At 34.4% G+C, this 68,501-nt stretch overlaps 7 protein-coding genes and 1 long non-coding RNA gene across 9 annotated transcripts; 2 read left to right on the top strand and 6 right to left on the bottom strand.

Moving 5' to 3' along the window:
• Positions 1–14,359: 14,359 nt before the first annotated feature.
• On the bottom strand, positions 14,360–15,431 carry LOC107057691 (MATH domain and coiled-coil domain-containing protein At3g58200-like). The gene is made up of 4 exons (XM_015313686.1): positions 15,088–15,431; positions 14,815–14,981; positions 14,539–14,640; positions 14,360–14,454 (listed from the first exon to the last, which is right to left on the bottom strand). Exons 1-4 carry the CDS (start codon positions 15,381–15,383, stop codon positions 14,360–14,362), a joined length of 660 nt encoding a protein of 219 aa, XP_015169172.1. The 5' UTR covers positions 15,384–15,431.
• LOC102588938 (uncharacterized) lies at positions 15,431–19,719 on the bottom strand. Its single transcript, XM_015313685.1, has 4 exons — positions 19,601–19,719; positions 16,549–16,667; positions 15,883–16,012; positions 15,431–15,697 (listed from the first exon to the last, which is right to left on the bottom strand). Exons 1-4 carry the CDS (start codon positions 19,717–19,719, stop codon positions 15,445–15,447), a joined length of 621 nt encoding a protein of 206 aa, XP_015169171.1. The 3' UTR covers positions 15,431–15,444.
• On the top strand, positions 19,453–35,581 carry LOC102583338 (protein argonaute 16-like). Of its 2 annotated transcripts, XM_015313697.1 has the most exons (24): positions 19,453–19,668; positions 20,894–20,904; positions 21,430–21,665; positions 21,751–21,956; positions 22,049–22,264; positions 22,342–22,478; positions 22,558–22,655; positions 22,735–22,832; positions 22,915–23,086; positions 23,186–23,302; positions 23,375–23,482; positions 23,570–23,632; positions 23,984–24,097; positions 24,184–24,349; positions 24,424–24,536; positions 24,631–24,768; positions 24,858–24,988; positions 25,079–25,144; positions 33,971–34,034; positions 34,295–34,406; positions 34,495–34,568; positions 34,779–34,873; positions 34,955–34,986; positions 35,072–35,581. In XM_015313697.1, exons 3-24 carry the CDS (start codon positions 21,450–21,452, stop codon positions 35,245–35,247), a joined length of 2,712 nt encoding a protein of 903 aa, XP_015169183.1. In that variant the 5' UTR covers positions 19,453–19,668; positions 20,894–20,904; positions 21,430–21,449; the 3' UTR covers positions 35,248–35,581. The 2 variants fall into 2 exon arrangements, with proteins under 2 accessions (XP_015169183.1, XP_006357979.1); XM_006357917.2 differs by lacking the exon at positions 20,894–20,904.
• Positions 35,582–35,783: 202 nt separating this feature from the next.
• LOC107062732 (uncharacterized) lies at positions 35,784–40,916 on the bottom strand. Its single transcript, XR_001474806.1, has 2 exons — positions 38,504–40,916; positions 35,784–36,062 (listed from the first exon to the last, which is right to left on the bottom strand). It is a non-coding gene; the product is annotated as an uncharacterized lncRNA (long non-coding RNA).
• A 680-nt stretch (positions 40,917–41,596) lies between these two features.
• Positions 41,597–42,789, bottom strand: LOC102583010 (ethylene-responsive transcription factor 3-like). The gene has a single exon (XM_006357916.2). The coding sequence runs from the start codon at positions 42,570–42,572 to the stop codon at positions 41,988–41,990; it is 585 nt and encodes a 194-aa protein (XP_006357978.1). The 5' UTR covers positions 42,573–42,789; the 3' UTR covers positions 41,597–41,987.
• Positions 42,790–43,828: 1,039 nt separating this feature from the next.
• On the bottom strand, positions 43,829–52,588 carry LOC102582676 (cleavage and polyadenylation specificity factor subunit 3-I). The gene is made up of 6 exons (XM_006357915.2): positions 52,480–52,588; positions 51,223–51,376; positions 51,023–51,120; positions 49,368–49,413; positions 49,136–49,285; positions 43,829–45,618 (listed from the first exon to the last, which is right to left on the bottom strand). Exons 2-6 carry the CDS (start codon positions 51,373–51,375, stop codon positions 43,978–43,980), a joined length of 2,088 nt encoding a protein of 695 aa, XP_006357977.1. The 5' UTR covers position 51,376; positions 52,480–52,588; the 3' UTR covers positions 43,829–43,977.
• A 1,622-nt stretch (positions 52,589–54,210) lies between these two features.
• Positions 54,211–60,869, top strand: LOC102582333 (uncharacterized). The gene is made up of 5 exons (XM_006357914.2): positions 54,211–54,591; positions 54,762–54,834; positions 57,775–57,839; positions 59,911–60,017; positions 60,477–60,869. Exons 1-5 carry the CDS (start codon positions 54,457–54,459, stop codon positions 60,676–60,678), a joined length of 582 nt encoding a protein of 193 aa, XP_006357976.1. The 5' UTR covers positions 54,211–54,456; the 3' UTR covers positions 60,679–60,869.
• Positions 60,870–61,983: 1,114 nt separating this feature from the next.
• On the bottom strand, positions 61,984–66,502 carry LOC102582004 (laccase-7-like). Its single transcript, XM_006357913.1, has 6 exons — positions 66,377–66,502; positions 65,345–65,496; positions 64,460–64,704; positions 63,645–63,773; positions 62,583–63,542; positions 61,984–62,351 (listed from the first exon to the last, which is right to left on the bottom strand). Exons 1-6 carry the CDS (start codon positions 66,476–66,478, stop codon positions 62,221–62,223), a joined length of 1,719 nt encoding a protein of 572 aa, XP_006357975.1. The 5' UTR covers positions 66,479–66,502; the 3' UTR covers positions 61,984–62,220.
• Between the last annotated feature and the right edge of the window lie 1,999 nt (positions 66,503–68,501).

Genomic DNA, 68,501 nt, shown 5'->3' with positions numbered 1-68,501 from the left:
TGATTAATTTATATTGTGGAGGGTGAAAATTGGGTGTCAACAAATATATACGTGCATATTTGATACTCTAGTTGATTTTTACTTTGTCACATTTGAATTTACATATTCATTATGAAAATAATAAGTGATATAATTACTTTATCCCACAATCCTTATTAATTGGTATTTGATATTAAGTTTTAAAAATGATTTGGAGAATAAGTAATTAATTAATGCTAAGAGTAAAACATGGAAAAAAATAAATGTTTTTGTTGATATGAGAAAAACTATTTTGAAATAGTGGACCAGTAAAATTGATCGGAGGAAGTAATTAATACTATCTTATTATTTGATGAATTATCCATACATTATACTTGCACTACATATTACTCCCTCCATTTCAAAATAATTGAATTGTTGAAACATTTTTCATAATTCAAATTAACTTAATTGTTCAATCTTCAAGACTACTTATATAATATTCTTCCATTTTACCCCTCAAGCCCCCCTTTTGTACTTATTCTCATGATATATAACACTCATGTTAACTAAGTGAAAGGGTCAAAAATACCCCTCAACTTTGTTTTATTGGTTGACTATGCCCTTACCGTTAAACTAAAGTTATTTTTACCCTTGCCGTTATTAATTTCACCATTTATACCCCCGTATTGACGGAAAGACCCAAATTGACCAAAATATACCCGATTTTAATTAAAATTACCCGATTTTAATTAAAATTACCCGATTATCTATTTTAACCCAAACCCGACCCAACAAACTTAACCCAAACCTTCTTCAACTCCTGTCTCTAAAGCAAAAGCTCAAGAACTTGTCCACCTTCAAATTAAAGGTCCATACTTGCCCAACAAATCAACAAAACACCCATCATCTTCTCCCAAAACCCATCTCATTTGAGAACCCAAGTTGGCAAGAACTCATATCGGAAAGCAAAAATGATGCACATGACCTTTTATTGAGGTAAAAAAGTGACCTTTTTGTTTGATTTCTGGAGAACTGAACTCTGCCGCCGCCGCTAGTGTCGCGGTAAATGCTCCTCTTCTTTACACTTTCCGACCGTCGGTGGTAAATGAAACTCGGCGAGATTCGCTACGGTGATCGCTTTTGGGATCAATTCGGCATTGGTTATATGCTTATGTTGGTTGCTCGGCGTTTTTGTGGCTATCGTTCTGGGCTTGGCAATCAGATATTTTCTATTTAGGATCGGTGAGGATGATGTCAACGTTGATAATCCATGTGCTTGTGCTTGATTTATGATATTAGTTAATGGATTTGGTTGTTGTATTTACGAATACTGAGGCCTTTTTTGCATTAAAAAAAGTTTGAAATCTTGTTTTTCAAAGAGAACACTAAGCTTGAAAAAACAAATTGAAACAATTTTGATCTTGTGAATTTGCTTCGTTATTTTGGGAGGGTAGATTCTAATGAAGATCAATTATGTTAAAGTAAAAAGAATTGAATCGGCAAGCTAATGATCCACAAGAATATATGTTGTTGCAAATGTATGAAGTTTTTATGGCGTAAAGAGATGAAAATATTTTTCTTATTCAGGGAGGAAGAAGAAATTGATTTTGGGATTTAATTTGGGTGAGTTTTGTTTTGTGGGTTGGATTCGAATTTGGGTCAAAAAGATGAAATCAGGTAATTTCAATTGAAATTGGATAATTTTGGTCAATTTGGGTTTTCCATCCAATTGAGGGGTATAAATGGTGAAATAAGTAACAGCAGGGGTAAAAATAACTTTAGTTTAACGATAAGGGTATAGTCAACCAATAAAATAAAGTTTAGGGATATTTTTGACCCTTTTCCCTTTAAAAAATTATGTGATGAGTTCAAGAAACTTTAATTGCTTTGAATTATTCTAAAAGTTAATTTGACAATAATTAAAAAGGATAAAAATGAAAAATAATGTCTAATTTATGTCTTAATGATCTTCTTTTTCTTAAAAGGTATGAAACACCCCCCAATAATTTAATTAATTTGAAATGGAAGAAGTACCGTATTTTATGAATAAAAGGCAGGTAATTTTTCTTCTATGATAAGCACCAAGCCTATAAGTGTTGGTAGAGAACATATAATTGTATTTGCAACACATATTATATATTGTGACTTGTAAGCAACTTTCAATTGAGAGTTGAAACATTATATTATATTTGTAGATTTGATAAAAGGGGGAAAAACTGGGCAGTTGTTAACTATAAAAATAGCACTACTAGCTACCAAATCCTCTTCATAACAAACTAGTTAGATAATAAAACGGGCATTGACAACTTCTCCATTAACATAGAGGGGCAAAAGGAGGAGGGTAAAATTTATCGGCATCGAGTGTTTACCTCTGATTAATGAATAAAAGACATGTGTCTATTGTAAACCAAGTTAACATAAGCTCTTTATTCTATGCTTAAACGCAATAACTTCTAGCTCAACCTCCACTATAATACAATCTTTGACAAGATAACCTTTTTTCCGATCACGCAACTGAGTTAAAGGCATAAAATTTGGATAACCCAAACTTGACGTAGTATTTGAATACCAACTACAATCTGTAGAAAGTAAAACACAAATTCAAAAAGGTGAAATAAGAAACTATTATTAAACATGCAAAAGGGAATATAATATTTTGAAAAAGAGAACTAGCTATTGAATTATAATGGTAATCAGCCAAGAATTCCATATAAAAATTTGCTATAGATACAAATAGAAAAAAAAACATTTGGCTTACAAGATCGATTTTTGCCTCCACCATTTATCTGATCTTTGAGGTTTAGGCTGCATTTTACATCCACTTTTTTATGTTGATTAAAGTCCTTTGCATCAACACAGTTTAGGTATATTGAAATATTACCTCCATTACTGGTTACACTACCTTGTGGATACACCAAGAGCTTCCTATAAAAGAATTAACACAAAGATTATAAATTCAAAATGAATTATGATGGTACACGTACAATTATGTATCAAGGGAGATGAAATACCATTTGTAATCTCCCACGGTAAATTCTTCAGAAAGCCAATTTTCGTTAAGATTGGAGAAATTACATATTTTCAATTCACGCTTAAATGAGCTACTAGATTTCACCATAGACAAACATTCACCAATTGCTTGTCTTTGGACGACGAATATCTCTGCTCCAACCACACATTTATTGTCAACAAGGTATCCATTAGAGGCCTCTTTGAATGTGTCGTGAGAAAGAAATTTGGCAAGTCCCCATAAAGACTTGAAAGGTTGAAAACGTCGCATTTTTCCTAAACCAAGGCATTGTAGAATCACAAGTGAGAAATGTATATGCTAAAGAAAGGAAATAAGATATTTAATATTGTACCTCGCACTGAAAGATAATTGTCACGAAGTTGATTGAACATAAAGAAGGTAAAAATAGCATTGACCTCCCAACCAGCAGGTAGAGAAGTTGTTTCTGAAATAGCCAAGTAAACAGAAATATGTCCACTTCCATTTTCATCTGTGTTCCCATTAGGATAAATGACCATTTTCCTGTATCAATTTAGGAAAAACTTTGTATTAGTTCATAATTAATACCACCAAAACATAAATTATTTTGCTTGGTATTTCATAAAATGTACAACTAGTGAAGATTAACATACGAGTCTTACCATTTATAACCAGCAGCCTCAAATTCATTTGATTCAAACTTGTCAATGCCATTCTCTGAAAGTAGAGAGAAAGACTCAATTTTCAACAAATAGTGTCCTGGCGGCGCATCTCTAACTTCCACGGTCACCTCTGTCCATATTGCACATCAAACAAAAAGATAAGTTATCTTTAACCGCTAAAACTTTTAGATAAAATAACACAACTCATACTCAACACAATATCGAAATAGGGTTCCAAAATTTCACCTAGAATCGATAAATTTATAACTTGGTAGAAATTTAATCCCAATTTTAATTCTGGATATCCTATCTTATCAGTTATCTCATCCAACTTGATATTATTTTATCCCACCTTCCATCGGAATTATATAATCTTGGGATATCGGGAAACCAAACGACCTCTTATATAAGATGATACGATAAGTAAAACGTTCTGATTTCAAATCTCACAACCACACAAAAAATCAACAAATATTTTCACTTATTTGAGCCATGAGAAAAAGGATATATATAAAAGAGCAGTCAAGTAAAGTTAAGAGTTTTATTTCACAATTTAAACAAGAAAAGTATAAGACCTTCATCGTCTGGAGCAATCGATCCCATGTTAATAGTGTTATGTAAAACCTTTATGCTCTTTTGTTTTAATATACTCTTATAAGCATTTATAGAGTTCTAAAAGGATTTGAATTTAACCACAAAAAAAAAATGGAGTTAATTAAATGTTGGATTTATTTTCATATATTCTGCCCATACATAGGAGATATGGAGATATTCATTTTTCTTTTATAATTTTGTCATGTAAATATTCTTTTGATATTTTTTCCTTTTTCATTTGATCTTGAGAATATTCTATTCTCTTAGAATTTACCATTAGATGTCATCTTACTTGTATATTCATTCAGAAATATAAAAAGAAAATACTCTATATTGTTCTTTATTTATTCTTTCATTAAAAAGGGTGTGAAACATTATTAGTCTTACATGAATGTTTTTAACAGTTATTTATGATTAAATGATATGCATTTCAAATATTTTTATTTTTCTTTGTTGATTTTAAAAGTTAATCATTTAATTAAATGTTAAACCCCTATGCAAGTAAGGATTTATCGTGTTTGTTTGTGATTAGAGTTTTGTGTTATATCTATTCCCAAAAAATAATAGTTTAATTCAGATATATTCAATTAGGTTGAAGATAAAGTTAAAAGATTGGGAAACTAGGACTCTATATGTAGTGTATATATAAAGACACTCTTATGCATATCGTATTTCAAGTTCCATTTTTTGTTAAACTTCTTGTTGAAGTATTTATCTCTTATTAATCCACATTGCATCTAGATTTTATCTATAGTTGATATATAATTTATTTATAAAAAGTAAATAATAAATCCGACCGATGATATCATCTTGAACACAACACAATATTTTGTGCAATAAAAACCCAATATGTATCCATGTGACCTTCACATTAGCTCACTATTTCATCACTCTTTAAGTCTTTAACAATGTAGCTAACCTGTTTTTTTTCAAATTTACTCCAAATATTTACTATTTTAAAAGAAAATGTTATTTGAAACTATAGTTAAAATCCTAACATTTCAGACTTTAAAACCAAAAAATTTGGATAAATCTTACATAAATTATGGTAAGCAAAATAAATAAATAAATAAATATTAATGAAAAAGGTTCACAATTTTTTAAATAATATTTAACCTTTCCTATATGAAATTGTTATCATTCAGATAGATATAATATTTGAAACTTGGGTCTAAAATAATACTTAGATATTTATGTGGTTGTAAATCATTTCATTAGTGATAAAAAGAGAATTTTAAAGTTGAATTATTCCTAATTATAATAAGGCAACATCAGTGGTGTAGCCACATGGTGGTGAGGGCTTCGTCGGAAAAAAATACCGTATATACAAGTAAAAATGATATACAAAATGATTAAATAACATATTTTGAACACCCTTAATATGACAAAGTTGTTACAGTTTCACCTCCTTGGAATGAGGAAGTGCACGTGTGTTCGAATCTCATTAGTTTGGAATGAGGACAGCAATTTCACCTCCTTGAAATGAGGAAGTGCTCGTGTGTTCGAATCTCACTAGTTTGGAATGACGACATCAATTTCACCTCCTTGGAATGAGGAAGTGCTCGTGTGTTCGAATCTCACTAGTTCTACTTTTTGAAAAGAGCTTTTTTTGTGTTATTTCTACACACCCTTTATGAAATTCTAGGCTCCGTCATTGGGCAACATACTTTTTAGAAAAGACTAAAAATAATAGGCTATCGTATACTGACTCCGCCATTGGGCAACATACTTTTTAGAAAAGACTAAAAGTAATAGGTTATCGTATAAAATGAGACGGAGAGATTATAATTGAGTGCAACTATGACTAAAGAGTTGCAGCATACGGTTGTACAAATGACAAAAGAGGAAAACAGGGCATTCATACTACTAAATGATATTCATAACAAATTAGTTGAATATAAAGTGTGCATTGACAATTTCCCCAAAAACATAGTGGGCCATGGTAGAAAGCCAAAATATATCCGCATCAAGTGTTTACATCAAATCAAGAGGGCAAGACATGTTTTTGTGTCTATTACTGTGCAGAGAGACTCACAGCTACTAATAAAATGTAAAACAAATTAAGATAAGCTAGTTACGCTATGCTTAAACTCAACTTTTAGCTCAACCTTCACCACAATACAATCATTGACAAAATAGCCGTTTTTGGGATCGCGCAACTGAGTTAAAGGCATAAAAGCAATATAACCCCAATCTTCGCTGGTATTTGGAAACCAAACACGATCTGTAAAAAGCATAATTTTAAAAAAAATCAAAAAAAAAAAGAAAAAGAAAAATAGGAACTATAAGACATGCAAGAAAAGAAAAAAAAAAAACATTTGGCTTACAAGATAGCTTTTTGCCTTCACCATTTATCTGCTTTTTGAGGTTCATGCTGCAATTTACCCCACTTTTTTATGTTGATCAAAGTACTTAGCATCAACAAATTTTAAGAATATTGAGATATTGCATCCCTTACTGTTTGCAACGCCATTTGGATACAACAAGAGCTTCCTACACAAGTATTGAGTAGTAAATTAAAAATGAGTGATGGTATGGTAGAACAATTATGTGTGAAGTAAGTACCATTTGTGATCTCCCACGGTAAATTCTTCAGACAGCCAATTTTCACCAAGCTTGGAGAACTTACAGATGTTCCATTCACGCTTAAATGAGTCAGTAGATTTCACCATAGACAAACATTCACCAATTGCTTGCCTTTGGACGACGAATATCTCTGCTCCAAGCACACATTTGTCGTTAATTGAACAGAAAGAAGGTAAATATAGCATAGACTCCCCAATTAGCAGGCAGGGAAGTTGTCCCTGAAATGGCCAAGTAAACTGAAATATGTCCACTTCCATTTTCATCTGTGTTCCCATCTGGATAAACAATCATTCTCCTGTATCCATTTTATATAATTCGGATCAAAATGATTATTAGTGAGGATTGACATACGAGTCTTACCATTTATGACCACCAGCTTCAAACTCATTTGATTCAAACTTGTCAATGCCACTCTCTGAAAGTAGAGAAAAAGACTCAATTTTCAACAAATAGTGTGCTGGTGAAGCATCTCTAACTTCCATTGCCACTTCTGTCCATATGTACGTGCATATCAAACAAAATGGATAAATTCTTCTAATAAATTGAGTCAAGTCAATGTAAGTTCCATCGTAGACAACATATACTTCAATAGAATAAAACTTTAAGATAAAATAACACAACTCAGCACAAGGTAATTAAGTTATTGTCGCTAATTAAATGCTACTAAAAATTATTTTTGATATATAGTATTGAGATAAGATGTACACAATCAAACATATAATATTTTAGAACAAACAAAAGGTTCTGATTTCAAATCTCACTACCACACAAAAAAAAATCAATAAATATTTTCACTTATTTGAGTCATGAAAAAAAAAAGATATATATATTGTGTATACTCTCTAAAAGCTTAAATAAGATGGTTACATAATTTAACAAAAATAAGAGCAATGAAGTAACATTAATCTTAGAGTTTTATTTGACAATTATAAACAAGAAAAAATATAAGACCTTCATCTTCTGGAGCAATCGATCCCATCTTAATAGTGTTATGCAAAACCTTAGTGCTCCTTTGTTTTAATATGCTCTTCTAAGCAGTTGGAGTTCTAAAAGGATTTGAATTCAAGAAAAGTTTAGATAATACTAATAAGTAGGAAGTAATTATAAATTGAATTATCTATATTTTTCAATTATAACTACATTAATCATTTATTTTAAATAGCATAAACTTAAAAAAATGTGAGCGTAATGCTGGTAAATTAGTGGCTTTAGGTTCAACCGTTCAAGTCATCCCGTAGACAACCTAGCTATATAATTACGCACCATTGATAAAATTTAATTTAATCAGGTGTTTATATTAAGTCAATAAATAAAATATAATTAGTTTTGCATGAATGTTTTTAACACTAATTCATGTTTAAATGATATATATTTTTATTTTTATTTGTTACGTTGATTTTAAAAATTGATTATTTTGTAAAATATTAATACTCGATGCAAGTATGTATTTATCGTATTTGTTTGTGATTGGATTTCGGTAGATGTGATAGAGTTTTATGTTATATCTAGGACTCTATAGGTAGTGTTTTATGTATATCGTATCAATATCAACAAGAAGTTAATATTTTTCAAGTTCCATTTTTAGTTAAATTTCTTGTTGAAATATTGGGTAACCACTCCTAATGTTTTCTATTTAAAAACGGCAAAAGGGATAAATATATCCCGAACTTTTGAAAATGGTATGTCAATACCCTCCGTCATACTTTTCGTCCATCAGAGCCCCCGCCATCCAATAATCCGTGCACATTTGCCCCTACCACTAACGAAAGAATAATTAGTGACACGTGGCGCAATCCTACGGCTCAACCCGATTTGACCCATTAATAAACCCAAAATTTAAATACCCGCCCAATGACCCGTACTTAACCCACCTAATACCCCATTACCCACACAAATACTAACCTATTACTCATATAAATTACTCATATTCGCCACATAATTCCATGGAATTTTTCCTGTAACCCACTGTTATTTGCATAAAAATGGGTTAACTCAGTGAGTGAAGATACATCAGGAAAAGACCTAGTAAATTCATTATTACCAACATCCAAGTAATTCAACACTTGTTCAAATCATCAATAACTTGCCCAGAAAATGAATTGTAACCCAGAGAGAGCTTTTCCAATGAGTTAAGTGAACATATTTTATCAAAAGGAACAAACTCAAAAATTCTTTGACTCGAAAGCTCGATTTCTTTGACTGACCCATCGGAATTACAAGTGATGCCAGTGAACTTACAGAGAGGAGTATTGGGTTCCCAATTTTTGAATACATTGCTGGTGGGTTTGATAAAGAGGATTTGATGGATAGAAGTGTTTGAAGCTCGTCGGAAAAAGCGACCGGGAAGAGAAGGAAGAAAGAGAAAATAGAGAAGAAGAAGATAATGGGCGGGTTTTTAGGATTTAGGTTAAAAGATTGGTCAAATTGGGTTGAGCCATAGGATTGTGCCACGTGTCACTAATTATTCTTCCGTTAGTGGGAGGGGCAAATATGCACCAATTATTGGACGGCAGGAGCTCTGATGGACGAAAAGTATGACGAAGGTTATTGACGTGCTATTTTTGAAAGTTTGGGATATATTTATCCCTTTTCCCTTTAAAAACTAACTAAAATTTTCCTTATTTGAAAAATATCTAAAATCCTAACATTTTAAACTTTAAAATTACTATTCTTGTATAAATCTTAAATAAATCATGGTACAAAAGAATAGTTAAGAAATATGTTCACATTTTTTAAATTAACTTTCTAAAGCTTCTTATATGAAAATGTTATCATTTAAACAAATTTAACATTTATTTTAACGCCAATTACTAATTTATTAATAATTTTGTTTTTCTAGTATATAATTTTCTTAATTAATGTTAGACGCAGTATAAAGTACATACACTAAACTAGTATATGGAATTATGTGTATTAGGGCTACCGTAATTGCTCAACAAATTCAATTGAGACATAAGAAATTGCAGCCTACGGTTTGTATAATTGAGAGAAGGGGGAAATGGCATTCATCGGATAATTAATACCAGTTACTAATAAGAAAAATGGCACTAGTACTGCTAAATGATATTCATAACAAAATACAAAATTAGCATTGACAAATTCTCCAAATACATGGAGGAACCATGCAAATTATACCCGCACTGAGTGTTTACATCCAACTAAGAAGGCAAGGCACGTGCCTATTACTGTGCAGAGAGACTCACAGCTACTAATAAACTGTAAAACAAGTTAAGATATATTTTTTACGCTATGCTTAAAATCAACTTTCAGCTCAACCTCCACCACAAGACAATCATTGACAATATAACCTTTATTCTGATCATGCAACTGAGTTAAAGGCATAAAACCTGGAAACCCCAAACTCGGTGTGGTAGTTGAAAACCAACTACAATCTGTAAAAAGTATACTTAAAAGATTGAAACTATTAGACATCCAAAAAGAAATATAATATTATGAAAAAGAGAAGTAGCTATTGAATCACAGTGATATTCATCTTGCAAGAATTCCATATAAAAAATTAATAATGAGCAAATAGAAAAAAAAAAAACATTTGGCTTACAAGATAGCTTTTTGCATCCACCATTTATCTGATCTTTAAGGCTTATGCTACAATTTGCCTTGACTTTTTGATGGTGATCAAAGTCCTTAGCATCAACAGATTTTAGAAATATTGAGATATCACATCCCTCACTGTTTCCATTGCCCTTTGGAAACAACCAGAGCTTCCTACAAAAGAAATTATGCACCACAATGCACGTACTATCCTACTTAATAATGTGTCTAATTTTATAATATATCCACTTTCTGGCACACCATACCTACTTATCTACTTTATGACACACCTACTTATCTACTTTATGACACATCATACCTACTTATCTACTTTATGACATACCATAACTACTTTACATCTTTTAACTATTCCTACTATTCCTACTTTACACCATACCATAACAACCTATACAACATACAATTATGTCACAATGAGATGAAGCAAGTACCATTTATAATCATCCACATTAAATTCTTCAGAAAACCACTCTTCGCCAAGATTGGAGAAACTACAGATCTTCCATTCACGCTTAAATGAGTCAGTAGATTTCACCATAGACAAACATTCACCAATTCCTTGCCCTTGGACAACGAATATCTCTGCTCCAACCACACATTTGTCATCAACAAAGTATCCATTAGAGGTCTCTTTGAATGTGTTGTGAGAAATAAATTTGGCAAGTCCCCAAAAAGACTTGATAGATTGAAAGCGCCGCATTTTTCCTAAATCATCAAGGCATTGTTGCATCATAGTTTAGCCGATAATTGAAAAATAAATAAAAAGTTACTCTGGTGATCAGATATCATATATGCTATTTCTTCAAGATAACCAAAAAGCCTAGATGAGATACATTAGAGGGAAATGTATATGCTAAGAAAGGAAATAATATGTATAACAAATTGATATTGTACCTCGTGCTGAAAGATAATTGTCACGGAGCTGATTGAACACAAAGAAGGTAAATATAGCATTGACCGCGCGCCCAACCAGAAGGCAGGGAATTTGTTCCACAAATAGCCAAGTAAACTGAAATATGTCCACTTCCATTTTCATGTGTGTTCCCATCTGGATAAACGATCATTTTCCTGTATCAAGTGTGAAAAATGATAAAGTTGATTTTTGGAATATCATAGATTTTTCTAGTATAGTTTCTAGAATGGTCTAGTGTCGTACCTAGAATAATTATCTTGAAGATATATCTAGATATTCTAGAGAAAGTGCTAGAAGATAAGTTCACTAGAACTTTCTTGTAGATATTCTAGAAAGATATTTTTGTAATAAATGATAGGATAGTCTAGAGCTTGTAACATCTAGAACCATCCCTACATAAGTATAAATAGGAGTGGCCATTGTCATTTGTATACAACCCAAGAAAACCCAAGAACAACCCAAATAAAAGAGTTTCTTCCATAAACAAGTTCTCCTTTCTATATTCCTCTTCCTTAGTTGAATCTTTCGATCTTAGTTAACGATCATGGGCTAGCAGAAGGATTCTCCTATTATACTTTTCTTCTGCTATTCTCTACATCAAGTCCATAAATCCATTATAATTCATATCATTTAGGACAAACTTCTGTTAAAGTGATCAGCTTGGTACTTCATAAAATGTCCAATAGAAAAATAATGCATTGACATACGAGTCTTACCATCTATGACCACACGCCTCAAATTCATTTGATTCGAACTTGTCAATGCCACTCTCTGAAAGTAGGGAGAAAGACTCAATTTTCAACAAATAGTGTGCTGGTGAAGCATCTCTAACTTCCATTGCCATTTCTATCCCTATGTGCACATCAAACAAAAAGGGTAAACTATCTTGTAATTGTTCTTTTAATAACAACAGTAGACAAAATATACTTCAACAAATAAAGTGTTCTCTAACCGCTAAATTTTTTAGATAAAATAAACACAACTCTACACAATATCAAAACAGACAAAAGGTTCCAAATTAAAATTTGAAATTTAATTTTGACCCATAAAAAAGAGGATATTGTGTACACCGCTTAAAGCTTAAAGAAGTCGGTTACAAAATAAGACAAATCAAGTAATGTTAAGCGTGCCATTTCACAATTACAAACAAGAAACAATAAATATGCTCTATCTATGTATTATGCAGATTTTGTATGAATTTTTAAAAGGATCAGCTAACATGGACTTCACAAACACACATTTCATATGTAATTAATTTCATTCATACTTATTAAGAGGCAAATAGAATATGCATGCAGAGACTAAATTAAACCTTCATCTTCAGGAGCAATTGATCCCATGTGACTTCCCAATGCTTGTGCTCTTCTTTTGTATTGATACACTCCCTGGTCTGTGCAATTTGGAGTTCTAATAAAAGGATTTGAAATTTTCTTGCTTTTGGAATCTAGAGAGTCATGCGTCCTTTTAGCTTTTCAATGCAGCTTCGGAATTAAAATCAATGGTTGAGAATCACCTTATTATTTTCTCTTTTCTAATTTATTCCCTCCATATTAGAGTCCATCCCCTATTTGAATTCAAATATTGTACATTTTACATTCAATTGTAGTAGCTTATTCTTTGTAACAAAGGATTACTTTTCCTTTAGAATAGGTATTAGATTAGGACTCTTATACTTATCGTCAAGTAATGATATGGCAGAACAACCATGTGCTCTTATTTTCTCATTCTCAAAAGCTTCTTATTCTTATTCTTTATACTCCATTTCAAATTAATTGAATTGTTGAGACATTTTTTTATTTTTCAAATTAACTTAATTGTTCAATCTTTAAGACTACTTTTAAAATATTCTTACAATTTTACCCTTCATTAGTTAGTATTGAAATTAGTTATTATAATTAATGTTAAGTTATTTTAATCATAAATTTGACAATAATTAATAAGGGTAAAAATGGAAAGTTATGTCTAATTTATGTCTTAATCTTCTTTTCTTAAAGGGTGTGAAAAGAAGTAAAAATAATAATTGAAATTTGTGTGTGTAAATCATTTCGTTAAGGATAAAATAAACATTTTAAAATTAAATTATTACTAATTATAAAAAAAAGTCTTCATCATTGATTTCCTTGCATTGCCGTGGACGAAGCACCACTAGCATACTCTTTATTAAAATGTACATAACTTCTTGTATAGAGCTCAAATTGACAAACGATTCGATGTGTTGGGAACTAGACTCAAAAAACTTTAATTGGATATATAATTCACCACACAACACTTACTAATCCTATGATTGTTTGAAGTTGCAACTTAGACGGGCTCAATTTAAAATTTTGGTTAGTAGCTTCCAATTCAACTTTGTGCTAGAGCTCTTTTTAAAACCTTAAATAGTTAATATGACTGTATCCCCTTGGTTCAGGTCGAGTTACTCATAAAATGCATCATTTGGGGTTCAAATACATTTCTACACCACACAGGCTATGTTTTTTTATTTATTTAAACTATTTATAAAAACTGGAGGTTGGCTTTTTAAGAAAGAAAATATTTGCAAAAATTGTTTTTTGCAAAAAGAAATAATAATATTAATCTAAAACCGACCTCCAAAGGCCAGGTTTTGCTGCATTTTTTCAAATTTTTACGCTAAAGATACCTACCTCTGAGGTCGATTTTTCTATTAAAAAAAACTAAAAAATATTTTTTTTTTAAATGGACCTCATGAGATTGATTTTTTACCGACGTCTTTTAGTAGTGTATTAGTCTCCTCATAAATTTGCGTGAAATAAAAGCATTTTTTTGTCCAATTATAAACCAATGATATATTTGATTAACTTCACACAATTTAAACACATCCTTAGTTTTTTTTCCAAATATAAATGTTAGCTTAAGATTAGATGATATCACAACTGCAAATTCACTCGTCAGTTGGTACAGCTTAAGCATCAAAGCAATTAGATTGAGTTGACATTTCAACAGCAGGATATGCTATATATGATCTAATAAAAGCTTCAACTCATAGCCTTATAAGACTGAAGTGTTTCATCACAATTAAATAATCAGCTGAAATAGTCATTCATCCAATCGCAGAAATAGATACTAATTGGATACAAAATGGGCATTGACAACTTCTCCAATAACATTGAGCCGCGCTGAGTGTTCACCTCTAACTAATGAATGCAAGACAGCCAAACCTATTAATAACAGTAAATCAAGTTAAGATAAGCTCTTTACGCTATGCTTAAACTCTACTTTTAGCTCAACCTCCACCATGATACAGTCATTGACAAAATAGCCTTTTTTCTGATCACACAACTGAGTTAAAGGCATAAAACCTGGAAAACCCCAACTCTGTGTGGTAGTTGAAAACCAAATACAATCTGTAAAAAGTATAATTAAAAAATATATATTAGAAATTATTAGACATGCAAAAAGGAGTTTAATATTATGAAAAAGAGAACTAGCGATTGAATCGTAGTGATATTCATCTCGCAAGAATTCCATATAAAAATTTGCTACTGATACAAATTGAAAAAAGTAAATATGTGCCTTACAAGATAGCTTTTTGCATCCACCATTTGTCTGATCTTTGAGGTTTATGCTGCCATTTACCTTCACTTTTTCATGGTGATCAAAGTCCTTAGCATCAACAGATTTTAGAAATATTGAAATATCACATCCCTTATTGTTTGCATTGCCTTTTGGATACAACGAGAGCTTCCTACACAAGAAATTAACACAAGGATTCAGAAGCAAATAGATTCAAAATGATTGGTGGTACACAATATACAATTACTATGTCCCAAGGAGATGAAGGAATTAAGTACCATTTGTAACCTCCCACAGTAAATTCTTCAGAAACCCAATTTTCACCAAGCTTGGAGAAATTACAGATCTTCCATTCTCGCTTAAATGAGTCAGTAGATTTCACCATAGACAAACATTCACCAATTGCTTGCCTTTGGACGATGAATATCTCTGCTCCAAGCACGCATTTGTCGTCAACAAGGTATCCGTTAGAGGCCTCTTTGAATGTGTTGTGAGAAATAAATTTTGCAAGTCCCCATATAGACTTGATAGGTTGAAAGTGCCGCATTTTTCCTAAACCAAAGCATTGTTGCATCACAGTTTAGCTTATAATTGGAAAAATAAAATTGAAAGTCACTCTGTTGATCAATGCTATTTCACGATAACCATATAACCAAAAAACTTAGATGAGATAGACTAAAGGGAAATGTATATGCTAAGAAGGAACATAATATTATATCTCGCACTGAAAGATAATTGTCACGAAGTTGATTGAACAGAAAGAAGGTACATATAGCATTGACTTCCCAATTAGCAGGCAGGGAAGTTGTCCCTGAAATGGCCAAGTAAACTGAAATATGTCCACTTCCATTTTCATGTGTGTTCCCATCGGGATAAATGATCATTTTCCTGTATCAAATCCATAAATCCATTTATATCTGCTAAACAACATTTACCCCTTCTCTTATCAAAGACTAGAAATACCTTATGGCTCCCAAATACATACAAATCTCAAGAAATAGTCAATAGGACAATATCAAACCTTAAAAACTCATTCAATAATGCATTAGTGAAGATTGACATACGAGTCTTACCATTTATAACCACCAGCCTCAAATTCATTTGATTCAAACTTGTCAATGCCACTCTCTGAAAGTAGAGAAAAAGACTCAATTTTCAACAAATAGTGTCCTGGCGAAGCATCTCTAACTTCCACGGTCACTTCTGTCCATATTGCACAACAAACAAAAAGGATAAGCTTTTTCGCAATTATTCAATTCCATCTAATAACCACAGTAGACAAAAAATACTTCAATTGATTAAGTGTTTTCTCTAAAGGCTAAAACTTTAAGATAAAATGGCACTATTCAGCTTTATATCAAACCGTTCCGAGTGTAAATCTCACCACCACCCAAAATTTGACGCACGAAAAAGGATATGGCGTACGTTACAAAATCCAACAAAATAAGACCAGACAAGTAATGTTAGAGTGCCATTTCACAATTATAAACAAGAAAATCATAAATATACTGACATTTAAGCAAAGAAAACCACAAAACCCTACACTAACAATAAACATAGACTTCACAAATGCACTTTTCATATTTGTTACGAGGCAAATAGAATATTTAAAAAATAAATAAATTGGGGAATCGAACCCTCACCAATAAGGTGATAGAGTTCAGATAGTTAACCAATTGAACTGTTAAATTTTCGAAAGGCAACTAGAATATAATATGCATGTAGACACTAAATAAAACCTTCATCTTCTGTAGCAATCGATCTCATGTTAGTAATAGCGTTATGCAAAATCTGAGTAGCTAGCTGGTTCCCAATGCTTGTGCTCTTTTGTTTTGATACCCTCTGCACAGTTGGAGTTCTAATTAAACGATTTGAATTTGCCGTGCTTTCGGAATCCGGAGAGTGATGCGTCCTTTTAGCTTTTTCAAAGGAAGTTTTCGAATTAAAAAATCATTCCATATCAAAAACAATATCTACTTCCCTTTTTAATCGATTTATTCTTTTACTTTTTTAGTAACACTAATTGACTTTTATAGTGGTCATTTACTACCTCGATTCTCTTTCTAATTATCTACTCTCTCCGTTTCATTTTATATGTCATTTTTTTACTTTGCACTTACATTAAAATGATCTAACTTTACCCTTCTATCCTTATTTAATTTTTTTGGAACTCAAGTTTTCAATCAATGAATATGAATTAATTTATTTTGATTAATTAATTTAACCAATGAACATGAATCATTTACTTAGTTTTTCTAAGTTGGTCAAATGTATATTTTCAAGGTCAATAACTCACAAGAGTAAAAAACGAAGAATATGGTAATTTATGCATTGATTTTATGAAATGACAAGTATTATGGACCAACTATTTATAAAAATGGGTGACATATAAAATGGGACGTAGAAGAAAACTTTCTTTCTCTTTATGGATAACCAATTCATTTTCAAATATAGTTGGGAGACTTTACCCAAGAAAGGGAGTAATATATTGAAAAATTAAATGTTTGACAAAATTTTAAAACTAAATGGAAGTAGAAACAATTTTCTGATGCTGGAGTAGAAGCGATAGCAGAAAATTATTTTGTTTAATGATTAAAATATTCTTTCTATATATACATATTTATCAATATATCCATTATTAGTTAATTAGTATATCACTTAAATTTGATTAAGTTTCATTCAAGAATTGTATTTTTTATTTTTGTATAATAAATTTTTATTTTATTTTATGTTTATATATTATTATTTACATTTTACATATTATTTTACGTTTTATTTTACAGAATTAGAAATAAAGGTAACAACAATATTTTTGTAGGATTAAAAATATGAAGGACTTTATTTATTTATGTGGTGAATATTTCGTATATAGTGGTCTAATTTGTGGAATGGTTCTTAAATTTATGAATATGTGCATTTTAATTAAAAAAAATTGTAATAGATATTTAAAATAGTTTCTCTCTATAAGATAATACTAATATAAAAGACATTGACACTTATCATTTTTCGTAATTTGACTCTCAAAATGAATTTTTAAAAATTATTAGTCAAACACAATTTGCTTATCAAAAGCATTTTTCAAATGAATTACCCAAACACAAATTATTATTATTTTCAAATGATTTTTAAAAAAAGCCATTTTAAAAAAATGCTTCTAGAAATAAGTAGTTTTTAACAATAATGTCAAATATGTTCTTATTGTCATTATACACCATTTAATATAAATATTTTATGATAAAATATGAAATTTATTTATTACTCTTAAGCAGAATGCAAAGTCTATTATAAACAAATGAAAATGATCAAATGGAGTAAGAGTATGTTTGGCAATGTTGTTAGAAGACTAAAAACATTGATTTTGAGAAAAAAAAATTATTTGAAAAATTAAGGTGTTTGACTAATCAGTAAAATTATTTTTAAATGAAGCTGAAACAGTTCTGATGTTGGGAAGAAGCTAAAATTTCCTGCTTCTTAAAAAAAAGTAAAACCAGAAATTTGTTTTTTTCAGACCAAAATAACCCTTCCATATATACATATTTATCAATATATTCCTTATTAATTAATTATAGGCTTTGCACAAATCTCATAGTGTTAAGAGCTAATTATATCCTATATTTACTTTTTTTTTAGATTATAAAATCCCTTAAATCTGGACATCCCAAAAAGTTCTAATACATTGCGTCCCAATTTCAGATACATCCCTCGACGTCTTGATACATCACGTCTCAATTTCGGACACATCACTCAACATCTCGATACATCATGTACGTCTCTATACATCACGTAGGTCCCGATACATCGTAAAGTGATGTATCCGACTGATACATCATAAAGTGATGTATCCGATCGATACATCACATAAAGTGATCTATCCGACTGATACATCAAGTAAAGTAGAGATTTTTGTAAATTTTTTCAAGTGGTTGGAAATTTTAGAGAGTATAGTAAAATAAGTTGTGTATTTATGTAATTTTTTCTTAAATAGATCCTATATTGAAACTTTGATATAATGATAAGTAAAAATGATGTTTAGCCATTGTTGAAGCTCGAGTTTCAAAGTGTGAACATCTAATTTTCGCAAATAAGCTCTGTTTCGAGTGTGTATTGTTTCAACATATTGATTGCGTATTGAGGAGTCTAAATTTAAAATTTTGGATGATTTAACGACAATTTTAGATGAATCTGGTGCTTGGATTCAAGAAAGAAGACGACGTCTTGTACATTGTTGTATACAAATGTATAATGTTGTATATTAATTTTTTAAAACACTAGTAAATAAAAAAGATTACCTGAAATGTGATTTGTGCAAACTGTTATAATGAAAAAACGTCCTTTTTATCGAGATTCGAGAATGAACTATTATATTTTGGACTAAATGAACTATATTTTTGTATACAAAAGCACACACTCAATTTTATTTAACTATGAAGTATCATGGAAATTTACAAAATACAATTTTTTAAAAGTACAATTAATTAATTTACAAAGATTTTAGAACAGTAAAATAAAAATTTAATGACAAAATTACCCCTACTAATCACCAAATCTTGTGAAAACTTTAACGGTGGTGATCGCAAAGCTTTCGGGAGGACAAAATTATTAGTACTATTTTTTTTTAATTTTCTTAAACCCCAATACGAAGCAGAAAGAAACAAAGAAAAAGAAATTCGCGTGAAGCATTAGCTCAAAGACCTTTTTTTCTTTTTGGTCTTTCCCTCCAATGTCTCACTACTCTCTCACATAGTACGGAGTGAGAGCAGTAGAGAAACAGAAGATTCCAGAAGCATTTACTGAATCGCTTCTTCTTCTTCACCAGCGGAAACCCTAACACAGTAAGCCATTCGTTTTCGTTCATCAAGGTGAGATTTATCTATCTCTGGTTTCTCCGTTTTCGCTAACTTCGTCTCCATTCACTTGATTGTGATGTGCATTGCTGTTTTGTTAGTCTTACATTGTGTACTGTTTCGATTTTCTTAATTTTTTTGATTTTTGACCATTTTTGTAAATTGTATGTATTGATTGCTTAATTTTGCCTATTTTAGTCCACATGCATTTTAGTTTCTCCTTTTCCAGTTTTGGAATAGATCGTCTTTGCCTCAGTGTCAAATGCATTTCTTTTGGCATTTATCATATTTGATTTATTCGAGCAACAAGTACCAGCTAACTCTGTGAAGATGAGAAGAAATCACCTAGTGTTTTTGTCTCTGTTGAGAATTAAACCTGAGACATGACCAATGGTGCTCAAGCCACTTCATTTACCACTACGCCACATATTTGGTGCTCAATGTTCAAATTTTCTAATGTGCTTTCTAAAAAATAAATATTATACATACTCAATCTGTTCCATTATATAGGGTTATGTTTTTTCGATTGGACACAGTTTGATATACTCCGTCTGTCCATCTTTTACTAGTTGTCTACTTTTACTTGTCCAGTTTGAAAAAAAAAAAACAAGAGATAATTTACCATTTTATACCTATTTTACCTTAAATATTAAGTACTAATTATTTTCTATTCATTTCCCAATGAGTGAGATGACTTATAATAATTAGGGATGATATAGTAACATTTTCATTTAGTATATTGCTCTTTAAGGGTGTGCCCTGTCTGTAAGTTGCTCAGACTCTTCACTTTTGGTGCCGCACCCGTGTCGACACAACATGGGTGTGGGTGTAGGATCCGTGTCTGATTTGGTCAACCGATTTTGGGTACTTTGACCAAAAGCTAAATGAATTTGAAGAGTGTATTTTTTCTTTTGGCTGTTGGCTTCAGCTTTACCATATACTGACACTGTGTCATTGTTATCTATATGCTTTCAAGGTTCAACTCCTAAGTTCTAATCATAAGTTGGTATGCACTATACACTCTACAATGTCCCGTAGGTCCATTATTCCTTGACACTTATACTACTTGGTCATACACTGTAGTCTGAGCATAGTTGATTTGTGATTTTTTCTTTGTTCTCTTTAGAGCATTAAAATATTATTATTATTAGTTTAGAGTTTGACAGACATTTTAAATTTCAACCAGTCTCTCCACTACTTTATGTTCTTTGTAATATCCGGATAGTATTGATATTTTCAGGTTGGAAAGTAGTAAGTTGTCAATTGCTCAATTCCTTGGTGAAGCTGTTCCAATGCTCATCTCCCCATATGTGCTAAGCATCTTCATGAATTTGGAAGTTATGTGCTTGATTCTAGTGCTCAGTTTAGAAAGCCTTGATGTTTCTGCTTATTTCTTTTCCAGTTTTTCTTTATATGTATCCAATTTTGCTTGTAATATGATCTTTAGACTAATTTTCTTTTACACTGTACAAACTGTTTGACCATAAATTACTTTTCATACAGTACTGCTCTTCATAAATATTAAATTTTAACTTGATTTGAATAGAGTGGAATGTGTACATGGATTGATATAATAGCCTACCACAAGGGAATTGAGGTTTAGTTGTTTGATTGATATATTTTTCTACAACTTTATCCTCGTAGGACAAGAAACTGAAACATGCTTAAAATTTTTGGTAGCTGTGTTCGCATGATGTATCATATGGGGTATAGAAAGGACTCTGATTTCAGTAGCCTTCATCTTTTGATGTTTATTTGGCTAACAACTTCTCCTAGGTCACTGTTCCGTTTGAAACATGGAAATTAGTGAGGGAAGAGAGAGTTGTTGCACACCTGTGGAAGAACCGCCACCAGTCATAATGTCAAATGCAGAGCCGGAGGGAGTTGATCAGCCCAAGCGTACTATAATGATGAGGCCTGGGGATGGAACATCTGGACGAGAGATTTCTTTGCTCGCAAACCACCTAAAAGTTTCTATCAAGTGTCCTGATGAAATATTTTACCATTATAGTGTATGATTGCCAATTATTTAGTCCTTCTTCAGTCATCTGGATTCCCATGGCACTCAATCAAATTTTCTGTGTTGCGCTATTACAGGTCTCTATAACTTCTGATGAAAAGAGGGCCGTTAACAGCAAGGTGATTAGAAGAAAAATTATAGATAGACTTCACGAAACATACTCGTCTGAATTTGCTGGGAAGAAATTTGCTTATGATGGAGAGAAGAATTTGTACACTGTGGGACCTCTACCACACAACAGACTGGAATTCACAGTGGTTGTTGAGGAGTCTAGTGCACGGCAGTATGTCCTTGAAAAATTCTTTGACTGTGTAGTTGCAGTTACTTCAAGGCTTCTATAATATACATTAAGCTTATTTTATACTTTGGTTGCAGTGCTAGTGAGAGCCCCTCAGATAATGGAAGCCTCAATCACTACAGTAAAAGGTCTAAGCATTCTCTACATTCGAAGGCTTTCCTGGTGGAGATTGACTATGCAGCTAAAATACCATTAAGGTCTGTTGATCTTGCCCTTCAAGGAGCTGATCCAGAAAATGTTCAAGATGCATTGAGGGTTCTAGACATTATATTGCGACAACAAGCTGCTAATAGGTAATTACCCTGTTATTCTGGTGACCATCAATCTTTTCCTGAGCCAAAACTTATACAGATATTCATGTTGGTCACAGAGGATGCCTCTTGGTTAGACAGTCATTTTTTCATGATGACTCAAGGAACTTCACAGATGTTGGAGGGGGTGTAATGAGTTGCAGGGGATTTCATTCCAGCTTTCGTCCAACTGATGGTGGCTTGACCTTGAACATGGGTATAACAATGGAAACTCTCCAGTGTAGCTCTCCTATGATTTTTCTCAATCTTAATGTTGCTTAATTCTTGGTTTGTAGATGTGTCTACAACTATGATCCTATCACCTGGACCTGTAATTGATTTTTTGCTTGCTAACCAGAATGTAAAGGAGCCTCGTTATATTGATTGGGCAAGAGTGAGTAATATCTAACTGCATGCTAAAACTCTTCTTTCTTTCAGCTCTCCACACTTCATTAACTTGTAATTTTATACAGGCAAAAAGAATGTTGAAGAATCTGAGAGTTAAAGCTAAGCACAACAACAGAGAATTTAAAATTATCGGTTTGACTGACAGACCTTGCAATCAACAGTTGTGAGTATCCATATGTTTTGTGCATACCTATTGCTAACTGCACAGATATATAACATCCTACTTTGTTGACTGTTTCTTATAGATTTTCTATGAAGGTCAAAAATGGTGGTAGTCCAGATGATGGAGGAGAGACCCTAGAGATAACTGTTTATGAGTATTTCACTAAACATCGTAACATAGAACTTTCATCCTCAGTTTATATGCCATGTCTGGACGTTGGAAAACCAAAACGACCAAACTATCTGCCACTGGAGGTGTGCAGAGTTATTATTGTTTCTGTTTACACTATAGGACCCTAGTTCACTTGACCAGCTTCCAAGAGTCAACTTTTATTTTCTTTCCTTAATATTCAGCTGTGTTATTTGGTCTCCCTTCAAAGATACACAAAGGCATTATCATCGGTCCAGAGGGCATCTTTAGTTGAAAAATCAAGGCAGAAGCCTCGTGAAAGAATTAAAGTTATAACAGATGTAAGTTATTGCAGTCTTGATGGTTCTGATCCTTTTAATTTACGCCTCTGTACCTTACTGGAATTTTGGCAGGCTGTGAGGGACTACAGCTATGACGATGATCCCTTTCTTGTTGCTTGTGGAATCTCAATAGAAAAGCAGCTGATTCAAATTAACGGCAGGGTCCTTGAAGCCCCAAAGGTAGCATCTGCACATTCTTGAATGATAGCGTCCATTAAAATTTTGAATTTCTTTTCTGACTTTACTTTATTATCCTGTAATCTCTAGTTGAAGGTTGGTAACGGCGAAGAGGTCACTCCCTGCGACGGCAGGTGGAATTTTAAGAACAAGGTGCATTTAACCACATAATATTACCTTGTAGTATCCTTATAAAACAAATTTCCTTATAGTTTAGGGTGTCAACTGCGAATATAATGAGACGTGACAATCATCTGTGGTTGTCCTCTATAATTTTGTTACTACCTGGGGATCAACCTTTTGAGAACTTGACTATGAAGGAAAGGATGAACGGTGGATATGAATTTGTCCCCATTATTCTCGATCTGCGGATAATCTTTTTGGGAAATTGAAGAAGGTTTCTATTGTTACACGTTACCTACTGTAGTGAAAATATTATAATGTTTACTGCAGTTTTTTGGTTGACCGCAAATTCCACTCTCTCTCTACCATTTTTACTTGTAGCATCTTTTCAACCCTGCACGAATTGAACGCTGGGCAGTGGTCAACTTCTCTGCCAGTTGTGATACAAGTCACCTTTCAAGGGAGCTTATTAGTTGCGGAAGGAGCAAAGGCATTGTATGTAGTGTCACATTTATATCTTTCATCGTGTGCTTTGTTGCTGTGTATTCTGGGCTCAAATACTTTCTTTTCCTGTCTATCAGCATTTTGAGCGCCCACATACGCTCATTGAGGAAGATCCCCAGTATAGGCGAGCTGGGGCTGTAGTTCGAGTAGAACAGATGTTTGAAGAGATAATAGCTAGACTGCCTGGCCATCCTGATTTCCTCCTCTGTGTCTTGCCAGAGCGGAAAAACTCAGAGTTATATGGTAATGTGCTATGTTAGTCCTGCTCACGCTGCTTTCAATGTCCTATACTAATTTATACATTTAATAATGTCAAGGACCTTGGAAGAAAAAAAGTTTGACTGACTTGGGAATTGTTACTCAATGTATCTCTCCGTTAAAGATCACTGATCGATATCTAACAAATGTGCTTCTCAAAATAAATGCAAAGGTAATCTTCTGAATCTGCGATCAACAGTTTGGATATTTTAAACTTTCAGTTATTCTGAGTTGGGATAGTTTTTTCTTTTGCTTGTGCTTAAAAGCTTGGAGGGACCAATTCATTGTTGGCTATGGAACATACCTCTCATCTACCGCTTATTAAGGACACTCCAACAATGATCCTGGGAATGGACGTCTCTCATGGATCTCCTGGTCAATCAGATATTCCATCAATTGCTGCGGTTGTTCTTTTTCCCAAGAAAATTTCTCTTTTCTTTTGTCAATTGCGTTGCAACTGATTTCCTATGCCTTATTATCACGGTTCTTCCAGGTTGTGGGATCCTTATACTGGCCATTAATATCCAAGTATAGGGCAGTTGTGCGCAGTCAATCTCCAAAGTTGGAAATTATAGAATCCTTATACAAGCCTTTACCAAATGGAGACGATGAAGGAATCATGAGGTGCATCTTTATATCCAATAACATGTCAAGTCTTCTATGACAAACTATGTACAGAAGTATTTGAATTTTATACATGTACTTGTGCTGCAGAGAACTACTTCTGGACTTCTATAGGACAAGTAACGGGCATAAGCCAGCTCAAATTATTGTCTTCAGGTACTCCAATATTCATGTTTGAAGTCAAAGTTGCAGATGCTTTTATACATATGAGTAGTGACATATGTTGCTCGGACTCTCCAAAATGCTCCTGCACCCCTGTTGGATCCTCCAAAAATTCACTACTTCTCGAGGATCCGACACACACTCAAAGGCATTTTTGAAGTCGGAGCAACATAGGTCGTGACAGTTGCTAACTCAAACAAAAAATTGTTGCTTTAACCCCAAATTTAGCTTTTTTATTTAAGATATATTGGATGCTGCTTCATATGATTGCATAAAATCCTTTTAGTTTGCATGACAGATGCTCCTTGTTGTAGGCATTTTTTCTATTGTAAAATATTAGCAGTAATGTCATGCACATAGGCAACAAGATGAAAAAGTTACATCTTAATATTTCAAAATTCACATATATGTAATTTTTGTGGACAAGAGAAGTAAGATATAGCCGTATTGGTTTATTCAAGGTGCAGTAAGCCAAGCTGGCATAGGCACCATATTTTAAAAGAAAGTTAATAGGACTGAGTATCATAAAGCACACTATTACAAGGTCAAAGTTGGAGCCAATCATTCTGGATAAACTAAAACAAATCCAGAATCTTATAGTTTCTCCCATGAGATGATGCGAGTTGCAGATCAGTGTTCTTAGATGTCATCTTCACATCTTGTCAATCTTGAATGCCTTTTGATAGGACAAATCATCTTCACCTGAGATAGATTGAAATAGTACATCTATGTTCCTAAGCTGTGCAATTTGTTTTGGCAGAATACATTGGGAAGTGGGAACCCCCACCCCCCTGAACTTGGCACTATTTATTCTGTCCACCTTGAACAATTTTTGGTCCTAATTATCACCCCTGAACTTGGTAGTTTGATAACTTCAACCTCATGGATGATCTCAACTCAAGGAAGTCCTGTCATGACCCATTTTCTAAACAAGCCGTAACTGGCACCTGGTGCCTTACTTGCCGAGCAAATCAGCTTGACAGTTCTAACCTGTACTTTATTAATTAATATCACATACCCCACGTGCATTTAAAATAAATAACTAAACTTTTGGATCAATACTCTATTCCAACAATTTTTAAATAATCCAAAAATATATCCAAATCTGTAAACAACTAGAAATTATTGAAAATGATGCCATGTAATGTGAACAATCATAACCCAACTAAAAACACGTCTATGAAGCCTTATTGGAGTACCAAGGGGAATGCACACGACATAGATTTCCTGGCCAATGCCAATCCCCAGAACAAATGCTGGATTAATGAATAAATGAAATAAAAATTGGCTCAAAAAAAAGGAAAGAAAGAACAAAAAAATTTCTAACTGAAAGAGGAGAAACTCCATGGTCAAGGTCAGAACTCACCAAATCAACTTCTGGAATAAAGCAACCTAGCTCGTAGTCTGCTTGTCTATGAAGCTTGTGTCTACATTGACCTAATTGACATAGGTCAATGCAGGTTCCACAAAGAGAACGTCAATACGCTACTAGCGTTACTCAATGAGTCTCAACATTCTCCTCACCAAAGTCAAAACAAGACCATGAATAGAAACATGTGGGTAATGAAGGGATAAGAGAGGAAACAATTCGTAACTCATCCTAAAGTATCGTACAACAGTGAAGCAGGAAAACATAAAACTTATATCTTAGTTCATTTATTCATTCTTTTCACTTTCTTTAAAGTTGTTTCAGTCGACTAAACTTTTCTTGTGCCCAACTGTGACAACTAGTAACCCTTTATATGATTACTGGTGTCCCTTTATATGACCACCAATCTTATGTGCCTTGTTATGACAATATTAGCAACCATTTGTACAGCTGTTTGTGACCCTTTATTTTTTTCTATCAAGTAATAATTTTCACATTGATAGGGTGTAAAAAGTGCTCACCAAAAGGTAGAGAACGTTACAAAGGAACATGGTTTTCTGCAAAAACCATCCAATCCTCTCTACCTATTGGAACCTCTTGGGTGCACCAAAAAGAAATAAGAGCAAAGAGACTGTCTGTCAAATAAGCAAATTTTTTCTCTACGCTCTCAAAAGATCTCCTATTCCTCTCTCTATACTGTCTATATGAGTGCCAAGCAGCATCCCCTTCTCTGTTTCTTCTCTCCTGTCTTCTAAAGGCCTGACTAACCACCGAGTCTTTCACAGTGCCCGACATTATCACTCAACTCTAAACCATCTTAGAATTTCTCTCCACAAAGAAGATGTTAACCAATAATGTAATAAAAGGTGGTTTATGTCTTCTCCAGATTCTTTACACATGAAACACCAACTGACAGAAGTGATCTTCTTCTTCCTCAAATCATCTGCCATCAAGATTACCACCCTCATAGCTAACCAAGTGAAGAAACAAACTTTTTGAGGTACCCTGGGGATCCATACCGAACTTTGTGGAAAAGTTGATTCCTCCCTGGATAGGAGTTTCTCATAATAATATTTAACAAGAGTATATGCTCCTAATTGCTACAAGGAAAATAGGTTGGTTTGGGAAGAAATAGGATCAGTGAGCAGTCTGATTGAGGGACCATGGGCTCTATGTGGGGATTTCAATGTGGCGAGGGTCACTTCTGAGAAGAACTGTAACGGGAGAACAAAGGGCATGAAGGAATTCTCAAATCACATTGAAGACAAGAAGTTAATTGATCTGCAATCGAAGGATGCTACTTACATGGGCGACACCTGGTTCAAAGGGGATCAATAGGAAGCTGCCTCCAGGATTTATAGGATCCAAATTTCAGAAGAATTGGATGCTAATTTCAATAATATTTAAAACAAATACCCCTCCAAAGATTGAGTTCATACCACATTCCATTATCTTTGTTGGGTGGATCTTGGGAGAAACAAGAACTATTTCAAGTTTGAAAATTGGTGGCTGAAAAAAAAAAGGTTTTATTGACACAGTTAATGGTTGGTGGGATTCTTTCACTTTCATCGGAAGACTTGCCCATGTCTTAGCATCCAAACTCAAAGCTGTGAAAATTATGCTAAAGGAACGGAGGAAAGGCGATACTAGGAATCTGAGCAACCAGAGGAAAAAACTACTTAAACAGATGGCAGTAATAGATGCAAATAGGGAAGATAGAAGAGATAACAAAAAAGGTAGAGATCATGTTAAAGTATGATAATTTGTTCAAGAGGGAAGAAAGCCTGTGGAGACAGAAAATAAGAGCCTTATGGCTAAAGGAAGGGGACAAGAACACAAATTTTTTTCACAAGATGACCAATGCACATAGAATATATAACAACATAGACTAACTCATGGTACAAGCGGAAGTCACTCAAGAGCCACACCGAGTTGACGGGGAAATCATTGAATACTATAAAGAAATTGTACACTAAAACTATTGAAAAAAATCCTTCCTTGCCATAATGCCTCCACATGCTCTCTGGAAATTCTGAAAATGGGTTCAAAATCCTCATCCACCCTTCTGCAATCTCCCTTTAGGGAAAGTGCAGGCCATTTCAACACACCTTTGTACGAAGGTAACTTTTGCTTCCTAGCTTCTAGGGAGAAGTAGGAGTTTCTCTCTCTAGACATCTCTCACAGCCCTAATATTGAAACCTAGTCAACAACTATGTATCAGGTCATGTTGTGTCTCATTGTTAGTGACCCTTTGAATAGTTACTTGTAACCCTTTGTAGGGTTGCTATTCATGCTATGCCTCGTTATGACAAAATTAGTAACCCTTTATACGGTTACCAGTTATTTAAGTTTGCATTAAAATTTCAACATTTTAACTTTATCATAGTCATAACATAAGAGGGTACATTATGGCTTTCAGCACTATGAAAGAGAAGTACACAATTGTGGAGGCTCACACTCGTTGCATGATACTGGGATGGGTGAGATTTTCCCTTCTCAGTCGCGTTTTTAGGGGAATTAGGCACTGTTTTAGGGCTGGGCAAGGTTAGCACAAACTACTCATGCACAAATAGGCATACACAACCTTAATATTCACTAGACAGATAAGCAAACAAAGGAAGACAGAGAGCAGTGGATAAACTTATTCAATGATAAGCAATGTGAGCTCACTTGTTCCAATTAAACTCACACTAACATTTAGATACATTTAATCAACACTTTATGGGAATGACTTCATAAGGAAAGAACTTAAGTTATAACAAGTCGTAACTCACCTCAAGTTTCTTCCTTCCTAGCAAGGTTAACTACTACGCGTGCCAACCACAATCAACAACCCAATCTACATCAAATAATGTAATCAGTATCAATCTTAATGTCAAGTAAATTCAATTCCACCAATTCAACTTTTGGCAAAAAATTCCAATGAGCTTATGCCCGTTTCTAGTTCTTATCCCGATTCGACAAAGGTAAAGTATCTCCTTCAAGTCGCTACTGAAATGATACAGAACAACTAGTATTTTTATCATGTTGGTTGGCTACTGCTTAAAGCAATAAATTTGCTTCCTCTAAGCCACCAATTCTCCTTCGTGTTGCTAACAAATCAATGTGAAGCTCTTAACACCTTTTGGTCTTCTATTGTTATTAATAAACATTCCAAAGTTTCCAACTTTGAACTCTGTTGGCGATTTGCTGCAGTAACCAAGTTTTAGATTCCCAATTCTTCACCTTTCTTTATAATTTGGAACTCTATTCACCATTCAAGGCCTAGCTTTTTATGGTACTAAAATTAATTATCTCCACAATCGAATAGACAATTTCATAAAAAGAACAGAAGTGAAACTAAAGAGAACAAAAAATTCCTTACCTGCGTTAATCACAAGAACCGTGAAGTCAAATGGATTGCAGCAACTGGCGTAAAATAATTAGGTTTCGTTTGTATCATAATTGTGTTAATGCATTGCTGATTGATCTCTTTTTTTCACGTGCAAACATAAAGCTACATTTTGACATTTAAGGGCTTGGCCCACTTATTCTCTTCATTAGTTCTTTTAGTTTTTAAAACACACACACACACACACACACATATATATATGTATCATTATTAAACCCCTTCTCACCTATACCATGTATAATTGGCATGTTCTCCCAACACTTGATTTACATAGTGTGACCCGTTGTACTCCTCAGACACATTAGTTGATTATTAAGCCCGTAATTACCAAAATTGTAAACCTTGAAACTTACTGAACTTTACATTCTGTCCCCATTAAGAACATTTGTCCTCGAATGTCTAATTCAAATAATACATGATCTAAAAGAATCTTACGCCTTGTTCCATATCCACTATTCTCTTAAGACACCAAAATTTGGCCAACTCCCAAAATTTTCAGAACTTTTGCCAGAGTTCCCCCCTTGTAACTAGAGCTATCCAAAAGTTTCAACCTGTCCAATCTCAATAATCTCAAACTCATACAACTGTCCAACTGTAATAAATTATCAGCACTCACAACCAGACATATATTCCACATAATCTATTAAAATTTTCCACATTCAAACATATACAAATAAAGTGAATATTTTCAAAAAGTTAAATTTTACATACTACCTCCTTCCTCAAACAAGGGTATCTTTTCTTCATTTCTTCTTTGGATTTACATGTAGCCTTTTCTAATTGATGGTTACGCCACAAGACTTTTACTGACGTTACATCTTTGGTTCTCAACCTACGGACTTGCTTGTCAAGGATCTCTAAAGGTACTTCTTCATACATTAAGCTCTCTTTAACTGAGGATAGTTTTGATGGAAAGTCTAGCTCGTAAGCCACCTTACTCATCGTGCTCAAAATTTTATAAGGTCCAACAAATCTAGGACTCAACTTCCCTTTCTTTCCAAATCTTATGACTCCCTTCATTGGTGACACATTCAAGAACACAGTCACCTATTCACCTTCCTTAAATTCTAGATCCCTGTGCCTCTTGTCTCCATAAGACTTTTGGCGACTCTTAGCTATATAAGGTATCAAGCTAGGTGAATTTTAACCATTCTACTTGTTAAAACACAATGATCTCTAAATCTACATTTAAGATCTTGTGAAGCTATGTTGAAGTTTTGATTGACAAATTGTGTACAAGTGACATTCACATGCTGAAGAAGAAAGATAGAAGTATCAAGAATCAGGGGTTATTGGAAAGTTTGAGAAGAGGTTGGCAACATGGCAAATGCAATACCTCTCCTTTGGTGGTAGAGTAACACTTATCAATAGTGTTCTAGACAGTTTACCTACTTATTACATGGCCTTGCTCCCAATGCCAAGTGAGGTTATAGAACAGATTGACAAGATAAGAAGGGACTTCCTCTGGAAAGGCAGCAGGGAGAAACACAAATTTCATCTCATCAAATGGGAGAAGGTCACACAACCAAAATACCAAGGAGGTCTTGGCATTAAGAACCTTGCAGCCCACAACAAAAGTATGATGATGAAGTGGCTTTGGAGATACAACTTGGAAGACGCAGGGCTCTGGAAAGAGGTCATCATAGCTAAGCATGGAAGGCTGAATCAATGGTGCTCAAATATTACTACACTTCCTTACGGAGTGGGACTGTGGAAGAGTATTAGGATGTTGTGGGATACATTTGATCAGAACGCTTACTTTGAATTGGGCAATGGTGTACTCCTAAAATTTTGGACAGACAAATGGCTTGGAAATACCACTCTTCAGGAGGATTTCCCAGATCTGTTTAGAATTGCTCAAGATCCCAATTCTATTATTTCTGCTAATAGAGAAGGGATCAATTGGGATCTAAGATTTAGAAGAAATATGCACGATTGGGAAGTGAATGATCTGGTAGACCTTTTTGCTAGACTACAACATTGTCACATTAATCTCCAGGCAGCTGATAAGCTCAAATGGGGACACCAGAAAGGAGTTTATACAGTCAAGGAAGGGTATCAACAGTTGTGCTCTAGATTGGTAGACCTTTTTGCTAAACTACAACATTGTCACATTAATCTCCAGGCAGCTGATAAGCTCAAATGGGGACACCAGAAAGGAGTTTATACAGTCAAGGAAGGGTATCAACAGTTGTGCTCTAGAAACCCCGTGATAGCTAACTGGCCCTGGAAACTCATTTGGAGGACCAAGCTACCACCTAAGGTAGTTTTTTTTACCTGGATAGCTCTATATGAGGCATGTCTCACCCAAGACAACATAAAGAAAAGAAAAATCCAATTCCCAAACAGATGCTATATGTGCAAAAAAGAGGCTGAAACCCCTAGACACCTTCTTCTTCATTGTGAGGTGGCCTCAGAATTATGGAGCATGTTTTTTTGTCTCTCTGGCATTTGGACCACACCCCTCACTGTTAAGAATGAATATGAGAGTTGGAGTCTATGGAAAGTTGACAAAGCCATCAAGAAGATCTGGATTATGATACCTGCTTGTATTTTTTGGTGTATTTGGTTAGAGAGGAACAAGAGATGTTTTGATGGAGAGTCAACTGCTTTAGGCATTTTGAAGACTAGGTGCACTGAAAATTTGTTTAGTTGGACCAACTTGTATCCTGCTGTTAATGCAGAACAACTTCAGGATTTTACTAACTCATTAGCTCAGCTTATATTGTGCTGTTAAGGATGCATATGAGAATTGGAGTCTATGGAAAGTTGACAAAGCCATCAAGAAGATCTAGATTATGATACCTGCTTGTATTTTTTGGAGTATTTGGTTAGAGAGGAACAAGAGATGTTTTGATGGAGAGTCAATTGCTTTAGGCATTTTGAAGACTAGGTGCACTGAAAATTTGTTTAGTTGGACCAACTTGTATCCTGCTGTTAATGCAGAACAACTTCAGGATTTTACTAACTCATTAGCTCTGGCTTAGATAGTTTGTATAGTTTAGCCAGAGATTTTTTTTGTAAGCTCAAATGCCATATCTTGTAAATTTTGCATCTTCCTGATGCTGTTATTAATACCACTTATCTTATCAAAAAAAAGAATCAGGTCCTCATAGATCTCCAAAGAAGGGACACAAAAAGCAACACTGCCAAAGGAACTCATCAAAGAACTTGTTCCTTTGAGCAGAGAAGGAGACTCTCGAAGAGAGAAGATTGAGACGGTTTACATGTGCACTAGATTTTCATGAAGAATGTAGCTCTCCAAGGAACTGTAAAGGTATACAAGGAAAGTTACGATAAACTTGCACATGGAATTAGTTTTAAACAAGGAGTTGAAGAAGCAAGTGTTAAACCAAGTCAAATTCGGATTGGATTCTTGGCAAATGTTGAACGGATATCTAGAAGGCAGCGACCTACTCCTATATAAACAACGCATTAAACAAACTTTGGAGTTTGATCACATCCAAAGACAGAGTCCTCAGAGTGTTCCCAGTTCTACATGAAGAGTCTCGAAGAAGAAGTTGTTGCAACAAAGAACCTGTCCCTATCAAGTTTATCTATACAGTTTTTTAGTTTGTAATAGGTAGTTTCTTGAAGTAGTTTCAAGGGAGGATCATTACATTCTTTTAGATTGTAGTAGGTGTTATCTTGAGTTGTAAAGGGTGGAAGGAAAAGAGTATAGAGGGTAGAGAAGATGGGATTGTTGGGAACAAGTCCTAAGTTGTTACAAGAGCGGTTGTAAACCTTGAATTATAGTGGATAGTTGGATCGTGCTTTTTGATTCCTAAAGTAAGAAAGTTTTCCACGTCAAATACTTGTGTTGATTTGCTTTCCGCGATTCACCTTCTTGCATAGTTGCTCAAAGAACATGGTTCTTTGAGTGCTTAGGACGCAGCCAAACTAACACTACTATATACCTTTGCTAGTGTATTGAGGTTTATGTGGCTGAGACTTTTATAGCAGTCCCTTTTCAAAGTTTCTGTTTGCAATAACATGATGATTGTTCTTAATTATTATATCGATAACCATTTGCAGTTGACCTAACACTGTTCTTTGTTAGGGATGGCGTCAGTGAATCACAGTTTAGTCAAGTTCTGAACCTTGAGCTAGATCAAATGATCAAGGTAATGTCCTTTTTATCTGAAAATTGTTTATGCCTTCTGTCATTCTGATAAACTCATACATAATACTGCATCGTAGAGTTATTTTTCTTTATAGAGATGTTTAATTTCTTATCTTATGTTTTTCATGACACAAAATTAAATGAATATTAGGATTTAATGCTTAAATTGAGGAATCTCTTAGGATCTGAGTTCTATACATCATCCATCAGTTGTTAGTTCCTGGATGTTTATTTTTAGGTCTCATGTTTTCTGAAAAACAGGCATACAACCATCTTGGTGAGGGCGGCAACCCTAAGTTCACCTTGATCGTGGCTCAAAAGAATCACCATACAAAACTATTTCAAGCTAATGCAGTTGATAATGTACCACCAGGTCTGTAACTTTCCATTTACTCTTTTGTTCTACTTCAACTTATGTGTGCTAAGGTATTATTTAAAATGCACTCTCTCTCTCCCCTCAGGTACTGTTGTAGACACAAATATTGTGCATCCTAGAAATAATGATTTTTTCATGTGTGCACATGCGGGGATGATTGTAAGTTACTCTAATCCCTTTATCCATCGGGGGTTTCCTAGATTTTGCCCTACTTATCCTGGCGCATGGCCCTAGTAGATAATTAGTTATTTCTTGGAGTCATTATGTATTACCTGGGCTTTAAACTTTTTAATTCTATCTCCTTCAGTGCTTCAACAATGTTAGAATAATGTAAACTGATATAGTCTGTCTCTATAAATTTTACTACAGGGAACAACTAAACCTGCACATTATCATGTATTGCTTGATGAGATTGGTTTCGCACCTGATGTCTTGCAAAATCTTATACATTCACTATCATATGTGTAAGCTGTCTGATTTGTAATCTATAAGTTATTATGATGCACTTTGCAAGTTCAATGTGATAGTACTTTGTTGTCTTTCAGGTACCAAAGGAGCACCAGTGCGACCTCTATTGGTAATTCCTCTTATCCTGCATTAAAATTTTTGAATTATAGAATTAGCAAAATTAAGCAAATCATCCAACTTCATTGTTGCTGCAGTGGCTCCTGTGCGTTATGCACACCTAGCAGCACAACAATTCGGGCAGTTTGACAAGTTTGAGGACCACTCCGAAACTTTGTCAGAACAGGGAAGTGTAAAATCAATTGGGACTACCCCAGTCACCGAACTGCCCAGGTTGCACAAGAATGTCAGCGACTCAATGTTTTTCTGTTGAAAATTGTAAAGTTTTTAACTGCATATGCTGTAAATCCTTAGTAGTTGGTAGTATAGTACCCGGCTCCAAATTTTGTCGAGGCTTTCGGTTAGTAAAGTACTTTAAGGTCGTCTAACAAGGGGAAAGGATCATGCTTCGAGCGTTTTTTTTTGGACGTAATTAAGATAAAAATTTCACCATTTAAAGGGCATAGAATTTTGGGCGTTGCTCCAACCAGCTATTGTAGAAGTTGAACTGATTTTTGTATAGTCAATGTTTGCCTAAATTTGGGGCTTGATTTGTTCAACAGCAGTTGGCTGTTTAGTGTTGAAATTTATCCGTTATGCGTCTGTCATTTTCATGAATATTTACAAAATTTATTTGCTAATAAGATTGCTAGTTTGGCGAATGACTCAGAAATTGTGAACGGACTCAAAACATATTCAACAGCCAGTTCATGCTTAACATTGCTCGATCAACAAATTCTATTATCTAAAAGAATTTTTAAGGGAAAAAAAAAAACAAAGCAAAAAGACTTGTTCTTACAAGTCGCAACAAAGATAAAAGCCAAACCACTTCAAAACTTGCAATTCCTTTCCTTGCCATTCAGCATGCTTCCTCGATTTCTACATTACAAGTCCAATTCCCATGCCCAAATGAGGAAAGAATTCAATAGCTGCTCATACTAATACAACGCAAATCAGTTAACACCGCTACGAAATGGTTTGACAGAATTTCCTCCAGTAGCTTGACCAAGTCATCATAGTCTCCCACAACCTGTAGAAGTTTTCAATTTAAGTCCTGCCATATAATACAGCTTCTTCAAGCTTTCCAACCTACAGATAGTGCATAGTACTTTAGATTGTTTGCTATTTATGTGACTAGTCTACACGACACCTAAAACACTAATGAAATACATATTCTGAAGACAAGCCAACAACTGATTTTCTTATACAATCCTAGAAAGAGTGCAGGAATAAAATTATTCAAGGATGCATCTAAACAATGTCAAAGGAAGCACCAAAATGTTCATTTCTTTGGAAATATACAAACATGTTTCTCAAAGCAAACACATTTCGTTTCAAGTTTAACCCGAAGAAAGACACTACTCAGGTAGGCTTTACCAAAGGGATCACTAACAGGACATCTTTTCTCTTTCATCCAGAATAGAGTTTAAATTGGACGGCTCAAATCTGTCTTATTTAGCTGTAAATCCATTTACCAAAATAACCAGTCAAAATAATACATTTTGATGAAGTAAAACACTAGACAGAAAACAACCTAGCTATATCACATGAAAGGCTTACAAATTGTATAGTTCAGCTACCTTTATATATTCTTCAGATTGTGTTCATAATGAGTTCATACTTGTAATTATATCTTCTTTTGTTGACCCATCGACCCCTTTTGCCACATACCTATGAGTTTTTTTTTTTAATGCATCACCATGTCTACACCTACTTAAAGCTTGTGTCCTGCCTAATCTCTAGCATGAACCTGAATTCTTCTCAATATAATTTAAACTAAAAAAAACTGAATTTTCACCACCAAGTTGGAATTTTTTTAAAGTATTTGCTTATGGGGTGTTGCAGTCTTCTGTCCTGCAGGCTGCAGCATCATCTCTCCAAAGGTTATGGAATGATGCATACCTTGTACCATTTTTTTAACAAGTTTTATACATAGAAAGAAAGATGAAGCAGCAGAAGCATGTGTAATGTTAGCAGGAGTTCTAGGATGTGAGGTGGGATCCTTACCTACTGTGTATCTAGGGCTGTCTTTGGGTGCAAAAAGTAAAGCTCTGGAAATCTGGAACGGTGTTATAGAAAGGTGTGAAAAAAGGCTTTCTAACTTGAAGGGGCAATATTTATCATTAGGCGGCAGGATCATTCTAGTCAATAGTGTATTGGATGCTCTCCCTACCTATGTCATGTCTCTGTTTCCTATCCCTTCTAAGGTTTTGAAAAGATTAGATTCCTTGAGGAGGAATTTCATTTGGCAAGGTAACAAAGAAAAGAAAGCAATTCATTTGGTCAAATGGGAATGCCTCATCACCAGCAAAAAGGATGGAGGACTTGGCATTAGAGACCTCAAAGCTCATAACCAAAGCTTGTTGATGAAATGGTTATGGAGATATAACTTGGAGACTGATGCATTATGGAGGAGATTTATACATGATAAATATGGCCAAGATGACCAGTGGTGCTCAAATTCTGTGAATTGTCCCTTTGGAGTCGGAGTTTGGAGAGCCATTAGATCTTTTTGGCCACTTTTGGCTGGAAATGTCAGTTTCAAAGTTGGCAACGGGAGGAAAATTCTCTTTTGGCATGACAACTGGTTTGGGCACGGTCCTTTAAAAGTTTTGTTCCCTAATTTCTACACTATTGCTACTTTACCAGATATTAACCTTGAATCAGCTAAAGGAGTACATGGGTGGAATATCACTTTTAGAAGATTATTACATGACTGGGAATTGGAAAGAGTCGTGGACTTGTTCAAGACCTTGGAATCTTTCTAGGGCTTCAAAGAATCTGAGGATAGGTTGTGCTGGAAATCTGGTAGTGATGGAGTCTACACTGTCAAATCTGCATACAACTACCAGATTAGACAAAATGCACAATTTGACCAGTGGCCATGGAAGTTCATCTGGAAGACCTAGGCCCCCCTTACAAAGTCTTATGTTTTTCTTGGCTAGTAGCAAGAGAAGCATGTCTCACTCAAGAAAACTTAAGAAGAAGGGGATTTCATCTATGCTCTAGATGTTGTATGTGTGGTGCAGCCGGAGAAGACAATAGCCATCTGTTTCTACATTGTCCCATAACTGGACAATTGTGGCAACTTTTTTGAACTTGGTAGGACTAAGATGGTCTATGCCAGCAACAAGTTGTGAATTATTGAAGTGTTGGAACTATATTGGCGGTGCAGTGAGACAAAAGAAGTACGTGGAACTTGTCCCAGCTTGTATATGGTGGACAATTTGGAAAGAGAGGAACTACAGAATTTTTTGAAGACAAAAGCAATCCTGTGCAGAAAATCAAGAAGAATTGTATTCTTTTGTTCCCTTTTTGGTGTAAAGAAAACTATGTAGAGGAGACTGAACCACTAGTTGATATGATAGGTTCCTTGTGAAGCTGTAGTCCTAAGCATGGTTGGGTTTTTGTAATTGTAGATAGCACTGTCATGGTGCAGATCTAATTCATATATATCTATAAATATATACATGTTACCAGTTTCAAAACAAAACAAAAACATGCGTAATGAGTAAGTACAGACACCTTACTTGGACTAGCTTAATAAAATCTTGATTATTCAGCAGAAAGCATATAGCTGATGTGCCGATCTAAGGAGCATAGAACAGCTTATCAGGAAATGAGAAGTGAGTAAAAAAAGAACAGATTCTTTGCCACATTGTGGACAAAATAATGGCCTTCAAGTTCATCATAACTCAAGGTAATTGGCGAGCAAACTGTAACTTATTAAAAAGCTCGTTGTCACGCAATAATAAAATCAGAGTGCCAAGTATATCTTCAGCTTGCACGTACCTTGACTAATTCCACGGGGTACCTACTACCTTCCACCCACACAGATACACGTCCCCAAGGCTTGAACAGATGGAAAGATGAGGCAATCTATTAACAGTGTATCACATCTAGTTGAATAGCAACATCATTTATGTGCTAAGGTGTGATGCTTTCCAGTTTTAGGTGTTAAAGTGACATGTTCTTTTGTACTTTAAAGTTTATACCACTTTAACAGGAACTAGTACCTGTGATCCACATTCAAGTAGCTTGATTGATCATTTTTGCAATTCTTCATGCGACTTGACTAGAAAGTAGTTTAATTAAGACAAGCATCAGTAATGAACCAGAAAAGAAAACGGGTTAACAATTATATAGTTCCTTCTTTTTTTATGAAACAAACATATATAAATTCTTGTGAATCAATTCTAAATAGTTCACCACAAAAGAGCTAAGAGGTACTGTATAATTATATTTCAGGATCATTCCCTTAATTGATATTTTTGGAGAAGTATTCTACTTTTTCTTGTGAAGACCAAGAAATATTATGAAGTTATTTATAAACAACAATCGCTTTTTCATACTCCACATGTACATCTTATTTATAGTCAAAATTAGAAGAGAATAGGTTGGCATCAAGTATATCGGTCTATATATCTATTAAACTGATCTCAAGAAACAAAACAAAAAACTGAAAAAAGAAAACTAAGTTAGAAAGTAGAAAACAAAAAGTAAAGTTGAGTGTTGATACTTAAAGATGCAAAATTTTACATCATCTGACATCAAGTATGGAAGTTTTACAGCATCTTTGTGCAAAGAGCTTAAGAGGACGGGGGTGGAAGCTAAGTTACAATAGCAGTCATGTGACATTCCACAATATCGGCCAGCAGAAAATTACCTGGACCATAGATAAGTTGGGATTTTTTACCAACTTATCACTATCTTATACTTGGGTGTTTGAGTCTAGAAGTGATACTTTTAGGTTAAGTTCCAATGGGAAGCGCTTGATTTTAGGGTAGAATGTCAAAAAGTTGATTGGGAGATTTAAAAAAAAAGAAAAAAAGAGATCAAGTTGGAAGCTAGTAAAGGCCTATTCTCAATTAATTCTGCTTATACAATTTTAATGCTTCTGGAAATCAATGCATATGGCCTTGGGAACATATCGGTAAGGTTAAAATACCATACAAAGCACATGTTGGTTGCTACAGAGGCATGTCTGACTTATATTCCAGATGTTTTTTTTGTGGGAAGGAATCTGATACCCTCAATCATTTTTTTATTCACTGTGCAGTCACAGGAGTTAAGTGGGCTATGCCGAAATCCAAAAGAGACCTGATGAAGTGTTGGAACAACATGGGAGGTATAGTGAGGCAGAAGAGATGCTGGAGCCCAATCCCAGCTTGCATATGGTTGACAGTAAGAAATATAAATTCAGATGACTACTGTTTCACCAAATACTGACATCATACTTGAGAAATCACAGCAACCGCCAAAGGTCCCTAAGGCAGAGATGAGATTCACCAAATCGTGGCTGAGGTTGCTGGGATCATTATTGTGATCAAATCAAACATACAATGAAGCACCAGCAAAAGCTCTCGACATAAGATCTTCTCATTTTTTGTGCTGCCAAAAAGATTCACCAATTGAAGATGGAGCAACAATAGTTTCGTCAAACAATCCAAATAACTTATGCCACAGATACTTGCAATTTAACTTGTTAGTTGTACACTTGTACTTGTTAAAAAGCATTTTACTAATCAAAAGTACCATTTGTAAGCCTTCATTATTCTGGAATAACATACGCAGGTAACAACCACCACAATGTATTATACAAGTTCATAAACAGGTGAGGGTAGTAACTTCCACCACTGGCACTTCAAAATCAATGAAAAAGAATTCTTGTTCAACTCATAAAAGGTAATTTCAAATTTGAAAATGAAATACTCGTTCGAAGTATTAGAGTTTTAACTTCATCAAGTCATTCTACAAAGGACACTTGAATAATTTTCCTTTAGTTCAGAGAGGTTTTACGCGGAAGTTCTTACCACAGAACAAAAGCAGTTAAACTTTAGCGGAAAAAAAAAAAGACATCTCAGAAATTATCAGGACACATTTAAAAGGCTCATTTTTTTTTTGAAAAAAGGACACATGAAAATAAATTTCACTTGAAAATTAACAGCTTACCTCAGGAGCAATTTCCATACTCGAATGAAGCATTCCATCTAGAGATGGATGACCACTTGCTCTTACCAAGCTTGATGATGAATATAGCCAGCTGAAAGTCATTCAGGCTAGGGATGTCAGCGAGCAGTCTTCACAACTCATTTAACAAGAATTTGAATCGTTCTGTTGCTGGGCAGTTGAGTGGTGCATCACAAGATAACATATGATGAGGTGACAAAGGGAGACTGCAGAGCTGGTCCAATTATTATCTTTCACAGAGACCTTCCTCTCTACCACAATTATTTTTCTTTCAAATGTTGGGTTGAGGGCTGGGTCTGCTTTCTCATTAACATCCTCCACGGCGCATTTTCTCAAGCAGCAATATTTCTACTTGCTGATTTAAAAGGATCAATCTACTTATATGAAGGACACAAAGTATATACCATATGATCGTGTTATTCTTTCATCGCTGCTAATATTCCTTGAGTGTCAACAACTAATTCATCTGTTTAACTGATGTTAATGACATAACTGTGTGCACACTTCATAATCCTGAAGTAGTCATGAATCATGACGCATCAAGAATAGTCCTAACGATTGTACAGAAAGATGACACACACACATAACACAAACAAATACATGTCTCCGATGAGCTAAGGGTAATACATAAGAACTCATAAAATGACTAGACGGAGCTGAGCAAGTATAAGTTCTTATTATAAATTCCAACTTCCTATATACAAAAGGGTAAAATAAAAAAACATAAAAATGCAAGGGAAACTAGATCAAGAGATGACAGTAACTCAAGATCAGATCCAATGTTTTTTGTGGTACAGACACAAATACAGATACAATCTTTCTTAATACAGATCGCATCATGACTCATTACACTAATCTACACATAATCTAAAAACCCATTTTGTTTCTCATCATCCGACATTTGAGTACATCATTTTTCCGAGGAAAATTTGAAAAAAAAAAGTAAGAAGATTTGACAAAGAAAACTAAAAAAACCTATTTTTTTTTCTTTTTTCTTCATCATCAAATTAATTAACAACAAACATCACCGTAACAGAAGGGTAATTAGAGGCATAAAGCGGTGACGTGCAAATCATCAACATCAACTCCATCGTTATCCGACGGAGGCGGCAGATTCAGATCGAACGGCAGAGGTTGTTTGGCCAAAAACGACGACGTTTGATCAACATCACACCGATCATCCACCACAGACGACGACGAATCGCAATCACTCCGGCAGTCCTCCAGAGGAAGAACCGGGCGAGGAATCTTCATCCGGGTCACCTTACAACTCGATCCGCCAAGAGGCCCACTAGATGATTCCAACGTACTGCTCATACTGCTAGAAGCCGGTCTCGAATTGGGGAAAAGCTCAAACTGATTCGCCTCATCATAAGAATCCTCTGTTAGAGGTAACATATTGAAATTAGTTTTGGCCTTAGGTCCACGGAGAGCGCGTGCAGCATCGTCGTAAGCGCGTGCGGCGTCTTCAGCGGTGTCAAAGGTACCCAGCCAAACTCGAGTCTTTTTGATCGGATCTCTAATCTCTGCTGCGAATCGACCCCATGGCCGTTTACGAACACCTCGATAACGAGGTGGGTCGGCGTCAGATCCTGGTCTTTTTAGCTCCGACGACTTCCGGTGGCGCATGGCCGGTGAATTGAGAATCAAGATTGGATTTTTATGGGTATTTTTTCAATTTTTTTGCCGATTTTCCATGAAATGGAAGATGATTTTGCCTTTTTTGGGAGATGACTGTTTGTTGGTCAGAGCAAATTGGCAATGGAGAAAGGGGGATTCATCCCCAGGCCTGATTTTTTTTTTGCTATTTTTTATTAAAAAATAATTTATTTAGTGGATATGGAATTATGCCATGGATAGCTGGAAATGCTGAATGGAAAACTAGAAGACTTAAAATAACCAATTTTGTCCTTGATGTTTGTGAACTACATACTTTTAGTCCACAAACTTTAGGACATTTCATTTAGATATTCAAACTAAATTTGATTCTAAGTAAGTACCTTAACTTCTAATAAAGTGTTTCAACTATTCTCTATCGATACAAACAAGAATTTTTTTAGTGTGTGTTTTTACTCGTTTATTTGGTAGTTAAGTTAATCATATAAAATATGTTATTTTCTTTGATATATGTATTTGCCTCAATAAGTTGTACAATTACATACATTTTCTACTTGATCTTGATGCATATAATTAAAGGAGATGATATATTTTATGTAGTTAACTTAACTATAGTATCCTATAATATATTCGGCCCAACAAACTGATTCTCTACCTCCCCATCATTCCTTTGTGATATAAATCACACATCGATGATTAATCATTTTTTCAGAGTTTTTTCCTTTTTAATTAAAATAAACTAAAAATAAGTTGGCAATAGGGAAAGAGGATTACAGGGTGAAGAATCAAATCCTCATCAAAAAAGTAAAAATTCCGATAGTCTTACGTAAAAAGAGGGTGAGTTCTTATCACCTTCAGCCAACTATATATTACTCCATATTCTTCAAAACGAATTCGTTATCTTTGTAGACTTCGTTAACTCTAGCAAAATTTACAAACAAACTATTAACTCTATATTATGGTAAATGATCGTATCTTATTAGTGTCTTAAACCAGAAAGATCATTCCCCTCAGTAACTGTAAGTAGTAAGAGCTTGGCAGAAATTGCTAGAATATGGAGACCTAACTTTGAGTTGGTGAATTTGAACTTGAGTTTTGAGAAAAAATATTGTATTTATATCAGTGGTGTACGAGTCAGTTTGCAAGTTGCAACACACCTCGATTACTTCACGAGCTACGTACTACCTCACCAGCACCATCAAAAGTCTAACAAAATGCATAACACCAAGTCACCAACATCCAGAACTTGAAACAGGAGAATTTTCAGATCAAAGAAAGTTGAAGGAAGGATAGAATTACTGATGAGACTTGAAGATTTAGAATAAAATTTTCTTCCTGTCTATATGAAGCTGAAAACAAACTACAATATATTTCTTGCATAAAACTCTTAACACGGTTACAAAAAACATACAAGAGGCTAAGATACAGAAAGCGGTATTGGTTTCACAGCACTTCTGATTCGCCAGTATGCAGTCTTAACTCTCTCCTTGAGAGCTTCATTTTCACATTCAACGTCACCAGTTTGTTTGTCCAGATGAGCCAAAATCCCATCAAAATTGATTATCAGCTTACCATCGTCCCCAAATTTCACATTACCAAACATAGAAACCAGGAGTGCATGGACTATTTTCTCAGTTTTCTTTGCGTCTTCCTCCTCATTAATGGAAGTTTCCGAGTCAATTGATACTTTAGGCATCTCCCTGCTGGCATTCAGAACCAATGCCACGACAGAGTCAGATACCATGTCACAAATTGGATCTGCTGTCCAATGAACGGAGAGATGATTCTCTGACTCCTGCTTCACCGTCACTCGTTCATGCACCCGCAAAGTTGGTACACCGGATTCCTCATCTGTTGAGGACTCTACACTTTCATAGATCTGCTTAAGCCTGTGTTGTATAACAGCAAAAGCACCTGAATAGGGGATAGTTATTCTCTGTGTGACATTTGCAGTGGATAGCTGAGAAAAGACATGGAGATCATCAGGTGCCATGATCTGGTAAGTGAAACCTTTCTTCACAAGTAAACCACTGACAATTTCGCCCGCTTCAGGGGTCTTTTCAGCCAGCTTTCCAATGGTTTTTGCCATTTTCTCAGAGTTGAAGTGCATTTCAACTGACTGGCAGTTCTTGGGAGTGATAATTTTAGTATTCCCATCAGCAAAGAGGGAGGTAAGTTTCTGCTTGAGTCTATCCATCTCATTAGATGCTCCGTGGACTAGAATTATGTTGGGAGGCATAAGTTCTTTCAAGAATGTACTTGTCTGAGCATAATCCGCGTGAGCTGAGAATGAAATATAATGAACCTGCATATTAAGTGGAGCAGACAAGCCATTTGTGAGAGTGACTTCCTTCGGTTCATTGATGATGGTCTTCGCCAAGGTCCCTTCCACTACATACCCAGGTATGACACAAGCATTTTTCTTGTCAGAGCACCATTTATCGAACAGTTGCCTCGACAAACCACTTTGAAGACTACCTGGACTTGCCATCACCACACATGGCTTGTTGTCTATAAAATCTTCAATACTGTTCAGGGAAGATATATGTTTGAAATTGAAGGGATTTGAGCTGACAAATTGATTGCGGATCCTTTCATTCATGGCATTGATGTAAGTCTGATAGACAGCCATGCACCTTCTTGCAAGTGGAGAAGCATAATATATGGGGAAGTTAGCTAGTTCAGGATGGTTAGACCAATATTCCTCCAGAATAAGGAGAAGTTCCTGTGCACGTCCCAAGGCGTAAGCAGGAATCAGCACCCGACCCCCTTGCATCAGTGTTGAATGTATAACATCAGTGAAAAGCTTCTCTCTTATCTGACGGGGCATATGGAGTTGAACACCATAAGTTGATTCTATAATGCAAACATCTGGAGAAAATTGTGGGGTCTCAGCTGCGCGGAGATGCCTGTCTTCTTCACGGGAATAGTCTCCAGTATAGAGAACTCGAACACCAGCAATATCAACCATAAACATGGCAGCACCAAGGACATGGCCGGCAGTATAACACCAAAAGCGAATACCATTTACTTCCATAGTCTGATGGAAGTCAATAACCTACAAAAGAAGTTTTCACATGTCAAAATAAGCCTAATGAAATATGTTGTCTGATTTAAAAAATGATGAGTAATAATTCATTGATATGGTGGGGAAAATTCCAGAATACAAGTGGTATACAAAAGTGAACCTACACCGAACATGGTTCCCAAAAAATAAAATTAGAAAAAAAAACAAAACTTAAAACATGTAAACACTGAATGACAAACATCTAATAATCAGGATATGCTTCTCTTTCCTCTCAAGGGAGAAAAAATTAAAAATTTGGTGCTATTCCCTACAAATGATTTCTTTATTCTTTTTAAGTTGAGCTTAAGGAGGAGGTTGTTCCATTTCCATTTTCCAGGATGTCCTATTTTTTCCCCTCCAGCACCTCACCCCTAGTGTAATGCTTATGTAGAAACAGAAGCAAAAGGTAATCTAATCTGCTCATTTGGTGATAACGTGATGTGTCCAGCATAAAAAAATGTATTTCAAATTAGAACTGGTTTTCGTTGCTTTTTACAGTCCAAGAGCAACAGCTTTTCTAGGGTCGTGGCATTAGTACATTGGTAAATAAATAGAAAGGTCTGCTATTTTTATCGGTCTGTAATCTTGTTAGACGAAATCATTCTCCACAGCACTTCACTTCTACCTCAATATCTGAAAATCATCTTTGACTATTACTAAAAGACAAAAGGAGGCAAAATGCCAAAGATACCACCATTCCACAGGGTTATTGATGGGAGGACATAGACAATATTACCATGAATAAAAAATTTAAATTTCCAAGAAAATAAACATCAGAGCTAATATGATGGGAGTATGAGAGTAATGACTTGGTAGTTTCTGTAATAAGGTCTAATGGGTAAGGAGTTATAATACACCAATTCAAGTAATAGCTGCATGGTTTATGACACAAACACCCTTTTGTAGTTTCTCCCAGTGTTATCAAAGGCGCACTTAAGCCTGAAGCGAGGCACAAAACGTGTTGAGCGCTTCGTCTCGCTTTATGTGTGTTTCAGTGTCGTCATCAAGGTTCTAAGACAAACTTTTCCCAGCCTCTTATGAAAAAGTGACACTAAACAATTGATATTTCACTTTATCATAATTTTTTTTTAATTTCTTTGGTCATATATTTGTCATTCATGTTTATAATTATTAGTCTTGGACTAAACATATACATTTGTATTTTTTTTCTCCCTTTGCGCCTTTTTTCATTAAAGCCCGCGCTTTATTTGCACTTAAAGCCCCCACGGACCTTAGAGCTTTTCTGCGCTTTTCGCCATTGATAACACTGGACTTTCTCCTCTCATAAATCAACTAAGAAGGTCATGTAACTACGTAAGCATACTCACAGAACCTAAGACAACAGTTCTTTTTTTTTCTTTCTTTATTTGTGATAATCGAGAACTCCCTGAGGACATGAGGCACGATTTGGAACTAGGTGGGTAATGGGCCTGCCGCTCTATCCTTCTCCACTTAAAATACTGGGCTTTTTTCTGCAGTAATGTTCGAACCCATGATGTGCGCCTAACTCACATCAAGTGCTATACTCTTACCACTAGACCAAAGCCCCGGGTGCACCTAAGCCAATAGTTCTAATGAGCTCACCAACAACAAACTGGTCAATTACAATTCCAAAAGAATGAAAAAGGTTCAACTTCTTTCTTTTTTGAGGATGGAGAAGAAGAATTTTATTTAGCAGAAAAGAGCAAGAAAAGAGTAGTTCAAGGCTAACGATGCAGGTGAATCATCGTGTATACTCTCAAACATTCAAAAAACATGTATTTCTCCAAGGTTGCAGATGTCCAATGAGGTACATAAAAGCATATTCAAAGCACGATCCATCCCTCTTGTTTTCAGTAAGAATATCAATGTTTCTTATATCCAATAGCATATTCAAAGCACGATCTAAGACTCCTTCAGCTAAATGAAAAGCACGGTCCAACTTCAATAGCTTCTCTAAAGACCATTTAATTGTAAGTTACACATAACACTCATTCAGGACAAGCAAACAAGGGAAAGCCAAAAATGTCCAATAGAATTAAATTTTCTGCAGCACAACCTCTTATGGTCCAAGGAGATCAAATAATAGAGTCGGAATTCAACTATCCGGGTGAAGAAATAATATATTTGAGTTGCTTTCATTTTCCAGCTTGTAGGCAGTAGGCCAAGGAAACTCTTTTTAGGGTTCGTGCTCCCACCACACCACCAAATTAGTTTCACTATCACCCCACCATCCCTTCCTTCCACTACACCCCCTCACTCTCCAGGCCAGCACAATCTATTACTTTAGCAAATTGGTTCTAATCTGGAAAAGAAATACTAAGCAAATTAATTTTTTATTGGTTCAATTTAGACTTAGAGCCCGTTTGGCTTAGCCGATTTTAAGTAGCTTTAGTACCAAAGTGTTGCAAAACACTTCTTTTAATGCTGCAGCTGAAATTACAAATAACCAATTACATGTTTGGATAGAAGTGCTGCAGCTGAAAATACGCAGATGGTGTGTATGGTAAAAAAAGTGTAGATAAACACCTCTTCTGTTGAAATGACTGGAATGCCCTAAATACTGCTAACACTAAATGAGCTTAACCTAAATGAAAAGAAGTACACATAGGGAAGCTCTTTATAGAGAAGCCAAACCAATAAAATAAGTGATAATTACTGAGAGGTTTTAGTTATTAAACAGTCATTCTGAATATTTAATTGAACCATCAATGTTGAGACATTCTTATCTGATGGATCAATCAAGATATCTAATCACAAACACCTTGCCAACAACTCACTGTCTGTCATATCACTAATTCAATAATGCTAAAATTTACGATCAAAATAGCAAATCTAACAATATGATAATCCACCCCTAGGCTCTATCTAATTTCAATCATAATCACCTCTGCCAACAACTCACTGTCGTCTGTCTGTCAAATCACTAGTTCAACAATGCTACAATTTACTATCAATATAGAAAATCTAACAATATGATAATTCACCCAAGGCAAAAAATTCCATAGCATTTACTCTCATATATCATATTCTTAGACCAAGCAACCTCCAAAAGTCCTGATTACAAGTTTTTTTGTTGCGGAAAGCCATATCCAATGTGCAAACATGAGGGGAGTCTGCAAATATTATGAAATATATCCAGAACACCACATCTTTCTCATCTTCTATATTTCTCTAAACATTAATAGGGCAATATAAACACATCAGCAATTACACCTTATTCACCATTATTGCAAGGGAAAAAACCTGATGCAGGACTTGAAAAAATCCCTAAACAGAAAAGGGATTTTTCTTCCAAAAAGCTTATAAATAGAAGGCTAGATATCCACAATGTTATCCTAGACAGAAGAACTTCCAAGAGGTCTACATGTGGGCCAGATGTATAATACAGACTAGTAATGGAGTGAAAATATTTTGTTCAGCATAGAACCTGTTTTCAAACCAAGACCTCACAAGAGTATGAATCTATAATCTGAATGACTAATCATACAACTGCTTGAAGATCAAGCATGGGATGTTGAAAACAAACCTCAATTTTTTCCATGGAGCGAAGAATGTCATGTTCATCAAACAACATATCTTCAACAGAGACTTTGCTAACTTTAACATAATCTGACAAAAGCAACTTGTATATGGCCTTTGTGGCATGTGTCATGAAAACACGCCCTTTAAATGTAGTCTGAAAATAAAAAGAGCCCATATGAACCAGCAAATAAGTACTAAATGTACGGAATAAAAAGACCATGAACCCCTGAATAAACCTTTTCGAGAAAATAAGGAAGGGATGCAGCATGATCCAAGTGAAAACTGCAAAGCATTTGAACAAGTTTAAGTGAGTAGCCAAGTAAGATAAACAGGAACAGAAACCAATAAAATAAGGATAAAAAAAAACAACCAATGAATGGTCAACAGTTATAACACATGACAAGGGACTCGATGGCCACTGCAGAGACAACTAACGGGTGCACAAGTAAGTTGCTCAAAATCAGAACCACATTAAATAGATAATAAGCTGAAACTTGATCCAGCCCACTCCTACCATTCAACCACTAATTCTATCCAGCAACTGCTAAAATAGTCAAAACCACGGAATACTATTCCTCTTGTCATTTGGTGGACTGTTGGGAAGAGATGAATAGAAGAATTTTGGAAGGCAAAAGGAACGACATAATTAGCCTCAAGAATAGAACCATTTTTTTGTTAGCCTTTTCGTGCAGACTTTCTTCTGTAAATGATACAAATTATATCACCGGTCTGCTCAGTGCCTTGCACTTTTTGTAAAGCTTCATCAGCAGATTCAAAGTGATGTTGCATATCTAATAAATGTTAACCTTAACAAAAATATAAGAATAACCAAACCCACAACTTTGTACTCAATAACATAAAGATATGTTTAGCAATTGGACGGGTGGACAACACTTAGAAGAATTGCAATTCAAGATTCTTTTTCTCTAACTATGGCCATTCCTTTTAATCACTCTTCAATGACTCTTTAAAGCATCTGTTCCCTGTCTGAACCATTTATAAACGAGTCAACTAAGTACTTCAAACCAATAGAAATTTGTGCCCATCCAAACATATATGTTGTATTAAAAGCATGGCTCCTAAACTTGAAAGTAAAATTACCGAAATATCCTTTTAAAGCCTAAAAATACCCAACTTAAAAACAAAACCCTGCCCTTATAAAAAAAAGGGCAAACGAAACAATGCAACCTTACAAAGGCAGCAAAACGCACCGATAACTTCTTATATGAAGGGTTGTGTTCGTTCAAAATCTCAGTCTTACGTATGGATTTATACCTTTAAATGTGAAAGCAAATTTCCTCATACAAACATCTCATTTCTTCTTTCCTCCTGGTCTTCTATTATTACTTATTTTTTTATATTTATGACCGTGGTGTGAGAGCCTAGTACCACGGGATACCTGTCACGTTCCACCAACAGAAGATACCAGGTAATTCTGTCCACCAAAGCTAGGAACAAATGGGAAGAATCGCCTAGTGTTTTGCTTGGATCAATAATCAAAAGGATAATCAGCGTATTGTTTCACATTCCTATGACAGATACTACCTGAACATGTCTTCTCTTCCTCAGACATTCGCACAGACAAGTTGAGAAGTAGAGATAAGAGAAATAACGTCTTAATATAGAGAAACTAATCCAATCTGGACCAAAATTATGGAAATGCATCTAACACTCAACATTTAAAACAGTACATCAAGATATCAACATTTAAAATCGCCCACCAAGAGAGAAATCAAAATGAAAAAAATAAATAGAAAATTGGTAGCCAGTCATCAAATAATGCTTGGAAAAAGAAAAGAGAAAAACTTGTGCTGCAGTGTCCAATTGAGATACAATATTCCAAACAATAAAACGAGCATCATATAACTGAGATCTGGCACAGAAAACTTACTGGGTAACAAGAAGAACATCAATAGATGAAGGATCAATTTCATCAAAATAGGGTAAGGCAGACATGCCTGAGTAACCCGGATGAATGCCACAATCAAACTGCCAAAAAACATCAAAAGTAATTAACCAAGTTCAGAACTTGTGGCCAAGAATTTTTTTTTGAAGAAGAACGACAAAGCGTGTAGGCAGCGTGTAGCCTACCATGATTGTTTTCCCTTTAAAAGTCATGAAAACACAGGACCGTCCCACTTCATTTCCAGCCCCTAAAGGAGTGATAACCAGTTTATCTCCGTCTCTATTAACTCCAGGATTAGGTCTCTTCAAAGAAGACTGTGGCTGTCCCGTAGATGCCATTCTGACACCCAAATAACAAAGAATTAGATTATGAAAATTCTTATCATCGTGCAAGAGAAAATAGCAAAAGAAATCCAAAAAATTATCTGGTTAAACCATCATTCACCTTCATTATGACCAAACAGTAAAAATCAATAAATTCATCAACTAAGCATCTATCCAAAATTCATTGTTAGCTATACCAATCCTCGATACCAAGACAACACAGTTACCCAGATTGCAAAAGGACAAAACAAAATTATAATCATGGTGTCCGGGCCAGCTTTCCAGTACCTTGATTAATTGCAAAAACATATTATTTCAAGAACCAATTTTTTATTTTTTTTATTTTGGGGGGAGGTTACTTCAAATAAAATAATTGAGATTTCTGCTACATTTCATTTATTTAAAGTGCTTGAATACTGAGTGCTAGTTCCAGCAGCTATTTAAGCATGCTTGAATACTGAGTTACAAGTCAGCTTCAAATAGTAAAAGATTTTCGGCAGAAAATTGACATAGCATTGCTAGTGTAACTAAGTGTATTAAGCAACTAAGCAAGTACATTGCCAAGTCATGTAGTAACCTTGATTTTAAATGCTAAAAGAGGTTATAAAGAATCCTTAAGGTCTTCACAAGCCTACTTCAGCTCACAACAGAAAGTTTGTTTTGTTGAAATGCTACATATATTACAAAAAGGAAAGCACAAAGATTGTGCAGAACATTACATCAAAAACCCAAAAGATCCCTGACTATGTATACAGTAAATTTATGAACTGTAAATGGACTCAGCTTCATTTACAAGTTCTAACTTACAACAAAGGAAATCACAAAAATACTACTCCCCCTCTGTCGCATCAATTTAGAATAATCAGCTCTTTTATAGTATAAAAAATAATAATTACTAGCACTTATTCGAAGAAATTAAGCAGAAAAATACAACTATAAACAACAACATCCGAAAAATTCAATCATCATCGACATTTGAAAACACTCGTTTTATTTTTTTTGAAGATTTGAGCAGAAACCAAAGCAAATAAAAATTAAAGAAGCGGATGGAAAAAAAAAAACAGATAAACCGAGAAGGTGATAAAAACGCATTCAGAAAATGCAGAGAGAAAAACTTACTGAAATCGCAGAGGAAAAATGCAGGTGAAGGAACGATGGGAGGGAAAAACAAGAAGAATAAGTTAGGGCTTTTTGTTGATTGAGGGTAATATCGGAAAAAAATTACTAAACTCTCAAGAGTACTTAAAAAGTGTGTGTATCTATTTTATTTTATTCAGATTAATAAAGTTTTCTCTAATGTCTATTTTGTTTTTTCCAGAGTAAAATTTTCTCTAATATTTAGTTATTGTTTTAACTAAACGGGTGTTTAAATACCCCTTATTATTTTTGAAGTGATTTTTTTCGACTCTGAGACTATAACACCACTCTCACCCGCCATATCATAGCCACGTAAGTACTACATCATAAACATGTAGGTACCACGTCATTAATTTTTAGTTCTTTTTTACTTATTTACTATTTTTTAGTAAACACTTTTTAAGATTAATTATATCAATTAATTAATTTATAAATGTATACCCCCACCCCCTCTCTTTCTTCTTCCTCGTTGTTCACCATTTCAACCTTCAATACTTTCTTTTCTTCTTCTTCTTCACTATTCAACAATTTTTTTAAATAACTATAATGAAGAAAATTCACTATAATATTCACATTATCTTCTTAGAACCCACCCCACGAATTTACCCACTTGGAGAATGATTTTTTTTTTTGAAAGACAATTTTTCTTGACAACTCAAATAAAAAATGAAGATTGCATAAGAAAGTTGATAAAAAAAATATAAATTCTAGGAGAAATATTTGAATGGATCTGGAAATCAAAATGGGTCACTCAAAATTCAAGAAAATTTACATTTACGAAATTGACACCAATAATATAGAGTGAAATCAACGTCAATAAAATGACATCGGCGGATTAGTAAAGGACTAGTGAAATGAAAATAATTGATACAAAAGTGGGGGAGGAAGATGGAGGAGGTGTTTCAATAGAGAAAAATGTGTATTGAGAAAGACAACAAAATGAAAAGAAGAAATAAATTAAAGAAATTAAAAAGGGGACCCACTAATTCTATTTACATCTAAATAAGAAAATTTACATATTTTTAAAGAGTTAATATATCAAGAAAAACTATTTAAAATGTTAGTTATATATTGGCCAATAAAAAATGTCCATGTGTGGGACTTTAAAAAAATTCAGTTTTTTTTTCTCTTTTTTCACACGCTTTAAGGAGAGTACACTCATTCTCTGTCACGTCATCCCTTAGGAGGTGTTTAAATCACTTGAAAGATGTTAAGGGGAATGCCCGTATAGTTTAAATACTAAAGTAAGTTGTGCTGCCAAGTTTAGAAAGTTTTTTTTTTATGTGTTTTCTCTTATTTAAATAATATATTTATTATATTTGTTCAGCAAAAAAATAAATATATTTATTGTATTAAATATTTAGAAATTATATATATTTAAATGCTTAAATAACAAATATCATTATCATATCTTTATTATTAAGATACATATTTAAATTTAAACATCTTAATTTTAATAAAAGTAAATAAACTATCAAATTTATTTTAAGCATTTGTAATTGAGGACAATGTTGAAATTATAAAAAGTTGGAGGTTGTATGAATTAGCCTATGACTTCTACGTCAAAAATCGTAAAGTAGAAATTTTAATTTATAAGTAATTATTAGCTTATTTTTATTATTTTAACTTAAAAAGTTGTTTTAAGAATTTAATTTTATCTTATTCATTATAAAAATAGTAAAAATAAATATTTTAACCTGAAAACACTTGAAACGAGTCAATTATCCGCGCCTCCAAATCCCCAAATTTTAATTCTAATAAATGGCGAAAAAGATGAATTGAAACCAAGTAGACTTTGCCCATTCCGCAAGTTAATCACTCTGAACTGAAGACAGTTCGAGGCAAATTAGCTTAATTCTCTCTTGCCAAAGTTAATATACGAAGAAACAAAGCCCAATTCTCCTAAATTTTGATAATTCTTAGTATTTTTTATTTTTTTTTGCGAATTTGCTGGAAGCCATGTACATGTACAGAGGTTTGCAGCGGTTTAGAACATCTGGTTCATCAATTGTTAATCGTCTAACAGTGCCTCAGTTGAAAAGAAAAGCTTCTAATTCATGGTCTGCTATTCAGGACACTTTTTATTCAACAAAGGTACTGTCTTTTTCCTTCTTTTTGAGCTTTTTTTTTTGTGATTCTTTGATGGGTATTTGATTGTTTTTATGGGTTTTGGATTAAAGTTGTTTTTTTGTGTGAATAAACATATGTAATAGTGGAAATGTAATTTCTTTCTTTTGTTTTGGTGTGATTTTATTGGGGAATAGGATATATTTGAGAGGCATAAGGTGGTGTTCACAATCTCGACTTCAATAGCATCGGTTGCTACAGCATGGTTCGGTATGTTGATGGTTTTGTCCTCACTTTTATTAACTTGCTTGCTAAATGCTAATTCTTGTTGGAGTTTTGGGTATTCACTTATTACCATTTAATGTTGTTTTTCATTCTTTGGCTTGTGAAGAAGTTTTGATATGTAAGAGAGTAGTTATTCTTCATTTAATAAGTAAGAAGAGACTTGCCTATACACTTTCTAGCGTACACGCTGTGTCTTTTGCTTGGAGCTTGTCACTCACTACCTGGATCAATTAGCCTATTCTAGTTTGCATTGTGTCATCCGATTTTAGGGAATTCGTTGGTTAGTGAAGTTGCTTCACACTTTCCATATGGAGGGAATGAAAATGAACTTGTCCCTTAAAAAGAGAAAAGAACTTGAATGGGAGAGGTTGGTCATTGAGAAAGATGTGTTTTTGACAAAATTCATTGAACACCATACACAAGTCAAAACTTTTAGAGAGAATATAGAAAGAACTTGAAGGAAGTTTCAATAATTTCATTCTATGTGTAACACACACTACTCCAGTTATATACAAGATGCTGCTACTTGCAATGCACCATATCTAAATCAATGTGGTTCAAAGTATTTAATCAAATGATATACCAACTGGAACAGACTGATTAATGAAAAGAACTTTAGCTACTTAATCACCTACAATCTCTTGAGCTAATGATGTGAAGACGAAGTCTTCTTTGCTTGAGTGAGCTCCTCTTGCATGTAAGCCTTCTTGCCAACACCCTCTTTCAAGTTGGAGGCTGATTAGGAGATGATTATAGGTAGGGTATGGTAGTGGCTTAGTAAAATGATCTGCCTATTGAGACAGATAAGCGTAAAATGAACTGACATATATTCTCAATCAATTCCTCCCTGCTATGACAATCACGCTCAATGTGTTTTGTGCGTTTAAAAAAAACTGGATCCAGTAAGGTAAATGAATACTTGATTGTCACAGTCCAAGGGACAAAAGTAATGGATGTGACAATCAGTTCATCTAGCGGTCTAAATACCTAAGGCAATTGTACCACCAGTTCTCTAATCGAATTATATTCAGCCTCTGCTGAAGATTAAAAAAATGGTCAGCTGCTTCTTAGACTTCCAACAGAGCAATCTGGTACCTAATAAAACCACACAGACAAAAACTGGTCTCCTTGGTCACTGTTCAGAAAACTTGAGTTGAAAAGAAGCAAAGAGGCATAGAAAAACCGTGTGTAGGATCTTGCTTGATGTTTCGAGGACATGAGAATGTAGCAAGGAACCCTTGAAGACTGCATAAATTGATTGAGGTTTAAACAACAAAGGATATATCAGGTCTGGTGTGAGGAGGTTCGACTTCTGAATAAGTTTATTATACTGGTCAGAACCATCTTTGACATCCAGATAATTAGCAGCTGAGGAATGCCTAGAGCAGTGAAATTAAATTAGTAGAACTAAAGCAAACTTTTGTTGACGAGTCAGAAATCCTTTAGGTTCCTGCAGCAGCCAAATCCAACTCGTAACGCAAAAGATTTGAATCTTTAATCGGAGCTCCTTCCATTCAAACACCTCACTTCAAGTTGGAAATGGGAGGACGAACAAGTTTTGGCAGGATTTTGGTTGGATCAGGGCTGGAATTTCAACTTCAGGTGTAGCTTAAATGACTGGGAAGTGGACACTGTGTCCTTGTTACTGCTCCAGCTTCACAACAGTAATCCTGTATTTTCTAATTTGGAAAGGTGATGCAAAAGGAAAATTTACAGTAAAAGCATGGTACAAACAACCAAGAGACCTTTCTACTACCTTTGTGATTGGCCTTGGGAGTGTATTTGGAGGTAAAAGGCACTTTGAGGCTGGAGTATTTCACCTGGATAGTAGACTAGGGAGCATGCTTAACTCATGAAAATCACTAGAAAGAGGGGGTCAATCGTTAATATATGTAGCAGACATTCACTAAAAGTGGAAGGCAAAATGAGGATATCACTCGCCTTTAGTGAAGGCAAAATGGGGATATCAATCACCTCTTCTTTCATTACTCATTCACCAAGAAAATCTGGGATCTGATACTAGACATTGTGGGAATTGACTAGATTATGCTGAGGACAACCAAGGAGCTGGTACATTAAAGGGATGGAGAAGGCAAAAATGAAGTAAAAGTTGACATGAAGTGAAGAAATGATTACACATTTTGTAATTAAGAAATTATAAAATATAGTAGAATTCATAACTTTAGCATTTTAAACAGTAAATTCTTACCATTCAATATAGTTCTGCTACCATTATGCTTGCAACTTGAACTTTGATCTGCTCTCCAACATGCTCATCTGTCAATTAACTCGTAGAATTTCTCCATTCCTGACAAATAAGATGTCTATTAGCTCTATAAACACTGTAAAGTCAGCTGACCACAAGCATATTATAGTGTTTCCAATATGCGAAAAGTTCTGATCCATTGAATATGACCTATAATTTTAGATATCTTGCCCATCAGTGAGACTGTTATTTTGCATAATTGATCAGCTGACAGTTGAGTGAATAAGATTTTTAAGGTTGTTTGTCAGGGATGTTCATACGACCTATCTATTAGAATATGTAAAAGTTACATTTTGCCTCCAACTTCATTGCGTCTGGCTTTGCATTTCTTTGATGGCTTGATGCTTCTCTTGTATATTCACAGCACAACATTTGATTGACGGCGTCAAGTGTGTTTTTTCGTTAGAGTATCTCCTTCATCTTCTTATATGATACGTGGTCTATCTGGATTTGAACCCTTGGCTACATTGTGAATTGTCTTGTTTGGTGCACAAATGTGGATTTGGCTTAAATTGGTTGACTTGGTTCTTAGAATTATCTGCGAAATACGTGCTAGAAGTGCATGCATTAATCTCTTGTTCGTTTTATGTTTATATCAGCTACTCTTCTTTCCCTAGATACTTTGGTAATGCCATATTTAAGTTGTCAAACATTTGCAGGTTATACTTTACGACATCTTCATGAATCGAGAGTTGACCAACGGCTTGAATCTATAGAGAAAGCTGTAAGTTTTCATTGCAGAATAATGTTATCCCACAACTATTTTACTATTTCTGTTCAAAAGAATAAGATGTGTACTACACAAGAGGATTTTTGGAGTGCAATACAGGAAGGGGTGTAAGCTTGTTGGGATTAATTCTTAAACAATACGCCCTTACAAATTAGTGTAATTATTTTTTGAGAAAAATTAGTGCAATTAAATACATGAAGTTTAAAAATAAAATTATTACAACCTTGAATTATTTGTGATAGAGTGTCGCATAAAACTTTTGAGTAGTTTTTTTTATCCCCAGACCCCAAGGCAATGAGAAGATGTGGCAAAGTTGTCTTCTTTGGGTAATTTGTAATTAGAGAACAGATATGGAATTTGACCTTCTGTACATAGTATGGATATGGACTGAATTGTTTAAGATTCAACTATTGTTAAGCATGGTATGGAGTATGGACTGTGGAGTTAACTAGGTTTTACATGTTCGCCAGCTTGTGTGCTACCTTCTTCTCCTTTTTTTTTTTGTTGAGAAGGTATCATTTGTGAATATTCACTGAACCAGTACATGGTTGCACTGAAAATCATATTTACAGCTTGTCAAAAATGTAAGAAACTGAATCTAAATCCTAACAGGAACCTAGGATATCTATAATAGATTCAGTGTCCTCTAAATACATCTGTTTGCACCAGGAGCAAAAAAGCCTGATACAATTTTTTTTTTATCTTTTGAAGATCATAACTCTTGCTCTCAGAATATCTAGCATTTCTTTCTTTTCGAACAGTCTACCAAATACAGGCTGGGGCAATCCTCCATCTATCTATGTCTGCAGCTCCCACCCCCACTTCTCCCCAGCTGTACAAAAGATGTGTGATTTTGTTAGGCATAGCCCAAGCAAAACCCCTGAGACTAATGAAAATCCTCCACAACTGATAAAGTAATAACATTTTATGAATGAAAGGCAAAGACACATGTATACAAGCAGTATACCAAAAAGTAGAAAATTTTACAGAAGGATGTGGTTTTTTACGAAAAACACTCAATTTTCAAGTGACTCAATGCTTCTTATAGGAATGCCAATGGGTGGGCATGCAGAAGGATAAAGTGGGGGCTGGCCTGGCCAAAATAATCTGATGATTACAAATATCAAAGATTTTACCTGTCAAGACTCTCATTTTTTTTTCCGCCGATCACTTTCTTTGTTTTTTGACTCCATTGTAATCATGTTCATTGTCACCCGACAACTGGTACTTCTCCATTCATCTGTTTCTAGTTTGTTCTCCTACCTCTATTGGCCAAACCACTCGTTCTCCAACATCCACCACCATCCCCTCTTGTTTGCTTTCAACTGCTACAAATTGATTGTACTCATGTAAGAATCAATAAAAAATAAAACCACGAACAAATTATCATAAATAATTGCCCCCATTGCTTTGTTTCCTGGTAAAAGAAATACAAAATGGATGTGGCATAGGAAGATGTCCACAAATGTGACTCTACTAAAATCTGGTATCTAAGTGGGAGAAGGGTAGAGGGGCAGGCCCACACTTCTACTGGTTTCAGACCTGTGCTCTAACTTTGATGTTGGCCAGCTAACCAACTGAGCAGGGGTTTCTTTGTTATCCCAAAATAAAATGTTATAACAGAGTGAGTAGTCGAACATCAATATATAGGTTATTTCCCCGAGTATCCTTGTCAACATATTGTTCAGCTCCAAAACAATCACTGATTCCTTATTGCATGGCTTCTTTTTTACCCGAATAGGTTAGTTTTGGAAGTTTCATTTTGCGGTCTCTAAAGGTTGGCTCTGTGTGGCAATGGAGTACCAAGATCTTAATATCTCATGGAACTAAGCTTTATGAACATGGAAAAAGGAAAAGAAGTGCTAACAAAAGCTTAGTTCCATGAGATATTAAGATCTTGGTACTCCATTGCAAAGGTGATCAGGCGCTTTTCGCCTTTGATAAACTGCTCTCACATGATCAGTCTTATTCTAGCAGTTCCCATGGACCACGTTGGTTTTCTTATGTGCCACAAGCAATTCTTCTAAATTTCATTAGTTCTTAACATGACCTTTTTATCTGGCAGATGAAGAAAGATTATCAAATTGAAGATCCTGAATTTAAGAAGCTTGTGTCTGGATCCATTAGTATTCCGGCTTGTGCTGCAACTGCTGGAACCGCACTAATTCTCGGGTTTGTCATTTTTTCTTCTTAGCAGTTAACCTTGTTCTTATTTTATTTTTTGTTCTTTTCCCCCTTCACCCAGCTTGTTAAATATTGGTAAGATAGCCATTTTCTTGTTCTATTCATTGCCCTATAACCCTATAGTACTTCTATCATTTTAGTTTTTTTGTTGATAAGAAGTTCTCATTGCTTCTTATTATCATGGAAAATTTTCAAATTTATTGTTAAATGATCAAAATAGTCTCAACAAACACAGACTCGCTTTTACATACCCTCTCACCATAATTCTTTATTTTGTTATGCAGCTCTTCTTTCTCTATATAATTTTAAAATTTTAGAAACTTTTGTTGAAAAAAAGCTAGAAAGGTGTCCTCATCAACTGTCTTAGAAAATATCAAGAACTCAAAAACCTGATTTGGTACACATGCGGTATGCCCTTTGATTTGCTTTTTGTGCCTTTGATTTCAGGTATGGCTTGGGTTTTCGAGGTGGAAAATGGTACGCAAACAGAAATTTTAGAAGAGAACAGATGAAATTGTTGGGACAAATAAAACCTAAAAGATGGCCACTCAGGTTTTTACGACGACCACTAATAAGGTCTAAATCGCCAGAAAATCTTGTTACAGCATCAGAAACATTACCTAAGGGTGCATCTACTTCCCACAGCTGAGGATAATCCCCTAACTTGCTGACAAAATGAGGTCCAATGGCTATTTTTTTTTGGTTCTGTCGAAATTACTGCTAGTACAGAAAAGCCGTATAGTTTACCAAATGTTGATAACCATATTATTGTTTATAATACCTTGTCATTGGACTGTGTTTTCTTATTTCTTAATTACTAATCAGGGTTTGAAATCTTAATGTTAATTGGGATAGTAGTTGGCTCCTAAATGGGTTGGAGAAAATTCCTCTTAGCTCGTGAGGTTGAAGATCACATGACTAGGTTTTATATTTTCTTTTGGTAACTAACCATTCATATCATTAAGTACCGTGGAATCTTAGTAGTTCAGTTGATTGATACATGGATATTCATCTACTTGGTGGGGGTTCGATTCCCCGCATTATATTTCTCTTTCCAATCTTAGTAGTTCAGTTGGTTTCTTTCAATCTACAAGGTATGCACTGTTTCAGCTACCACCATTCTGAAAATCTGAGCAGCTGATGCCTGAAGTATCCCCTTTGCATTCTTGACAGTCCAGTGAAGAGGACCTTGCTGTGTTAGGCTTTCTTTGCAGCCATCTGAGGAGTCTATTCGATAGTTTCTGGTGTACTCTGCCAAGTGGTCTCTTGTTTCCTCACACCTTTGACACAACATTTCACTACTAAAAAAATGCCAAAAACCGACCTCAAATTGGAGGAGGGTAAAGTTCTGGCTCTATCAGCTGTTAATAGTAACCTGTCATGCATCAGTAGCCACATGATAAACCTGGATTTGGGTTAGAATCACTGTGGTGGAACATTAGGCATTTCCCCTATTAACTTCAGAAATAGGGTCCATCGGATCTTTCCATCTTCATTAGAGAGGTGGCAAGAGAACATTCTAGAAGATGGAACCTTTGCTTTTGGTTTAGGGATCATGGGTGGGTGCTGATGATCCACCATATCTGTGGGGGAGGCGGTGGAGGAATTAGAGGACTGGTTCCAGAAATCGTAAACAAGCTGGCTGGGGTGTAACAATCCAAATGATCCCACTACATCAGGACCCTTTCGACGTTGCACAAAAGCCATTACTTTACGTTCAGCTAGCACTAAAAAGGCTACTCCTAGTAGAAGTGGTAGAATTATTCCAAGTATTTCAGCTGGAACCACTTGTAGGATTATACTGGGTATGACAATGTGGACTTTGGAATAACCTATGAAAGTGCCATTTGTGGCTGATTTGGTGATGAAAGTATATATAAAGAACACAAAGACAAAATCTTATTTTGGTGATGTAAGTATATATAAAGAGTTGAAAGTAAAATACTACTTACTGTTTAATGGGAATCCCAAAGACAAAATCTTATTTATCATAATAAAAAAACACAAGGATGAGACATTACACTTAACAGAATCTTAAAGAATGATATAACTAAATAACCCATGTTTGTTTAACAAGTCAAAAGAATGACCAGAAAACAAATGACTCACTTGTACAATTGAAAAAATTAAAAACAAAACTGAACAAGAATCATATAATCACTCCAAAAAATTAAAGAAGGAACTTAATAATCTAGCATTTAGGTAGATCTGGTGGAGGAGGAGGTAGCATAGTTGATAATGTTGGCCCATTTTCAACAACAAAAGCTGTTGATAAACCCCAAGGCAAGTGAACATCCAAATGACAATGCATCAACCATACACCTGTAATTTCCACATTAATAATTAGAACAAATTTATCAACCATGCCAAGTTTGTTTCAAAAGTATGGCATAGTGGTAAATGAAAAAAATGATTGAGAACTATGTATCGTTTAAATTCCACTTGAGGCAAAAATATATGTGCTGGTGGGACATATATGTGCTGGTGGGACGTAACATATATGATTATAAAAAGAAATTATATTTCAAATGGATGTGCTATATATATATTTACCTGGATTGTTAGCTCGAAATCTAATGACAGCCCATCCTCCAACTGGAACGCCAATTGTGTTACGTTCTTGTGGATTGACAAAGTTGAATTTTTTCCTATCGACTGCAGGGTTATAATTGCCAAAGCCTTGTGCCAATACATGGAAATTGAATCCATGCAAGTGAATAGGATGATTTTCTATCCCAATCAAAGCAGTATTTTGGAACACAATTTCAACTGTGGAATTGAACTTAATTTTCTTCACTTTTGTTGATTTTTTGGTCATTATAATAGCAGGATTCATGCTATTATTTGGGTTTGTATAGTCAAACTTCAATGGTGGTTTGTCTGGGAAATCAGTAGTGTAAATTCCACCAACATTGTAGAAAAAGGCTTCCAACATTGAAATCTTGTCTGGAAACTGGAAAGATGCATTGTTCATACTAGCCGAAAATCGTTGTCCATTTGGGCCTCCACATGTTGCATTTCTTGATTTTCCACAAGCAGTTAGGCCCAGCCCAATAGTGATAAACATGTGTTCGTCCACTTTTCGAGGTGGTGGGTTCCAAAATGGGCCAGTTACAAGCCCAGTTATATTAGTGAAAAATTTATGGGCTGTTGGTGTGTCATTAAAGGCAGGTAGAATTGGCATTATGGGAGTTGATGGTAGTAATGCATCTTCATACACTATAATTCCTCTAGTTGTGGTGTTGTCAAATGGCACCCCGGCTGCACTAGCATAGGGGTTAGCCGTCACGTAGTACGACGCCGGTAGTTGATCGGCCGTCAAGAGGACGTCAGTCGTCTGGCCCGGCCCGGTGACAACTACATCCGTGACATAGGGATCAGTGTAAGCAGCATCAACCGCGACAACTTTCATTTTATGATTGGCGATCTTGAAAAAAAGTTGGTTATTGAGTGCAGCGTTGATGATACGTAAGAGATATGTTTTTCCGTGTTTCACCTTCAACTTGTACGTTTCTAATACAAATGAAAACGAAAATTCATGTTAGCAAGACAACAAAATTTCAAAGATTACCTGGCCTGTCGGCCAAGGCTATAAACTCGTTGAATAAATCTTACGATTAACAGAGCAAGGGTAAAGATCGCCCGGCCAGCCGTTAATAGTGTAAGCATTAGAGTTATTAGGTGCTGAGCCAGTTGCTAGCGCTGCATTCTCCACATCCACAACATTGGCATTCCACCATTCTCCTGCATTAACATGTTTAAAATTATTTCAATAATTTCCTTTCTTAATTAGAAAAATAAAACATTATTCTTCATTTGCTAGTTTTATCAATAGGTTAGATTTCACTCCATATGCCCATTCTTGTAGTAGCTAGTAATCTTGAATCAGAATTTTCATTAAGAAGAGTCGAAATATAAGGAAATAAATATATGAAGAAGCCAAGTGATTCACCATATATGTTGTTGTTTTTACTTATTTAAGTAGTATGTATTTTCAGAGAATTGAAGAGGTGTCAAGACTAGGATGGCAAGTTTTTCTCGATCAATTGTGTTAAGGGTTTGCAAAATTAAATATACACTTATAATAGCTAACATTTAATCTCTGTACACCACATGATTTTTCGACAAAAAGGTGTGCATTAAACCACCCTTCACCTAAGGTGACTTTGTCATGTATCTCAATCCCAAATGAATTGAATCACCATATATAAAATCATCACCGACCATATCGCTTGTTTAAGCTCTTGGGCCAATATACTATCTGTTTCTCACCCAATGTTCGATATTCATATTGAAGCTCAACTAAATTTAAATTTTCACCGTAATTTTCATATCAAAGATAAAACGCTTTCTAACAAAAGCGACTTAGCAGTTACTACTACTATACATCAAAGTAAAATCATAAGTGAAGAAGGATTAATTAAAGTTACCTAAGAGAATAGGAAATTCTCTATAAGGTTTAGGGAAAGGAAAAGAGTGGCCTTTTTTTGGGCGAATAATGAGTGCACCATGAACTGTGGCTCTAAGCCATGACACGTGTGCATGCCACCATAGAGTCCCTTCTTGTCCTGTTATTTTAAACTTGTATGTGTAGCTATGTCCGGGTCGGATCGGGCACTGGGTCGCAAACTCCGGTCCATCAGCCCACCCACTTAATAGCTGGAAAACTCCATGCCTGCATCAATTAATTATAAAACTTGCATTACTTTTTAATTATTTTACATTACGTAATGATATTATCTAATCTGATAATGATAGTTGCCACATTTTGATTATCTAATTTTATTTGTATTAGGTAATTATAATAATAAATATTTTATTCGTTTCAATTTGTTTGTCCTACTTTTCTTTTTAGTTCCTTTAAAAAAGAATGTTCTCTTTCCTCTTTTAGCAACTCTTTAGTTTTGATTTTCTACATAAAATATTTAAGACCACAAGATTAAAAGACATGTTGATGCATTCTACAGTTCTTTAATTTAAGACTACAAAATTCAAAAGTTCTATTTACTTTCCGTATCAAGTCAAAACAGAACAATCAAATTGAAATGGAGAGAATATTTAATTGTGAGGTGAGTAAATAAAATGAGTTAAGGGACAAGTGAGACTAGCTCTAGTGGTTGAGCACATTGATCTCCACCATCAACGATAAGTTGAAGGTTCGAGTCTCATTGGAGAGTAATGAAAACACTATCATCTTGACCCATGGGGTAAGAAAAAAAAACAAGCTAGGTGTTCAGTGACAAGTTCAGAAGTCAAAATCATAAATTTTAAATCTTGACTCGGCCACTGAAATTGAAATTGAAATGAAAACTTACCAATGAATAGTGAGATTGTAAGGTGAAAGGTTGTAGACATGAACCACAAGGGTGTCTCCTTCTTTTACACGTATGGTTGGACCAGGAAGACTTCCATTTACAGCAGTAATTACTTGTCTACGGCACAATCTCGTTATAGTACGGTTTTGCACCTATATATTTTTAAAAAAAATCATTAAAGATACATTAATTAGTTAATTAAAGAGTACTTTAGCTTCTATTAATTAGATATAAGAGTAATAACAACTCTTGATGTATGAGTGTAATTGACAACTTCAAAAATATGGTAGGAAACCTGTCATATTATCATATATATCATGGTTAAAATACACTAATAATGTAGACAATTATTTACTGGAAGTATATATAATTAGTTAAATCCTACATTAAGATAGAAGTTCTACCAAATGCAATTTAATTATTTTTGCCATTTTTCTTAAATAAAACTTATTAGATGAGGTGTAACAAGTGGAAAACATGGTCAGACTATCAATTCGATACATGCATGTTTATATCTATCATATATCATACGGAATATTATAAGGACCCGTTGGTCATATGTTTTTACTTTTTTACGGAATAATTTTCACTTTATATGAAAATCAGCGTTTTCATCATGAAAATTTCAAATCTAATTAGAAGTTGTATTTCAAATTTGAAATATAGCTTATAAATTAAAATGTTTTCCAAAAAGGAAATGATTTTTGAAAGAAAGAAATGAAAATGATTTATACTCCATATATATGTCTCAATTCATGTAGCAGTAATTAATTGAACATAAAGTTTTATGAAGAACAAAAAAATCTTTTTAAAACGTGTAATCTAAAGCAAATCATATATAGACAATCATCTTATTAAGAAGAAACATCAAAAGAGAAGATGAAAAGAAATAGAGTCTAATGAAAAATCTAAATAATTGCTAATTTGCTATATGCATTTCTATGGAAAAAGGTTTTATGAAGAGTTGACTATAGTAATATATTTTGCATGGGAAATAAAAAAAGAAGAAGATATTAGTAATATAGTACGTACATGAAAAGAATGCTCAACAACTTCAGCTGAAACCAATGAAGAACAAGAAGCTAAAAGAGCTATTGTGGTGCAAGCAAATAACAAGAAAATTTGATGCCTCATTTTCTCTAAATACAATAATTCAATGTGTAAAGGCTTTGAGAGATGAAGAGAAATATATGAGAAATGAATGGCTTTATATAAGAAGACAGAAGTTTGTACACCAACGAAAGTCACAGGCGGCACCTATATTTTCTAATTAAGAAATGTACACACACAAATCACGATTAATATACTCTCCCGTCTAAATTTTTTATTTATCGTACTTTTAAAAAATAGTTGTCTTAAATTACTTTTTTCACTATACTAACATTATATATTCACTCTTGTTCAATTTGAAAAATGAAAAGATGATTTATCACTTAGTTTTTAATTTCTCTTATTATTAATTATGGTCATTTTTCAAAATATTGATTTTTTTTGTATTTAAATGGTGATATAGTAAAATTGTCATTTTATTTTTATCAGTCCTTGAGAGAATATTTGTCAATTTAGAAGTTTAAGGCAAAATTAATATTACCGTACAAACACCTCAATTATTGGTTGATAACACATAAATAGAGTAACTATACAATGAAGTGAGATTATATTCATAAATAAGGGTAAAATAGTAAAAAAAATCATCTTAATTACGAAATAAGTGTCTTCTTAATTAATGTAATGAAAGGACATGTAAAAGAGAAACACGATAGATAATTTGAGACGGATAATACTATTTTATTAGAAGTATGTATTTTCCTTCTTCATTGTTTCTTTTTTATTTTTGTGTCCTCAGCTAAAATTTTATTTCACATTTTCCTAATCTCACTTTCTATAGGGTCTATCTAATTATTTCCTAAACATTTCCACGATTGCGTAAAAGACTTTGTTTAAGGCAAAACGAGACATTTGAAAAATGGGTTCTGAAAATTTGGAAAAAATAATTAAGTAAATGTTAGTTATAGGATAGCTTGAGTTGGCCATCAAATAAATACTAATCTGAACAAGACTTTCTAGCAGATAACTATAAATTTAAAGTTTTTTTTTTCTTTCTGAAGAACATCTACATATGTTAAATTTGACTGTTTCCACTATTTTATTTAATTTATTAGAATTTTCTCAATGGTTTAATTCCAATAAGCTTCTTTTTATTTAGAGTTAGGTAGCTTCCTTTATCGTTAGTAGTTGAGGTTCTATTGACATTTGTACACTAGCATTCTAGTGATGTATGATACATCAAATTGAAAAGCGCTAACTCCATTCATCAATATTCATGGTGATAATTGTATATACTCAGAGGCGTATGCAGGAGGGGGTCATTGGATTTATGCTTTCCTTCCAAAATTATACATAGTAGTGTTATATTTTTTAATTTTTTGTTACATATAGATGTGTGAAACCACACTCGAAGTATCATATAATGTGATGATGATAGGGTACACCTCTCAGTGAGGTTAGAAATTTGACTTTTATATCTATCTTGTTTTATTTTTCTTTCCAAAATTGGGTAACACCTCTCTAAGTGGTTATTGATAGCACTTTTGGTATTTTAATTAATTAAGCATTTCAATTTTGGACATGTAATTTTAAAATTTTAACGGTTTTAAATGATAAGAAACTAAATGTTAAACTAATTAGATCCACATTTTCATAATAGTGCATCATTATCCTAAAATCTTGAATACGCCTCTGTTAATATACTCTAAATGTTAGTCTTCAATAAAATGAAAATTAAAAGCCTAAAAAATTTCGAACTTTTCTTAATTTGGGCAACCGGCCAAGGCCAGCTAGCATGGAAAAACAGAATCATCAAAGTGCCCAAATAATAAATTATCGTCAAATTTTAGCTCTTTTCACTTTGCTGCTTACAAAAGTTGTACTGTGGAGTAAATAGCAAGCACTATTCAATATGACAATTTAGTGGCATTAATAAAAAGGGATTAATAAGAAATGAAGTATTCCATTATATATGTGAAAAGTACATTTTCCATTGTATGAATATGGCATTTTTTAGAATCTGGATTAAGGTAATCTAAACTACTATTTTATGGACCTCATTTCATACGCAATACCAATTACCAACCGACTTATAATAATATTGACAAGA

This window comes from Solanum tuberosum, unplaced genomic scaffold, assembly GCF_000226075.1.
Source record: "Solanum tuberosum cultivar DM 1-3 516 R44 unplaced genomic scaffold, SolTub_3.0 scf00262, whole genome shotgun sequence".
Lineage (NCBI taxonomy): Eukaryota > Viridiplantae > Streptophyta > Magnoliopsida > Solanales > Solanaceae > Solanum > Solanum tuberosum.
The sequence above is the reverse complement of the archived record's forward strand: the minus strand, read 5'-3'. Positions and strand labels throughout refer to the sequence as shown.

Bases quoted from the DNA above. Each gene is read 5' to 3' on its own strand.
- LOC102582676 (XM_006357915.2), bottom strand. From the start codon at position 51,375: ATGGCATCTACGGGACAGCCACAGTCTTCTTTGAAGAGACCTAATCCT. The intron at 49,414-51,022 runs GTAAGTTTTCTG...AATGCTTTGCAG, and splicing joins GATGTTCTTCTTGTTACCCA to TTTTCACTTGGATCATGCTG. The intron at 49,286-49,367 runs GTTTATTCAGGG...TTTTATTTTCAG, and splicing joins TTCCTTATTTTCTCGAAAAG to ACTACATTTAAAGGGCGTGT.
- LOC102582004 (XM_006357913.1), bottom strand. From the start codon at position 66,478: ATGAGGCATCAAATTTTCTTGTTATTTGCTTGCACCACAATAGCTCTT. The intron at 65,497-66,376 runs GTACGTACTATA...AAAAATATATAG, and splicing joins TTGTTGAGCATTCTTTTCAT to GTGCAAAACCGTACTATAAC. The intron at 63,774-64,459 runs GTAACTTTAATT...ATGTTAATGCAG, and splicing joins AGAATTTCCTATTCTCTTAG to GAGAATGGTGGAATGCCAAT.
- LOC107057691 (XM_015313686.1), bottom strand. From the start codon at position 15,383: ATGCAACAATGCTTTGGTTTAGGAAAAATGCGGCACTTTCAACCTATC. The intron at 14,982-15,087 runs GTACTTAATTCC...TTTCTTGTGTAG, and splicing joins ACTGTGGGAGGTTACAAATG to GAAGCTCTCGTTGTATCCAA. The intron at 14,455-14,538 runs GTATCATGGTGG...TGTTATTAATAG, and splicing joins AGGCTATTTTGTCAATGACT to GTTTGGCTGTCTTGCATTCA.
- LOC102582333 (XM_006357914.2), top strand. From the start codon at position 54,457: ATGTACATGTACAGAGGTTTGCAGCGGTTTAGAACATCTGGTTCATCA. The intron at 57,840-59,910 runs GTAAGTTTTCAT...TTTATCTGGCAG, and splicing joins TTGAATCTATAGAGAAAGCT to ATGAAGAAAGATTATCAAAT. The intron at 60,018-60,476 runs GTTTGTCATTTT...CTTTGATTTCAG, and splicing joins GGAACCGCACTAATTCTCGG to GTATGGCTTGGGTTTTCGAG.
- LOC102583010 (XM_006357916.2), bottom strand. From the start codon at position 42,572: ATGCGCCACCGGAAGTCGTCGGAGCTAAAAAGACCAGGATCTGACGCC.
- LOC102583338 (XM_006357917.2), top strand. From the start codon at position 21,450: ATGGAAATTAGTGAGGGAAGAGAGAGTTGTTGCACACCTGTGGAAGAA. The intron at 22,479-22,557 runs GTATAACAATGG...CTTGGTTTGTAG, and splicing joins TGGCTTGACCTTGAACATGG to ATGTGTCTACAACTATGATC. The intron at 34,987-35,071 runs GTAATTCCTCTT...TTGTTGCTGCAG, and splicing joins CACCAGTGCGACCTCTATTG to TGGCTCCTGTGCGTTATGCA.
- LOC102588938 (XM_015313685.1), bottom strand. From the start codon at position 19,719: ATGGAGACGAAGTTAGCGAAAACGGAGAAACCAGAGATAGATAAATCT. The intron at 16,668-19,600 runs GTAAATGCTTCT...TCGTTTAATTAG, and splicing joins GAAGAAGAAGAAGCGATTCA to AACTCCAACTGTGCAGAGGG. The intron at 15,698-15,882 runs GTAAGACTCGTA...GATTTGATACAG, and splicing joins GAGGCTGGTGGTTATAAATG to GAAAATGATCATTTATCCCG.